The sequence below is a fragment of the Pleurodeles waltl genome, chromosome 1_1 (assembly GCF_031143425.1).
Source record: "Pleurodeles waltl isolate 20211129_DDA chromosome 1_1, aPleWal1.hap1.20221129, whole genome shotgun sequence".
Classification (NCBI taxonomy): Eukaryota; Metazoa; Chordata; class Amphibia; order Caudata; family Salamandridae; genus Pleurodeles; species Pleurodeles waltl.
This window is the reverse complement of record NC_090436.1, coordinates 297,029,729-297,101,817: the sequence shown is the minus strand read 5'-3', so window position 1 is coordinate 297,101,817 and position 72,089 is coordinate 297,029,729.

Below are 72,089 nucleotides of genomic sequence, written 5' to 3'. Positions count from 1 at the left end.
ATGGATGATCAGATAGTGCCTGAGTCTGCAATCGCCATGTCGGGATATTTGCCCCATTGTGTTTCCAACTGCAGGGGGCAGTGATTGGACAGACTGAGGCCCATATATTCCGCCCACACTACCATATTCCCCAAGTACACTATGCCTAGGATCAGGTTGATTCTAGTATGGAGGTCCTTGACCGGAGAGTAAAATAAATATTCACGCTCCAGTGGGTGACCGATGCACCACATTGTGATGTCCCCTGTACATGAGCCATGCACTAAAACCCTGGTACACCTTCACACTTGCTGCACTGGGAAATGGTGGATAAGACTGGTCAAGGTCAACATCCATAACACAGTTGAAATCCCTTCCCCACATGCATGGGGTCATTAGGTCGCTGAAAAGAGAAGGTGTGAGTGTGTCAAGGAATCCACTGAGGTTGCAGTTAGGGGGGTAATTTCATATCAATGACAAGGGCGCACCGTCTAGTTGACCTTCCAGCACTACATATCGTAAAAAATGGCATAAGGAAATCTCATAGATTTCCTTACGTCATTTTTCCGTCTCCCCTAACGGGGAACGTCCCCATTGCATACATTATGCCTGGCACAGGCTAATGTAGCGCAAAGGATTACAGAGTGGGGCACAGCATGCATTGTGCCACCCTGTAAATAAGGTACAGGGATTTCGGCCTTGTTGGGTCACATTAACATCAAAAACAATTACGTTAATGTGGCGCAAAGTGGCACTATGGCACTATAATATGCCCCTCGGAGTCATACAGCAGTATTTTGCAGATGATGCTCCAACTAGACACAAGCTGATCCTATAGCAGGCAGGCGAGTTGTGGACTATCCTTCAGAGTACATGGAGTGAGTAAAGAACACAAGGAACCAAGGTAAAGTGAATTGTGTATCTCCCCCAGAGGTTGTCGGCTGTGCATGGAGTGATCACTGAACTTTTGATAGTGTCTGTGGATGAAAAGTTAGAGCTCCCTTATCGAAGTCTGAAAGATGATCATCCCTGAGTGCCGTGAAGGAGTTTGGGGCGTATTGAGTGGCTTCTTGTATTGCTTCAGACCATTCCTCAGGCATCTGGGTTTTAGTAGGTTTCGCTTTTGACATTGTGCGCCACCGTCTAGGGGGCGAGGAATGAGCCAGTAACCTTCCTTCTTCTCTTCTGGTAGAAGTTGAGTGAGTACTTTGGCATGCAGCCACATCGAGACATCCTCCGGGGAGGCAAGTATGTGGGCTTTCCCATTATCAACGACCCTGAGCTTCACTGGGAACAATAGTGCATATTTAATAATCGGGTCCTGTAGGCATTGTTTAAGTTTAGTATAAGAACTTCGCTGCTGTTGCACTTCTGCTGTGAAAGCAGGGTCTTCAGTGATAGAGACATTTTCAAATTTCTAGGGCCCCTGGGCTTGAAATCACTGGAGGATCAGGTCATGATCCCCGTAGTTCAGTAGGCTGGCATTAATTGGTCTTGGTGGAGCCCCCGGTAGAGGTGTGGCCTTTCGATCAAAAAGATTTTCGGTACGACGTCCAGCGATACGGCGGCCATTAGCCATGTCTCAATGAATAGTTCCATAATTGGGACCTCTACATGTTCTAGAAAGCCCAGGAAGAGGACACTATTGGTGTTGCCACCTCCGCACTTTGTTGCTTCATCTGTGCCTGCAGTTCTTGGATAGTAGGTCTCAGTAAGCCTAAGGATGACTTGGTTTCTTCCACTCTGTCCATCGGTTTGTAATGGTCAGCGAGAATGAGGTTTACCTCCTGGGAGACTGTGTCACTTTTAGTTTATAAGGATGTTTATGTGCCCTGATTGCCTGCAGGACTCATTCAAACTGGGTAGAGTGAGCATGTAGAATGGTTTCCAGTTGCTGGAGAGCGTTCAAGGTGCAGTCCGCAGTCACAGGGGAGGGCATTGGTCACAGGTGCTTGGGTGGCATAGGTTTGTAGACCTTAGGCTTCACAATTTTTACCATGGGAAGTTGGGTAGCACGGTGCCGTGTAAGTTGTGAGGGGGAAGGGGCTGCAGTGTGCCACCAAAATAGCGGTCACGGTCACAGAACTAATGTCTCTGTTTTTGCTGCACGCCTCACGGGTGTCCCACGGTCTACTTGTCTGGAAGGTGGGTTGAAGGAATGCTCGCAGGCTGCGCTACAGTCCAGGGGAGGGAGCTCTGTGAAAGTGATTCAGACTTGCTCTGGTCTTTGGGCCCGCTCCCCCAGTGCTGTCCTGGTTGCTCTCCCTGCCTCCAGACCCTGGCTCTGCTCATCAGCAGCTCTGCTTGCTCTGAGCACTTCTTGCAAACACCCTCCTCTGCCCCTGGTCACTGCCTTGCTCTGAGTCTCTGTCTCTTTCTGCTTTTTCACTCTGTCTTAGTTTGCCCTAATTTGCTTTGATCTGCATCTTTTTCTGCTTTCCTTGTATTTTCTGCTTTCCTTGTATTTTCTGCTTTCCTTGTATTTACCTCTTAGTGCTTTTTCTGCTTTACTTGTATTTTCTGCTTTCCTCGTATTTTCCTTTTAGTGCTATTTTTGCTTTCCTTGTATTTTTCTCATCCTGGTATTTGCTTTTCTACTTTTCTGTTCTCACTGCTCTCCCCCGCACTGCTCCCACCACCTTCCCGCTCTTTCTTCCTGCCCGCCGCCAGCTGCTCACTACCACTCAGTGTCCCTTCCACCTCAGGACCTACTTATTGGCGTGCCAAAGGCATACCCATCTGCTCCCATCTGTGCCCTGGTTCTCCCACCTTCGGCAGATACTCCGACACTGAACTCAGGAACCTGAACATCAAGAAGCAGGACAACAACTGCTGCAGCGTGACTCCCTGGACCATGGTAGGACCCTTCACCTGCCACCAATACTGTTTCACCTGAACCTTCAGAACCACACCACCAAACCACCTATCACAAGAAACAACTCCACTGCCTTCTAAATGTAAGATCCCTCTACAAACACACTACGGAAGTCTGGGACACCATAACCACGCTCCAATCCGACCTGATGTTTATCATGGAAACTTGGCTTACCCCCGCCGGACATCACCTGCGCAACCCTGCAGGGCTACAAAGTTATACACAGAGACTGCTGCAACAAACATGGAGGAGGTTTCGCCATCATCCACAAGGACAGCCTCCTATGCACTACCGCAAAGGACGACACATCACCGATCATGGAACACCTTAACTTCCAAATCAGAACCAATGCCGAAGGCACCATGAGAGGCACCTCTGCTTACAGACTTCCGGGCCCTCGCCCCACCCACCTTCTGCACTACAATCCCTGATTTCATCTCCACCATGGTCATACACTCCAAATAGTACATCTTCCTGGGAGACTTCAATTTCCCTCTTGATGACCCACACAACTGCAACTCCACCAACCTCCTTGACAACCTCAACAACATTGGACTCAAGCAACATCGGACTATGACAACACAGGCTAACCCTGGGGCCCAGTTTTACTGACAGTGATAAATTCTCTCACACAACAGAACATGAACCATCCACCACGTCATTCACTTCACAGTAACGAGCACTCATGAAACCTCCCCCACTCAACCCATCTTCCTGTACCAGAAAAGTCACCAGTGCCCAATGAACACTGCCCTCAACACCAACAGACCCAACCCCACCAGCAGCATTGAACAAGATGCCCGCCATTGTTCCAACTTTATCCACAACTGTGCTGCCGAAATCAACCCCACATGAAACACCAACATCAGAAGATCCAGGAAGCACTCCGGTTGATTCAGACCCGAACTCCACCCACTAAAAAGAGAATGCACACGTCTAGAGAGACAATGGCACGCTAGCAAGAACCGATCAGACCGCATCACCTTCAAAGCAGCCCTCAAAAATTATCACCACCAACTCAGGAAAGCAAAAAAAAGTCACCCTGATCAACCGAATTGAGAAAAGCACCGACCGCACCAAGGAGCTTTTCAGCACAATCAGAGTGTTCTACTTCCCTATAGCCACAGAGAACACAATCCCACCTTCCCAGGCCCTGTGCAACTCTTTGTCAGAATACTTCCACAACAAAATAGCTGACATCTACATCAACTTTGCCCCCCCAACCACCAGCCTCGACTGCCTTCTTATTCCCAACAGGCGCAACCCACAGCCATCTCATTACTGATTGGAAGACGCTACCTACTCAGGAAACAGCTGCACTCATGAACTCCACCCACTCTGGATCACCCAAAGACCCCTGTCCTCAGTACTTCTTCAACTTAGGAAAGATTGTGATCGGCAACACCCTCACCCCCCCCCCCCAAACACCTCCATTACGACGGCCAGTATTCCAGATGCATGGAACCAAGCAGAAGTAAAACCCCTCCTGAAAAGTCGTCCGCCAAACCTGGCAAACTCAAAAACTACCGCCCAATCTTGTTGCTACCCTTCCCTGCCAAGGTACTAGAAAGCGCCATCAACCGACAGCTCTCCGAACACCTAGAAGAATATAACCTGTTGGACACCTCCCAAGCAGCTTCCCATACCAACCACAGCACTCAGACTGCCCTATTCAGTGCAACCAATGGCATTAGAGCCCTCCTCGTCCATAGAGGGAAGGCAGCCCTTATCCTCCTTGACCTCTCAGCAGCTTTTGACACTGTCTCTCACCACACCCTCATCACCAGACTTCACCACATAAGGATTTGGAGCAACGCCCTCAAATGGATCCTCGCCCTCCTTATAGGTCGCACCCAACTGGTCTGCCTGTCTCCCTACACCTCCAAACCCAAAAATATCATTTCCAGCATTCCCCAGGGATCCTCTCTCGGCCCACCCTCTTCAACACCTACATGACACCTTTGGCAGGCATAGTACGCGGCCACGGACTCAACATCATCTCATGCACTGATGACACCCAGCTCATCCTATCACTTTCTGAAGACCACACCGTCTACAAAACCTATTTCAGTAGCATCATGACCAACGTGGCAGAGTGGATGAGATACAACTGCCTAAAACTGAACACAAACAAAACAGAAGTAATCATTGTCTGAAACAACTCAGCCCCCTGGGACAAGACCTGGTGGCTAGCCACCCTGAAGCCAGCCTCAGCCCCTACAGACCATGTCCACGAACTCTGTATCATCATCGACAACTAACTCACCTTCAAATGTCAAATAAACACAGTTGCCGCCACCTGCTTCCTCATCCTCCACATACGAAAGGTGGATCCTTGTTGAAACCAGAATGCTAAACCAGGCCCTCATTTCCAGCAGGCTGGACTACAGCAATGCGCTCTACCTGGGATTTACCATCCAACTTCTCAACCACCTTCAAACCATACAGAACCCCACAGCAAGACTCATCCTTTATCTCCCTAAACGCACCAGAATCACCCCACACCTCAGAAGCCTACACTGGCTGCCCGTCCAGAAGAGATGCAGATTCAAGGTTTTGATCCTTGATTTTAAGGCCCTACACAACATCGGACCCAAACACATCAACCACTGTCTGGCCTTCCACCAAACCACCAGAGACCTACAGTGAGTCTCCCTAAAGCAAGCACATGTCCCGCAGGTCCACCTCAACCGCAGTGGTTGCAGCTCCTTATCCTACCTTGCCGCTAAGACCTGGAACAACATCCCCATCTACCTATGAACCACTCAGTCCCTAAATGAGTACAGGAAGAAGCTCAAGACATGGCTTTTTGACAATGAGATGCCAGCAGCACCAAACAACACCCCCTCAATGCACGGAAACCCCCACTGGGTGATAAGCCACGCTCTACAAATACAGATTGATTGATTAACTGCTTCAGTGCACCATCGGTCTTTCATGTAAAGCAGCACAACTTCCTCATCACCTTGTGCACTCAGTGGATAGTTTATAAATGTCCATAACCCCTGCAGACTCACAACAGGAGCACAGATGGGTGCTTCCCTGATCCAGATGGACTCTTGTAGAAGAGAGTGCAGTGATGAGCTGCTCCTTCAGGGGGTTAATCCCTAGCCTCGCTGCCAGTAGGGCTGAGCACACGCTGGCTGGGCAATGTTAAGGATCAATACGACGATCAGTGGTCCTGTGCTGAGAACATCCTGAACGTGTGGGGGACCTGTAGAGTCAAGCACCCCAGGGGCACTTCATATAATACAGAGTGGAGTGTTGGCCCAACCCAGAATGGGATGTTACAGTTTTTAAACAGGCCTCTTTACTCACCTAGAAATAGGCCTGTGTGGAGTTTTTCTACGTGGAACTCCACATATTGCTGAAAAGTCTCCGCTGCAATACATGAAGTTCAGAGAGCGGCAGAGTTTGGGTAAGTTGCACTGTTCTCACTGATTTTCAGTGCCTGGAGTTTCTCAAGTGCTGTAAAATCAGCACAAACTGCACAATGCGGAGCGCCAGAGAACAATAACTTCTTTCTGCCACTTGAGTAGTTTTTCTACTCGAGCAGCAGCTTCCTCAACATGAGCAGCAGCTTTCTCATCACGAGCGGTAGGGACCTGCCATGACTGCCCGCATTCAGAAATCTTGCTCACGCTTGCCAACTCAGTGATTTCTCCCGCTCGCCAACTTAATGTTGGCGAGCTGCGCAAGAGAAAAAACATCGCTCTGCATTGCTTCGCAGAGATTTTCAGAACTCTACACTCCACGCGGAGTGGGCAAAACTACATGAACTCCCCCAGCGGAATGGAATTCTTCACTCACCCCTACCTAGAAGTCGCCTGCCCCTAGTAGTGGCAGTCGTCATGGGGTGGCTTCCGTCGACATCTAGGGCCTGTGTATAGCAGCAAAGGTCTGCTATTTCTTAGCCATAGAAATTCAGCAGTTATAGTTATACTTACTTGTGCCGGAAATTAACTTTGGGCAACATTTTAAGTTATATTTTCTTAACATAAGTATAACTATAAGTATAACTGCAAAATTTCTATGGTTTGAATGGGTAAAACATCAACCTAACTATAACGTCCCTGCAACCTTTGATTTTTCAGTGCATATGAATATATATATACATATATCATTAGAACTACTGATAAAGGGACACACGCATGTTTTGAAATTTGAGTAAGAGAGAGATGGAGGCTGGGAATGCACTTGCCACTACAGTACAGCTAAGTGCCCAAAACCAAAATGTTCTTGGTATTACAATCCACTGAGAGAAAATATGATGGGGACTGTGTAAAAACTATTAAGAAAAATCAGAGCTTTGAGCAGCAGCTCCGTGCTTGATGAAGCATTTAATCTCTGTCCCCTGCACGCATGCAGGGAACAAAGAATACATTTTGGATTTTGACAGTGGGACCTGCTTTAAAGGTCCTGCTGTGAAAACCCGAAGTGTTTGCTGTGGCTTGGCTGCAGCACTGAAGCCAAGCCTCAGCAAACAGGGTCACCCTCAGGACATAGCAGCAGCCAGCCCTGGAGGGTGGGGGTCCCCAGGGCCATCAGTGGCTCCACGAGGGGGGCTGCACAGCCCCCCTCCAATGTAAAGATAGCCACAGGGGGTAGTGGTCCCCAGGGCTAATTGAGGTCCGAAACAGACCCTCTTTCAATTGTTTTCTGTTTGCCCCAGGGGGTGGTGGTACCTGGGCTTGGGGGTCCCATAGGGACCCAGTCTGTTTTAAAAAAAGATTTGCCCAGAGGGTGGTTGTTCCCTGGGTGTGGCTTCCCGCAATTCCCTTGTTAAACACCCCGTAGAGGTGGTGGTCCCAGAGGAGGGGGGGCCATGTGGCTCCCGCTCAAAATTCAGTGTTGACCCGGGGGTGGTGGTCTTTGGGGCTACCAGGGATCCCAAAGGGATCCCTTTTCTTTTCCTTAAATATTCCCAGGGTGCAGTGTTCATTTAATTTGTTAAACACGACAGGGAAGTGGGAGTTCCTCAGGCCGAGACCAACCCCTGCATATCATACAACCCTGAGGAGGTAGCAATCCCCAGGGCAGCGGGGGGTTGTGTGCCCCCTTACATATACATTATAAGCCCCGGGGTGGTCCTGGTCCACCCCCGGGCTTAGCCCACCCTGGAGCATCATGATAAGGAAGCGCAGGAGTATGCACTTTGGCCCTGATTTATACTTTTTGGTGCAAAACTGCACCAATGCAGTTTTGCACTAAAATGTTTAGAACCGGCTTGCACCATTTCTGAGCACCAGCCGGGCACCATATTTATTGAATGGTGCAAGCTGATGCAAAGGGTAGGCTAGAGTAAAAAAAACTTACGTTAGCCGGGTGGGGCTGGCGGTTTGTAAGAAGGGGGTTTTGCACCAAAAAATTATGTTAGGCAGGTTAGAGTAAAAAAAAATGACTCTAACCAGCATAGCGTCATTTTCTGATGCAAAAGCATCCATACCACATGACTCCTGTCTTAGAAAAGACAGGAGTCATGCCCACCACCCCTATGGCCAACACAGGGCACCAGGGTCCCCTGGGCATGGCCATTACACCCACTGCCACGTAGGGAGAGGGCACTTCAGGGCCCTCAATACTTACCTGTACTTACCTATACTTACCTGGGATGGGGTCCTCCATCCTCCGCTATCCCTCTGGTGTGGGTGGGGGTGTCCCTGGGGCATGCGGAGGGCACCTGTGGGCTTATTCCATGGTGTTCCACCATGGAAATAGACCCACAGTTCCCCAAATGCCCTGACCCAAGCAATAAATAATGGTGCAAAGCAAGCTTTGCACCATTATTTGACCCCTCCTCCACCCCGTGCGTAATTTTGGCATGTGGGGATAAATATGGCGCTAGGGCCATAGAGTCATTTTTTGCACGGGAACGCCTACTATGCATCTCATTGACGCAAAGTAGGTTTCCACATCTAAAAAATGACTTTAACTTTATAAATTTGGTGCTAGACGGGTCTAGCACCAAAGTATAAATATGGAGTTAGTTTTGCATCGAGTTTAAGTAAACAAAAATGGCGCAAAAGAAGTATGAATATGCCCCATTGTTTTTTGGGGGGATTTTGCAGCAGATGCACAGATCCGCAGCGGATCGGACCGTAAAATGGAAAAAAAAATGCTTTTTAGCCCTGAGGGGTCCCTTTGGGACCCCACCACCAGAGCTGAGGGGTCAGGGTGTTCGTACCCATGCCCCTTTTGTATTTCTCATTAGTTTTTTCTAGGACTCCGCTTCAGCGGAGTCCAAAGATGGCTGACAACACTTCTGTTGTTGAAGTGTTATCAGCCAATCAGATCTCTGCACAAGATCAGTGGGGTCGAGAATCCTTTGCGTCCCTATATATACAAATTTGGATTTCATTCAATTTCTCAAACTCTACTGAATGGATTTACACCAAATAACAACAAGGACTCTTTATGGACCAAGAGCTACCTTTCTGCCAAATTTGGTGTAATTTCATCCAGTGTTTTTTTGTGCTATCACTGTTCAATTTTTCCTGTGGGAGTTAACATTTGAAAAGCTCTAAATTTCACCCCCCTTTATCTCGACCCCCGCTTGACAGGTCATCCCGAAATCTTCCAGACAGTAGCGCATGTGACTGTTGAATTTTTTGGGGAAATTTCATGGAGATTCGTCAAGCTGCGCCAACGATATCAGCAACCAAACAACAGCCTTTTATATAGTAACTAGGTCCTAACTATGACTACTTAGTGGGGACCGCAACTCTCCATCGTCATAGGCCACCAACCCTGCAGGGCTGCTTTAAAAAGATGGGGACGGAGCACCCCGCCAGTAACATCCACACAAGAGAAAATGTCAAAGCCCAGTTTCAGATCACAACTAGGAATTTATTTATACTTGAAGGGGCTGCACACATGTATTCCTGGTGCATTTCGGCTGAGGTGCCTTGTTCACAGGTACAAAGGCTTAAGACCCTCTTGCCGCCACAAAAGGCATTTAACCTGATATTTTGGAGTTGAATGCAAGAAAGGGATGACAGAGGGAGAAGTTTTTCGCAGATTCAGTTCCCCCTTCCCCAGGCCAATCTCGGCCATATAGATATGGAGTTAAGTTTGTGCCGAATTTGCATAAAAATAATGCAAATTCAGTGCAAGCAGAGTATAAATATGCCCCTTAGTGTTTTGCTTGAAGACTTTCTTCAGCGGGACTAAGTCACCAATTCGATCTGACCTCCCTGGAGCCCTCCTTGGATACGCATCACAGGAGACCTTGGTGAAGAATTCTACCTTCGGACATAGATGATTTTTCAGAACTGAAATCTTCATACGGGCCAAACTAAATCTTGATCTGACGTTCCTGGAGCCCTCCTCGGATATGCTGCACGGGAAGCCCCAGTCAACATTTTATGTATGGACTTTTTTGGAGCTTTTTCCTTCTGACGGGGGTTGGCCTTCCACAGCAAGCCGATTTCGATGCAAGGTCGTTGGATCACCTTTCTAGGAGCCCCCGGGTGGAATCCTGGAAGTCTGGGGCTCTGGAGGTTTTTAGCTGGATAAGCCTGCAAGTCAGGCCGCGTCGCGGTTGAGGTAAACCGGCTTGACTCACCACGGCGGGTCTGTCCCTTTATGGATCTTCTTCCAGAAGGTCTTATACGGTCCTTTAGGAGTCCACAACTTACCATAAGGTTCCAGAAGTTCTGGGTTGCTCCTTGATGGTTAGGACTCCAACTCCCAGAACACACCTGGTTCAAATCCCAAAAATGACCACTAGCCACTGGTCAGCTGGTCAGTTCCTTCAAGTTTTTATGTAGGGGACTCTGGTTAGCTATTTTTTACCTGTATACCTGTAGCAAGCAGGAACTCCCTCCTTGAACCAATTGAAGACAAGTGAAGTCCTTTTAGTGGTGAAGCCCAGGGCCCATATTTATACTTTTTGACGCACAACTGCGCCAACGCAGTTGTGCGTCAAATATTTTACTGCCGGCTAACGCCATTCCAACGCACCATGCGGGCGCCTTATTTATGGAATGACGTTAGCCGGCGCTGCGGACTGGTGTGCGTCAAAATAAATGACTCACACCAGGCAGCGCCGGCGTATGGGAAAATGGGGGTTGTGCGTAAAAAAATGGGGCAAGTCAGGTCTGAGGCAAAATTCAGGCCTCAAACCAGATTTGTGCCATTTTTTTTTACGCCCAACCTCCATTGACATGACTCCTGTCTTAGCAAAGACAGGAGTCATGCCCCCTTGCCCAATGGCCATGCCCAGGGGACTTATGTCCCCTGGGCATGGTAATTGGGCATAGTGGCATGTAGGGGGGCCCAAATCAGGCCCCCCCATGCCACAAAAAAAATAAAACGAAAAAAAATACTTACCCCAACTTACCTCAACTTCCATGGGATGGGTCCCTCCATCCTTGGGTGTCCTTCTGGGGTGGGCAAGGGTGGCAGGGGTTGTCCCTGGGGGCATGGGAGGGCAACTCTGGGCTCCTTCTGAGCCCACAGGTCCCTTAACGCCTGTCCTGACCCAGGCGTTAAAAAACGGCGCCCATCAGGCTGTGTGCCGTTTTTTAAGGCCTGCCCCCTCCTGTGCGTCAAAATGACGTCAGAGAATAAATATGGGGCACAGGCCTTAAAGTCATTTTTTGGAAGGGAACGCCTACCTTGCATATAATTAACGCAAGGCTGGTTCCCCCTTCCAAAAAATGACGCACATGGTGGAATTTTGAGGCCCACGGGGTCGGACCTCAAAGTATAAATATGGGGCAGGGTTTGCGCCGATTGTGCGTTAAAGTTTTTTGACGCACATTCAGCACAAACAGAGTATAAATATGCCCCCAAGTGTGCAGCTGGTGCAGTCCTTCAAAGTGCAATGTCCAGGTGCAGGTCAGGGGTCCAGCAGGGCAGTCCTACTTCTTCTGTCGTTGTTCCTTGTAGAGATCTGAGGTGTGGGTGCAGTTCTTCTTCTATATTTATCCTTACTCCTGGGGTGGAAATTGGGGGGGGGGTGCAACAGTCCAATCACAGTAGGCCACTACACCCTTGGATGACCACTTTCTAGGCTTATAAAAAATATTTTATAAGGCCCCTGCTTATAATTACACTTCACCCAACTCTGGAGGCATCTAGGGTACACATTAGGGGTGACCTATATATAAAAATAAGGCAGTTTAAGACTTTGGAAGTACTTTTCATTCCAAAGTCAAATTTGCATGTAATTGCAATTTAAAAGCAGCCAGCAAGACTGACTTTAAAATGACCCTAGGCACGTCCGTAGTACACCTATGGGTGCACCACCTATGCTGGGGTGCCTAAACCTGCATGCCCTACCATAGACTAGGGACTTATAGGTAGGTTGACATAGCCAATTATAATTAGCCTAATTTGCATACTCATTTTACACAGAGCACCAGCCATGGGACTGGTTAGCAATGCCCAGGGCACCATCAGAGTCAGGAAAACACCAGCAAAAAGTGAAACAAAGTGTGGCAAAAAGTTAGGGGGCTTCTGCAATCAACCCAGTTTTCTCAAATATTTTCACAGTGATAGTTGCCAGTTTGCACTTATAGTTAGGTGATTGTTTCCATTGGAAGAGTGTTTTTGGCATAATTTGACAAATCTGCATGAAAGTTTCCGAAAACATATGTTCATCAACCTCAGCTCCTTCCTGGAAAGTTTCATGGTGATCTGTCAAGCATGTATCAAGAAAAAGGGCTGAATGAACTCACAGCTAATTTAGCAAAATATTTAGAACTTTACTAAAAAAGCTGTCTTTTCATCCATTTCAGTAAAGCATTCTGAAAAGCATATATGCTATGCCTGGCCAATTTAAAGAGCACATGAGTAATATGATGTGGCAGCTATCACAGGACTCAGTGACATGCTCCCTGCATCCTGAAAAAGAACTAAAAAAAACTCAGAGAACACCCAGCCCTCAGGGACAAGTGGGGTGATCCTAAAGGAACTGCCCCTTGATTGGCTTGCCACAACAAGGACAACATGTTGTGGTGGCCTTTACTGGACTAGGAGTTATAGTGCTCATTGGAATGAATTGTAATGAATGCCAGGTTTTGAGGAACACACAGACAAGAGCATATAAAGTGTGAAAACAGATATTATTCACAAAGTAAATAATTTTCTGCTGGTGTTGTACTCATTTTGTGGAATTCGGGTGAGTTCTCAGGTGATTTTAACATGTGAAACATGCTGTCTGCTGGGACTGGATGAACTATATTTGAGAGAAAATGGATTTCTTTCAAGACTTTCTCATAGATGGTATAGAAGGTGCCCTGGATGCTGCAATAAGAGCACACTCGGTATTAGGTTGTACTATCTTCATCAGTCATACGAGAAGAAAGTCAGATATTACTGATTGAAACCTCTACTTCCAAAAGATGCAGCAGCCTAACAGTTGATTCCCCGGTGTTCTTCTGCAGCTTCCCACAGTGTTCTAATAAACAACTAGAGCACCAAAATTCTGTATTCAAGACAAAACTGTGGCACACCTCAAGACTCTTAGATGGAATTCAAAAGCTGTAAAAGTAGTTCCTTTATAAATTAACAAATGGGGGGGTGCTTTCTGTCACAGAAATGATGGTTAGTGGTCTAAAAAGCCAAAATGGGGACATATTTTCTATGAGTTCTCAAATATCTTCCTCATTCATTTCAGTAAAAGGGGGGTGGCCTAACCGGCAAAGATGGCGGCCGCTCCGCTCTGGCCTGGTAAAAATCCCGATATTACTGCCCCGCCAGGGATCGGGGACTGTCACTGGCAACAGGGGTCGGGCGGCGGCTGACGTGGCATGGTCGGCAGTGGGCATGCGCCTGGAGGAGATGCCCATACAGATAAAGACCAGCACAGTGATGAGAGCCCAGGGGCGCCTTTCGGAAGACAGGAGCTGCAGGGGACCGCAAGAAAGGAAAAGCACTGACACCCCCTGGGCCCTGTGACGAGTCAACAGAGGGCGCGGTGGCCCCTCAGTCAATGGACACGGAGGACGACGGCGGGCCTGGTGCAGGCAACCAGACCGCTGCACTCGGCGCCCATGGCCCGCGACAAGGAGCAGAGGTGGCCCCCCCTGGGGCAGCAGTCAGCCTCACGTAAGGCAATAACACACGCCTGATGGCTGGGAGGTGCTTTGGATGCGGCATGGCCTGATTGTGGGGCCCCCTGACTATGGCAAGGCCCAGCTGGTGATTTTATGGACTCTAACAAAACCATCTCAATTTATTATAGGGGTTAGCGGTGCCCCCCTCGAGGGGCATCAGACAGCCCCCTTCTCTGCAACTGGAGGCAACAGGCTGTGCCTTTATTTCCCCACCCTTGCATGCTACATCAGAGGGGAATGAGCGGAGTAACCGGGAAGGACCCCATCGGCAATGGTTCACGCAGTGAGATTGAACCCCCATCGATTAGCCCAGGGGAAGACAAGTTACTCCGAAAGAGGGCACTGAGGCCACCATCGGGTGCCTTCCAAAGGCGCCGCCTGCTGCACCGAATGACCACCAAAAGCCGGAACAAGGTCAAGCACAGGGCCGGTGTCGAGCAAGTGACATGGGCCAAATGGACACCCAAACAACGCTACAGCAGGAAGTCGGCCAGGTGTCAGCAGAACTGGGTCTGCTGGGAGCAGACCACCAGAAGCTAGCGGATAGGGTCTTAGGCACCCAAACCGCACACATGAATCTCTCACCGGCGCAGCAGGAAATTAAAGCTACCGTCCTCCAGTTCAATGATCGAGTCCAACATCTGGAATGCCGTGCCGAAGATACTGAAGGCCAAAATCGAAGGAACAATGTGCGCATTATTGGACTCCCGAGGGTATTGAGGGAAACAACATGATGGCCTATCTGGAGAAAGGCCTAAAATCAGAGGTCGCTCCGGAGCAACTTACCTCTTTCTTTGCACTGGAGAGGGCGCACCGGGTGTCGTTGAGATTGCCTGCCCAGGTGTGGTCGTGGCTAAGCTGTTGCAATAAAGGGACAGGGACCTGCTATTGCAAACAGCCAGGGAAGTCGGGCCCTTCTGCGTAGAAAATGCAGTAATCCTCTTCCCGTATTTCACGACGGCGGTTCAGAGCAGGCGTGCCTCCTACGCAGTGTTGAAACGAGCAATCCGAGAAGAGGGTATTCAGTACTCCCTCCTATTCCCAGCCAGACTGAAAGTGATCATTGAAGGGCACACCACCTTCCTTCAAACCCCTGAGGAAGTGTGGGAATGGCTGGAATCGCATAAAACAGGTGGGGACACTCACACCAAGCTGGGACGTATGGCACGGAATGGACGTAGGAGAACAAGGAGACAATGAAGTAGGCCCCGTACGGGCATCGGACCGACCCCAGCGCAGAATGAGTCAGACAGAAAGGCAGCCCTGACGGCAGTGGCGTCACTACGGACTCACCTGAGGATGTCAGGGAGAGGGACTCTGACCACCATACTAATTCCTCAGATGCGGACTCTTGTCACTCTGATGAGGATCCAAGAGTGACTCTTCAAACCGCTGATGACCTAGGTTGACCTTAGCCGGGCAGTCCTGGCCCCGCGACGAGGGTCTTCACCTGAATATGGGGCCCTGTCAGCTACGGACCCCCTCCGGTTTCTCGGCCGCTACAGCATGAAACCGAGAACACAATACAATCTATTGTTACTGTTATGTTTGTTTTACACAGATTGGGCAACCAACAGTTTGAGTGATGCCCTGGGGATTGGGGTTGGGGGTTGAAGTTCCATGCTTTTGCTGCACGCAAGAGACTGGATGTTCCTGATCTAAGATTGACTCTGGTGATTGGGGACTGGGTGGTGGAACAGAGCTGTAGCTGCTGTTGGGAGGAGTTACTGTCCCTCTCCGATACTGTCTCCACACAATGGCGGACTACAAGCTGTTAACCTAGAATATCCGATGGATGGGGACGATGACCAAGCGACATAAGGTCCTGACTTATCTGAAAAGGAGGGGGGTACATATAGCACTGCTCCAAGAAACACACATTACCTCCAGAGCAGTGGTCAGGCTTTGATGTAGATGGAGAGGACAGATATTTGCCACCACATACTTGGCATTTGCACAGGGCGCACTGATATGGGTGAGAGCGGTGGTCCTCTTTGAGGCCATATCTATAGACATAGACCAGGATGGTAGATTCGTAATAGCGGAGAGCAGATTGCATGGAAGACATATTGTGCTAAGCTACGTATACGCCCCTATTCAGGAGCAGATCCCTTTTTTACAGACCCTCTCGGGCTGCCTCTCTACACCCCCGGGAGGGCGGTTACTGATGAGGGGGGTTTTAGTTGTGTGCTTGGCACTGTGATGGACCGCTCCCTCCCCTACATGGAGCGACCTCGCACAAGACGGCTAAGGGACTGATGGAGTGGATGACACACTGGGGACTGGAGGATGTTTGGCGGATCCAACGCCCAAGGGATAGGGACTACTCATACTACTCAGGCCTGCACCAGTTGCATATAAGAATAGACTGGGTGTTACGTACTGGGAATCTAACCCCCGAAATAACCCACTCTGAGTACTTAGGCCGCACTCTCTCCGACCACAGCCCATTGATCATCACCTGGCATTGTGCCAGAGCTGGGGCCCCCATTACGATGTGGAGGCTCCAGCCAATGGCGCTTGAAGACCCGGCCTACAGGGAGGCACTTAGATCTCACCTTCTGGAACACATTAGTATCAACAAGGGATCTACTGCATCACAACACATAGAATGGCAAACCTTAAAAGTAGTGACTTGAGGTTAATGTATGGGACTAACGGTAGGTTTTAGACGGACCCTGGAGCTCGAACTTAACTGACTAGAAAATGTAATCCATGATAGAGACAATGACCAGAGCAAAGATCAGATCGGAAGGCAAAGGCTTCTTAGAACTAAAGCGTCCTTTAATCAGACCCTGGAGAGGCTGTGCTGTCGCTATTACCAGAAACACCTGGCATCCTTACACCTAGAAGAGGGCAGATCTGGTAGGATGTTGGCATGGCTAGTGAGACCTAATGGGGAGAGTGCTTCCATCACTGGTGTCTGAGGTATAGAGGGGGACCTGGTATATGCGCCGTCCGAAATAAACGAGGCATTTTAACTGTACTATACCTCTCTAGGCCGACAACCAGATGCGGACTTGCCACAATCGCTGGGTCCTCATCTACAGTCTCTGCCATTGAGAACTCTGCCCCCTGAAGACACAGACCCCTTGGGGCACCCAGTGACTCTGGAGGAGTTAAAGACTGCCATTACACTTGGCAGCAGGTAAAACACTGGGCACGGACGGCTTCCCTATGGAGTTTTATAAGACATACTCAGATGTTATTGCACCCCTATTAGCTGGGGAGGCATTCGAGCAGGGTGGGCTTCCTGAGATGCTGAGGGAGGCATTGGTGGTTCCCTTGCCCAAGACCAAATCATGCGAGGCCTCTGTGTCTGACTTTGTCCATGCTGAACTGCAACTTCAAGATCTTAAGTAAAGCCCCTGGCCAAACGGCTGATCCGGCATGTTCCCCACCTCATAAATGAGGATCAAACGGTTTCATACTGGTGCGTAACACCTCCCTGAATCTTAGACGAATATTCTCACTTCTCCACATGTCGCAGGCCGATTGACCCCCTGATGCCATACTCATCTCAGTCAGTCTTGAGAAGGCGTTCGGCTCAGTACGACGGGATTTTCTACGGGCAGTAATGCTTCGAATGGGACTTGGGGAGAAATGGGTGCGATGGGTCGAATTACTGTATTATCTCCCTATGGCAAGGGTGCAAACAGGCAGGACAGTGTCGGTTACTTATCCCATGTTCCGAGGCACCAGACAGGGTAGCCCTCTCTCTCCCCTGATGTTTGCACTCACCATCGAGCCCCTTGCAGCTCGGTTCCGGAAGGAGAAGCGGGGCAGGGGGGGTGGTGTGGTGTCCGGTGGTTACTCTAAGCAGATGATATCCTGATTTACCTTTGGGATGGCATGTCGGGGATTCCCTGGGCGCTCGCTTTGCTCGAGGAATTCGCCAACCCATCGGGCCTCCGACTGGACTGGAGGAAGACATACTTCTTCCCTTGGGCGGCAGACGAGGAACACCTCACCTCCTGCCCTACTGACATAACATGGTTCCCCGCACCTTCAAATACCTGGGACTACAAGTGTTTCACGATCTGGGAGACCTCCGAGACGGCAAGCTGGGAAAGATGCTTGGGGCCAGATGTAGGAACCGGTTTGCATTTCGCAAACTGCGAAAAATGCAGTTTGCGCCATGCTGATTCACATTTTGCGAGTCGGTACCGGCTCGCAATATGTGAATCCAACTCGCAAATAGGAAGGGGTGTTCCCTTCCTATTTGCGACTCGCACCGCGATGCAGAATTGCTTTGTGACCGCGAAAGCGGTCGCAAATCAATTCGCAGTTAACACCCACTTGAAGTGGGTGGTAACTCATTCGCAAACGGGAAGGGGGTCCCTCTTTTGCTACATCTGGCCCTTAGATCCTTAAGATAATGCATGGCATTCTGGCGCTCCCTTAGGCTCTCCATGATGGCCCAAGTTTCCTTATCCAAAATGATTATGCTACCCCGCCTCCTATACTATTTCTCCAATCTTCCAGTGAACATACCGGTGAGCTGGTTCAGGGATTTAAATGCGCTCCTCTGAGAGCTCCTTAGGGATGGGGCCGACAACAAACGTCTCTCTCCACCCTGCGCCATCCCAACAATGGAGGTGGGCTGGGAGTGCCAGATTTCGAATGATATTATCTGTTGTGTCAGCTCCAGTGGATTGCCCGGTGGTTTGCGGGTGGAAGTCAGCTGGACCTGATAACAGCCCGGGGGGAGGTGGGAGGCGACTTGCTACTGGCGCAGATCATTAGTCCTTGGGATCATCTTACCAGCACAGAATGTTATGCTGACGGTGGACCTATCCTGTTGGAAAAGGTGCCTGAGACGTACAGGTACGACAGTGGCCTATTCCCCTGCAATGTGGCTGAGCCCAGAACCGCATACAGTCACAGAACCAGATGAGGGCCTGGACCCAGGCGGGTGTGAAGACCTTGGGGGACTGCTTCCGGGATGGGGTCCTGAGACCATTCGCAAACCTAGTAGAAGAGAACGGAGTCCCGAGAGGACAATTCCTCTTATACCAGTCACTGACTCACGCTATAAGGGAACTCTGGCCTACAGTGAACGTGGAGCCGGAGACCCATAGCATTCTCCAACTTATACTGACCATAGGAGACAACACCCATCTTATCACTAGACTTTACAGGGCCCATAATAAGGACACGCAGGAGCCCCTGCAGCCACTAAGAGAGAAATGGAAGGGGACACTAGGCGAGGAGTTGATGGACACAGAGTGGCAGAGGGTACTGGCATATCCCCGTAGGGTATCACATAACACATGTCTCCGTTACATCCAATTCAATTTTGTGCACAGAACATACCTCACCCCTCACAGACTTAGGGTAATATATGGAGGGGAACCCAGGTCTTGCTCCAGATGCAGTGCAGTAGACTCAGACTTAGATCACATGCTATGAGAATTCCCTAAAATACAGAAGTGTTGGCGGGGTGTCCTGGACGATCTGGGGGGAACTCTGGACACACGGCTGGATTTGGTCCACTCCTTCTGTCTGCTGGGTCTACATTCTATAACTGCCTCCAAGAAAGTTGGCAGCAGGTTCCTAGACCTGGCCCTGGCGCTGTTCAGGCGCCGGATTGCAATGGCCTGGAAGCCCCCTAAGGGCCCCTCTCTGGTAGACTGGAGACGGGATGTCTCGGCTTGGGCCAGGACCTGGGTGCCCGATGAGAGTGAACCGTGCGTGAGCCAGGCTGTTGCCTGACTTGATGGGGAGTGGAGATATGACGAAACACAGGTTGTGCGAAGGAGAGAGTTCCTGATACTAACCCTGTGGGGAGTGGGAGACTGGAGCCACAGTGCTGATGCCAATATATACGCACTGCCCCTGCTGATTAATAGAGGACTATGACGAGGCTGTCTGGTGTGACCACGACCCCCCAGCAGAATACATGGAGAAATTGCTGCAATGACATCGACATCCCTAATCTGGCAGCTCAGTTAATCCTGACCACCCTAACCACATCACAACACAGAAATGCTACTCCAGCACACTGTTACATGTTTTAGTTAGTTGTGTTTGTAGTATAAATGAAACAAGCATTGACGTCAACGAACTCCTACTGACTGAAGAGGGACAAAGGCCACTAAACCACACAATGAAAAGCAGACATGTTGTATATACGGCAATTACCAGCACTGTACCTGGCAGAGCCACGATTACTGTATATTATTGTTTGTCATCCAGTTGCAATGTTTGCTTATGTATCTGCACTATACATCCAGAAACCCTGCACCCGGAAGAATAATGTGATTTCCTGAAAATACCAATAAATAAAAATCAATTTCAGTAAAACATTCTGAAAAGCAGGGAAAACATGCACTTCTAACACCAATAGCAGTTTGTAAGTTAACTCTATAGTAATGTATAGATGTATGTCTGTATAGAGTATTTTGTAAAGCGCATTTCGACCAGGGGTATCAAAGCGCTATGAAGGGAGTGGAACCAGAATTCTGCGATCGCTCTTAATTAAGACTGAAATAACCAGATTTTAAGTTGTTTGCGAAAAAGTTGAAGAAAGGGAATATTCCTAATTTTCATGGGGAGGAAGTTCCATAGTTTAACAGCAGCTGAAGAAAAAGGTTGGTCCCCCCATTTCACTTTCTTAGTCCTTGAGGCTTACGCTAGCTTCAGGTCAGCTGATCGGAGGGTCCGCCCAGGTATGTACCACTTGATAGACGGAAGAGGCGAGTAAGGGCCTTGTAAGTAGAGGGAATGTGCTTCCTAATCGGAAGCCAATGGAGTTTGTGCAGACTATCTTTGGCAGACGCCAACTTGTTCAAACCCAGAACCAGACGCGCGCTGTGATTCTGAATACATTGTAGCTTATTTATTGAGGCTTGATTGATGTTCAAATAAAGAGCATTCCAGTAGCCCAGTCTTGATCCATCAAGGCTAGCACTACCGTTGCTCTCAGATCCTGAGGTATAAAAGGGAGGATTTTCTTAAGCATCCTAATGATTCAGATCCAGAGTCACAAACGACTCCAAGATTTTTGACTGTGGCTGAGGGAGCCGGTAGGGTCCCACATGACTCTGGCCACCAATTTAAATCCCAAACAGATGAATTGGCCCCAAAGATAATGACCTCAGTCTTGTCTGCATTCATATTAATCCAGTTATGATCCATACAGTTCTTTACTTCTAGCATGCAAGCCTGAAATTGTTTAGCTATGTCCTGCGCCTTGTTTCCAAAGGGGACAATGATTTGTGTGTCATCGGCATATGAGGACACCTGAAACCCAAAGGAGTGCACCAGTTCTGCTAAAGGTGCAACATACAAATTAAACAAAGTTGGGCAAAGAGAGGATCCCTGAGGTACTCCACAAGGGAGCTGAAAAGGATCCGAATTATGGTCACCACATTTACCTGATAGTGATCTATTCTGGAAAAAATATGTAAGTAAATTTAAGGCTGGTCCTCTCACTCTGACCTTGTAGAGGTACCAAAGGCTGCCGATAGATCCAGAAGGATTAAAATTGCGCCCCCTCCTGCATCCATTCTGATCGAGTCAGTAGTTGCCAATAGGCCGGTTTCCATACTATAATGTTTCCGGAACCCATGTTGGGAACTATCTAGACATCCATGAGTTGTCAAGTAAGAAGTGAGCTCTTGATTTAAGTGTTTCTCTCGGATTTTAGCTAGGGTAGGTAAAAGAGAGATTGGGCGCAACTTCTTTAGGTCTTCTGAGTCACCGCCAGGTTTTTTCTTTATGGGGACAATTATTGTTTCTTTCCATTCTGGAGGATAGGCATCCCATTAAAGCACTTTAGCATACAGCTTTTCCAGAGGCCCTAGAACTGAGTCGCAAATCCGCTGTAACACCCTGGGGGGACAAGGGTCAGCCAGGGACCCTGAATGAGTCTTAGATAAAAGGACCTTAATTTGTTCCTAAGTTAGTTGAGCAAATGTTTCCAGGGTGGGTCGCTCATGCTTCTCTGAATAGAGATCTGAGTCCTGGTCCCTCGTCAAAAATAGGGAGTACTGAAATCAGGAGTGGATTTTAATGATCTTGTCCCTAAAGAAACTAGCTAACCTATCACAGAGAGATTGTGAGTTGTCTAGTCCTTGAGGTACCGACGGAGTAGAACGGGTCTTAACTGTTTTAAACAGTTCATGGGGGTAATTTGAAGCCTTTAGAATTGTCTGAGAAAAATAAACGGTCTTAGTTTGATACTTTCTAATAGGCTAGGATAGAGTTTCCATTTCCTTTCCTATCTTCTTCAATCCCTTTGGAAAATCTTCAGCTCGGAGGAGAACCAAGGGACAGAAGTTCTTGTCCTCTTTGTGCGATGATCTACCCTCAAGGGAGCCACCAACTCAATAGCATTCTTAATCCAAGTAGTAAAATCAGAAACAGAGAAACCATATTCATTCAAACGCTCTATCTGAGTAGTCTCTAAGATGGCAGAAAGATCTTCACTCTTTGTCTGGTCCCATTTTCTATACGTCAAAGTACGAGGGTGAGAAGATTTATTGCGGCCCTTCTGGGTTATCTCAAACAAGATAATGCTGTGATCAATCCAGTCTAGTTGATTACAATCCCCTATAATAAGAGTGTTAGTGTGGTAAAAATGCAATCCAGAGTGTGGCCTGCTAAATGTGTAGGAAGACTAATCATCTGGGTCCATCCCAACCCTGACATAAATCATCTGCAATATTACCACAGAGTTCTAATGAACAACAAGTGCAAACATTTTTATTCAAGACAAAAGCTAGGAGCTAATGAGCATCATTTTGTTGTAATAGGAACTGCTGAATTTAATGTTTTTTTCAGAGAGCAGGCTGAAGTATATGACCATTGAGATATTAATGCAGACATGAGATCCAGACATTTTTAAATGTGAGGGAAGATATGGATTTTTTGTAATTTAAGGCATAATTATTTTAAAGGGGCTAAACATAGTTATAAAGATAGGGAGAGTGAGAGAAAGAGAAAGAGAGAGATAAATGAGTCTGCCTGAGCACAGCAGCCCCTTTCCCCATCTGCTTACTAAGTCTACCCATCCTCCCAGTTGCTTAACAGCTCCCCAATTCCTAATTTGAAAATAGTAACATTTTGGTGAACAAATAAAACTAACAAAACTCCTGGAATACACCAGATATTTTTTATCTCAAGTAACTATAATTTGTACCCCACCATACACAGTGCTGTCATCAATTATCTAATTTCAGATGTTGCAGTGATGTTATCAATGGTGTTATAGAACATGTCATGAGTGATGTACTATGTGAGGTAATTACAAGTGCATAAAATAATTAAAAATTATTGGTGGTCTCTCTGTTCCTTTTTTGGTGCACTACCAGGCACCACCAGGAACCAAAAATAACTAATTAAAGCACTTGCAGGGCATTTTGGGTGCTCCTCAGGCAGAATCAGTATCAGTGAATATAAAATGAGGGGCTACTCTGTTCATTTCATAATCACTTCTATGCCTCAACATTATTTTTAAGGCCAGTGTGGGGAGTCCACTACTGCAGTGCCATTTGCTCTATTATTTTTAATATAGCAGCACGGTTAGCCCACTCTCACACCACCATTTTTTTCATTATTTAAAAAATGGCAGCGCAGGGAGCCCACTCCCATGGTGCCATGAGTGCCATGGGAGACGCCCATGGCCCCCGTGGTACCACCGGCTCTCTTGCCAGCACCTTTCTTGGTGTTGGAGGGAGTCGGCTTCTCTTGTGTGCTCCTCCTGCAGGAGCCGCTTTACTAGTGCTCCTGCCGGGACAGCAAACTTGCGTTTCCTGGCCACCACAGCATGGGCTGGGAAAAAAATCTGTGATCTCCTCTGATGGGAGCTTTTCTGCTCCCACCAAAAGGATCAATGAAGTCTCACTGCTCGCACTCTGGCAGGCAGGGAGCTAACAGGGTTCTTGCGGTTAGGGTCCAAATGCCATGCACAGTGGGGGACTGGCAAAGTTATGTATGATAATAAAATATCACTTTATGTTTAACTTAGATATTCACTGAAAATACCAAAGGTTAAAGTGAAGTTACAGTTAGGTATTGTAGTAACATCTTACTTTACACTAAAGAAAAACTTTAGAAGTTCATAAAAAAAAGGTAAAAGTGTCAGTTAAAACATTACATTTTAAACAAAAAAAAACTCAAATTCACCAGTTATAGAAAACTGAAGAAACTATGATGCATATTTACATGAAACTGGTGCATCAAAGCTGATGTGACAGTTTTCTTGCATCGCCCCTGCCTCACCTAATGACTCCAGGGGAGCGCAGTATTTACAATATGGTGCACCATTGCGGTCATTGGGACAATAGCGTCAGAATTTTTGATGATATTGTGATGCTTTTCTGCAAAAGTATCACAAGTTTTGACTCCAGTGCAGGAAAGTGCAAGGAGGCCCATAGGCTTCTTTGGGTGCATCATTTTAATGCCTGCTTTGAGCAGGCGTTAAAAATGATGCCATAAATGGTGCAGTGAAATATTGTAGATTTCACTGCTCCATATTTGCGGGCCACCTAGCGCTGGAACGCCCTCCCTTGCATACATTATGCCTGGTGCCGGCATAATGTGGCACAAGGGGGTGCTTTGCGCCACTGTGTAAATCTGTTATGTTTTGTTCCTCTGGGGTGAGAATTGGTGTTTACTGCAAAAAAAGAGGCCCCCTGCCACAACAAACTTTAACAAACAGTGGACACTCTACACTTAGGGCATCATTATGAGTCTGACAGTCTACCCACCACCAGACTCGGGGTGGCGGTCAGAACGCTGCCGATGCAGTGGTCCGAGCACCACATTATGACTGCGGCAGTTGTGCTGAGATTGGACTGCCAGCACCACCAGGATTAGTCATCCCGGCGGTCTGGCATTTGTAGCGGTCCTAATTTGCCAGGGCAGCGCTGCAAGTAGTACTGCCCTGTGGATTATGACCCCCTTCTCTGCCAACAATTTCATGGCGGTACCACTGCCATGAACAGGCTGGCAGAGACATGGTGAAGGGTGCCCCACGGATCCCCTGTACTGCCCATGCACTTGGCATGGGCAGTGCAGGGACCCCCTGGCCACCACTGTCGCAATGTTCACTGTCTGCTTTACAGACAGTGAACATTACGAAGGGTGCTGGTGCACCCCATTAACTACAGCATTGCCGCTGGCTCGATTACGAGCCAGAGACAATGCTGAAGGCCGTTTCCCACTTGGCCAGCGGGTGTAATCTGAGGTTCCGCCCGCTGACCCTGCAGGAAACTCGTAATGGGGCGGGTGGGGAGGCTGCCACACTGGCGGCAACCTACCCGTCGGAACTTCAATGGACGGGCTTTTCCGTCCGCTGAAGTTATAATGAGGCCCTCAATCGCAAATACAATTTATAATAAACTTTAAAAGAAGGGTGAAAACAAATGTGCACTCTTTTTATCCAATGCTGTTATTTATCTATCAATGGTTGATTATACAAATATATAAAACTTATTCAATAAAACAAGGACTCTGGTTATGTATAACTAAATTACATCCATACTCCTTTCGCATCTACAGTCACACACCTCACAGAAAATAAGTTAACCAACCGAATTTTGACAAAAACGGCAGAAACATAAATCTCAAAAGCAAATAATCTAGACATCACCAATAATGTATTAATGTAATAATAATTATGATTACTTCATTCAGAATGTTAAGAATACTCTTCTTGTTAACAGCTTATATTCACAAATCAATCCGATAATACATCACATAATACAATTTTAATCTAGGTAAAAGCCCAATAATCACTGCTGACATACATGTATCTTCTCGGTGGAACCGCAACAATCAAATTGACGTGTGTTTCAGCGCAAATGTGCTTTCTTCAGCACATCCACCAGTTAGCCATTCCTGCAATCATATATCACAGTTCGCAATTGTTATTGCTCTTTCTTATACCCAAAAATACACTATGCATTAAAATGGTTGTAGCCACTGGAAACCCGACCAACAACAACATGATTCATAGGAAAAATAATAGGATAACCTATTTGTGCCAAAAAGTAGAGTAAAACCGAAATAGTGAACAGAAAACAGATTTGTGCAATACATCAAAAGAAAAGTGAACCAACAGCCCAAGTGACCTCTAATTGCCTAGAGTATCTATACTTCTAACTCTACATTTGTGAAAACCTAATAAATAGTTACCATATTTAACACAGCCAGTCTCAACCCCTGATATCCTGAACCGCTCTCAAAGATGAAGAAATACTGGGTAAAGATTCATCTGGAATAAACTCAAACCCAGAATGTGGGATAAATTATCAGTTAGGATAAACTCAAACCCGGATAGCACGACCTCGGAACGAGGGCCCAAAGCTGAAAAATACTTACAATTACATATCTAATAACCATATTTAAAAGAGTAACTAGGGGCATGGCTTGAAAGCCAGCAATGGCAGACACGTGAGCAGAGAGCTGGTTCCGGCCCGACTAATAATCCTGTACAATCGACGTCGGGGCACGCTTGGGACACGCCCCTGAGCAATATTTAATTCCACAAGTACTCTGCAGCACTCCGGCTCCGTTCTTCCTGGGTGGCGGACAATGGAGAATGCGAGAAGCGAGCAAGCGACTGACACCTGGCATGCGCAATGGCGAAGGCGGCCTGTGGCTTGGATGAAGGGCAGGAGATACAGCAGGAGCTGATCGCCCTGAGGCGATACCTACAAGTTGGCTTGCAAAAGGCGGCGGTGCCACCCCCAGGGGGTGGGGACTGTGTGCGGGGAATGACCTGGGCCCCAGCTCGCAGCCGAAGGAAGGCCAGATGAAGGAAATACATTACATGGCCTGGTTTGCTTACAGCACAGAGGCCGATACAATTGCCAGTAAGAGAGAGGGAGCAAGCCTTGGCTGCTGGGGGCTAAGATATCAGGCTGACGTTGGGCCTGGACTTACTTTGCAGCCCACCGGAGACACCTCACTGGAAGCGGCGCATGAAGGTTCTACGTTTCTGTCAGGGAGACCAGATCCTCGGGCCTGCGCACTTTCCCAATATGCCCACCACTAGACAGTTCCAAATCTCCGATAGAAATATCACGGAGCCTGAGAGTCCAAGTTGGGGAAAAGGGGATTAGGTAGGGAACAGCTGGGAAGGAGACCTGTACGAAGCAAAAGGGTAAACAACACAATATCAAGATATAATCACATTGACTTTCACTAGACTATGGTTCTAAGAGTTCCCATACTGTAACCATGGATAACCTAAGAAGAGACTATAACTAGACCTCAAGAACTCTGGGTACCTGGACAAAAACCAAGAATGGTTAATACAATGTTTCATATGAGCTTTTCATGAAATATCACATACTGTCTAGAAATACAAGAACCTTCCAGAATAATGTTTCAGAACAAACATTGCATTTTTACATGAGGACAAAAGGCAATCTGAAACATTCCCTGGAAAACAATAGGAATTGTACTAGGGACTTAATATGCACAAAGAATGTCACATTTTGAATTTAGCATCTTCACAGAAAATTGAAAAGCTCAGGATAAATGTGTGCACTTCAACAAACACGACACATCAACGTTTTAATTGCCATCGCTCACACTGCCGATTCTAACAAGACTATGCAAATGCCATGAAATGATCACGCAACCTGTTGCCGATCTGAACATCAAGTTTTACATGCGGGAAATGAATCGCGCACACTGCCGATTCGAACAATATGTGATATGTGATGTTGGGAAGGACCAGCGGTTAGCGCTGAGCCTGGACCCTTTGGAGGGAGTACAGGGGTCTTTTCTCTGGTTCCTGACCCAACACTTGGCCCCATGTATGAGCCCACAAACTGAACATACTAACATTCCCCACCAAACATAAGGAGAACTGGAAGACCAAAGGTTGCCCATTTGTATGAGGCAAACATGAGGAATTAATGCTCAAGCAAGCATTTGCTTGGTAACCCAGCGAAAGGCAAAAACATTTTGACTGGAGTAACAGGCCAGTAAATGATCAAAACCAAATTGGGTGCAATGAGCAATTGCGCTTTCAGGACAGTGCATAACAGAGATTTTTGAGAGTGTGGAATAAATGATGGATGATTAGAGATTACAAAGGCTACAAAGGGCCAGTGAACTTTTTAATGATGAAGTAGTGTCAAAGGGGAATGCACATACACAGCAATGAAATTAAAACAATGGACACCTACAATAATTATTAAGGATTTGGAACATGCTTGGCTAACGTAAATAAACAAATGGTGGGAAATGACTTCTCTTCAGAAATATATTGAGCACAAGAGACTCCCTTGAGGACTGAGATTATTAGTCTTTAGACCTGACAACTTTGAATGACCTAGACGAGGATCTAATTAGAAAATGGGAAGAAGACACCAATGATTGCTCCTTTAAATTGATGGGGACATTAATAACTCATGCAGAAAGAACATTGGAATCTATAACAATAAAAATAAAGGGATTAGAACACAAGTTACAAGAGCACACTCAAGACTGAATTACCTATGTGAATGGATGCATATAGACATTTGTAAAGTAAAGAGATGGTGGAGATGTCAGCGAACATCTCTGAAGTAGGTATTGTGGATGAAGAACCAAATGAAACCAGTTTGGATGTTTCTGGAGAACTACGCTTAGTTTGGATGAGTATGAAACAAAAAGGAAGGGGGAAGGAGCAAATTGCAAAGAGGGGCAGGGGAAAGTTAAGACCGGAAGAAATAGGAGGAGCTGGAAAATCAAAAACCAAAAACTGAAAACAACAGCTGACTTCAAAGCAAAATTGAGAAAGAGGTTGATGATCTGTCATTAACTTAACTTCAAAAGAATTGAGTGAACAACAGATCAAAGTTTTGACTAGAGGACTGACCTTCTGGCCTGATGCGCAAATGGATTTGGCTAATTTGAGGATAGATCTACATAAATTTACCTGCAAGCTTAAATTAAAAAAGTATTTTTGAACAAACCACTGGCAAAAAACAAAGGAGATAAAAAAGCAGGGGAAATCAATGATGACTATAAGAGAACTACCTTATCTGCAAAGCTTGATGACTTTGGAAAATGAGTTGGAAGGAGTAACTCTCATGGATCCCTCAATCGAGGTTATAGATGTGCAATTTTGCAGACAAATGGGTATGGAAACGTGGGAAGGAGGATATAGTGGCCTCAAACCTGCTTCAACATTTTGTCCGCAGTTGCCTCCAGGAAATAAAATTGATCTTTGCCAAACAATTACCATAATGGATCCTAATGATCTATCTAGGAAAAAAGTAAGACTGGGGAAAACCAACATGACCCCGGGGGAATGGGAAGCAATCAAGGATTTAAGAGAAGACAAACAAAAAAATAATAAAGGCATTTGACAAGTTTGGAAATGTTGTTATTCAAGACTGCAATAAGTATCAAATGGAGGCTGACAAGGTATTAAGGGATTAACAACATTATGAGAAACTGAAAATCAACCCAATTGAAGCTATCACTTCAGAATATCATGGAAAACTCCAGAAGTGGTATGACAGAGAACTAATTGATTTTGAGGAATACAAATATTTAAAAACCTACAATTTATTTTACACCAAAGATGCACAAAAACCCATAGATTACACCTGGTCATCCGAAAGTTAAATCAACTAATTCTTTATTGAAGAACACTTTTAGGTTCATAGATATTTTTCTAGCATTTTATGTCAAAGCATTTCCATCTTACTGACGTGATTCCATGAACTTGTGAATAAGATTCAAGGGACTCCATGGAAGGAATCCTACATAACGGTTACAGTGGATGTAATTTCACTTTACACGTCAAACAGACATACTAATGGCATATGGTCTGTGAAACATTTCTTAAGGGCTAGACCGATCAGTCATATGGAACATTCTGAGATGCTGTGTGAAATGTTGGCCTTTTGTCTTACCCATAATGTTTTCATTTGTAAGGGTGAGTTTTATTTGCAAAAGCAGGGAACTGTCATGTACACATCATTTGCTCCAACATATGCCAATTTATTTATGGGATACTGGGAATCGGACGTGATCTGCACAGAAGCTAATCTGGAAATTTTGAAATGTAAAACTCAGGGTCCGATTCCTTGATGACCTCTTTCTAATTTGGGAAGGGGATCCCGAAAGTTTAGAATATTTTATTCTGTCTTGTAATCAGAACAACTTGAATTTAATGTTGAGGCACATCATTAGCCCCAAACAAATAGCTTTCTTAGATGTTGAAATTGAAATAAGAGATATGTGCTTCGGTTAAGATACATCAAATGAAAAGCATACTCCATGGGAATAGTGGACACCCCAAAAATCTTAGCTGGAGAATTCCTTTTGGATAAATGTTAGGGTGTAGAAAAAATAGCTCAGAAAAAACAGATTTTGAGGAAGAAATAAATAGAATGAAATTGAGATTCCTCTCTAGGGTTGATCAGCTTGAGTTGGTTGAAAATGCAATGGAGAGAGTTAGAGCCAAAACCAGGGAAGAACTTTTGGTCCCTAGGGTTCTTACTGGAACTGCTCTCCACCTAAACTTGGGAACTACCCAGAGTTCTCTCTTCTCTTTTGGTGGAGAGCATCTCCAGCAAGGAGCACCCTTCAACACCAGCGACACTCTAGATTTACTCACCTTAAATGTCTGTTTTTATAGCAACGTTTTTAAGCATGGGATCAGCACAATGCCATCCATACCAAGCTAGAAAATGGCAACGTTTTTTACCATTTATACAGCGAAGTCCTTAAGTATAGGATTAGCACAATGCCATCCTTGTCGAGCTGTAAATATATGTATATGTTTTCTTTTTTCAGCGCTATTACTGTTTAGTTTTTCCAATGGAATAATGAATGGGGAAAAAGTATTTTGGGACCCCCTGTTTTTCTCTGCCCCCCTGGATGGATCACCCCAACACTTTACAGACAGCAGCGTTATATTTTCTTAGAAAAGTTCGTGAAGACATGTCAAGCGGCCCCGAAATTATTAGCAAAACAAAAAGCACTCTTTCTATAGAAACTTGGACCTAATTGTAACTACCTAGTGGCGACTGACACTAGGTAATATATATATATATATACGTGTTATATTATTACATTTTTAGAAAAGGAAATTATAATATGAATTAAAATTGTTAAATTAATAAGAGTTTTATAATATCAATTAAAATTGTTAATGTAATGAGAGTTTTATATTATACAATTTAAATACACCTACATATGTGTGTGTTTGTTTAAGAAGTATATATTTATCTATATTTTTTATAATATTTAAATATATTTCACTTACATTATATTACTGTTACATGTTAATACATTTAGGCCCTCATTACAACCCTGGCTGTAAATTCCGCTTACCGCCGTACCGACGGCCGCCAACATACCGTGTCCGCGGCGGAAATTTGCAACGGGTATTATGACCCACACTGAGAATTCCGCCACTATACAGACTCCCACACAAGTCCGCCAGACCAAAGGTCAGTGATAAACTGGCAATAGTAAAACCCACACCGTTACACCAACAGGAATACGCCCACAGTATCACAACCCACGAATCAACGCGGCGGTCATTCAATCGCGGTAATCCATTGGCGGTACACACCGCCGCGCTCAAAATACACACACACTTACAAAACTACACCACATTGGACAATTCAAACTACACACATCTGACACACATACACACACCACACCCACACACCCACACCACTATACAATACACACCCACATTACCCACAACTCCTTACACCCAAAAAGTTTGAAGAAGCAGAGAGAAAGAGAAAAGCAAAGACCACACCAGCTTCCAGAGGCACACAACACCATCACTCATACACCATCCACGCACATCACATCACACACCCCACCACATCACCCCACACATCACATCAACCATCACCTCACACATCACTCACACCACATCATGGCACCTCAAAGACACCCCAGGTTTTCTGAGGAGGAGCTCAGGGGCATGGTGGAGGAAATCATCTGGGTAGAGCCACAGCTATTAGGATCACAGGTGCAGCAGACATCCATTGCAAGGAAGATGGAGCTATGGTGGAGAATTGTCAACAGGGTCAACTTAGTGGGACAGCATCCAAGAACAAGGGATGACATCAGGAAGAGGTGGAACGACCTACGGGGGAAGGTGTGTTCCATGTTATCCAGACACCAGGTAGCCGTACAGAGGACTGGCGGTGGATCCCCACCTCTTCCCCCACAACTAACAACATGGGAGGAGCAAGTCTTGGCAATAATGCATCCTGAGGGCCTTGCAGGAGTAGCAGGAGGACTGGACTCTGGTAAGTCACATCTTTACTACTATATCCCACCACCCTACCTGCATGCCATCACATACTCCCACCCTCACCCTCACTCCCATGACTCCACAATCTCCCAAACACCCCACCATCATGCTCCACCACTCCCACAACCAAGCCCTGAATGCAACAACAATGCATGGATACCCATCACAGGCATGCATGGACACCCATCACCAAAGCATGTTCAATAGAAAGACTCACCCAGGGCACACAATCACCACTCACACAAGGGCCAAGGCGATAGTGCAAGCACAGTAATTGAGGGAAAGACACCCATTGCACAGGACGGCACACGCAGATAAAATAGCAATGCATTTACACCCCAACAGGACCCCTACCCAACTTCACCGGACGGGAGGTGCCAGGCATATCCAGTCCCCCACAGAAGAGGCCCACAGTGACGACAGCATCTCTGCACACCTGGATCAAGATGACCAGCCTGGCTTATCAGGGTCCCATGGACAGTCAGTTCCCCTGCCACAGTCCCAAGTCACCACAGAACCTCCTCCCTCAGGAAACACCACCACAGCACCCACCCAGCGGGCCCATACCACAGTCCCCAGGATGCGTCAATCAGCAGTGTGTCCACCACTACAGGAACCCCAGGCAACCCCTCTAACACAGGACGATCAGGGACCTGGGGTCTGTGGCAGTGGGCACACGGTTCATGGGACGGAGGCACAGGACAACAGGGAAGCTGGGAGGACTGCTGTGCGACAGGGGGAGGACAGGCCCAGGGAACCAAACCTCCATGAGGCACTATCAAACATCATGGGAGCATACCACCATTCCCAGGAGACCATGGGCATGGTTCTTGGCAAGTTTCAGGAGACCCAGCGGCTGCAGGAGGGACAATACATGGGGATCAGGGAGGATCTCACCAACATCAACACCATCCTGGTCACCACAGCAGGGGTGCTGGCTGACATAGGCAAGACCACGAGGGAGGCAGTGGCACAACAAAGGACACCTGACACTAGCCAAATCGAGGAACAGCCCTCCACCCCCACCGGCGCTAGTGGACAGGAGGCCCCGCTACAGGAACAAAAGCCCACCAGCACCCCGCCCCCTGCAGAAGGAGAACCACCCCGCAAACGGTCCCTGCGATCCAGACAGAAGACAGAGAACATTGCCAAGACCCCCACAAGGGAATATGACCCTCCTGATTGCCACCCTTCTGTCCCACTATGTCACCCTGTCCACCTTGAACTGCCATTACTCCCCTTCCTATGCCCCATTGGACAATGCACTTGTGATACCAAGAGACTGGACTCTACTATGGACCTTCCTCCACCATCATCCCAGCCCCTTCCGCATACCCCTATACACATTAGCCCCTAAATAAACACCCTTGAACCACAAACCACTCTGGAGTCAGTCTGATCTTTCACAAATGTATTATTACAACATCAACAACAAATATCAATGTAAATGTTCATTTGCTCATACCAATGTATGACAATTGTTGGGCAGCAGTACATATAGCAGGAGGCAGAATGAGGTACCCAGATCTGAAAAATTGAAAGCCAAAGTGAACTGTCAGTGTCCATACACAGAGGTGAAGAGGCTGACTTATACAATGTCCTACAGTATTCAGAAATGTGAGGAACAGTTACAGTCTCTTACCTGTGTGTCGCTGGAAGTACTGCATGATGATGTCCGCTCAGTTGTCAATATCTTCTTCCTCTGCCTCCTCTTCCTCACTGTCCACAGGCTCCACCGCTGCCACAAGACCATCATCAGGCCCATCCTCCTGCAAAAAAGTCACCTGGCGTCGCAATGCCAGGTGGTGCAACATGCACAATGCCACGATTATCTGGCACACCTTCTTCAGTGAGTAGTATAGGGAGCCACCTGTTAGATGGAGGCACCAGAATCTGGCCTTCAGGAGGCCGAACGTCCTCTCAATAATACACCTAGTTCGCCCATGTGCCTCATTGTAGCATTCCTCTGTCCTTGTCCTGGCATTCCTCACTGGGGTCAGTAGCCATGAGAGGTTGGTGTAACCAGAGTCACCTGCAAATGTCGAGGGATAGCTGCTAGACACACACTATCCCTTAGGGACTACCCCATACCCAGACACCTACTCACACTGTGTCACACCTTGTGCTCACCTATTAGCCACACACAGTGTCTCTGGAGTTCGCCCATCACATAAGGGATACTGCTATTCCTCAAAATGTAGGCGTCATGCACAGAGCCAGGATACTTGACATTCTCATGAGAGATGTACTGGTCCGCCAAACACACCATCTGCACATTGATTGAATGGTAGCTTTTTCGATTTCTGTACACTTGTTCATTTCTGCGAGGGGGGACACATTCTACATGTGTACCATCAATGGGACCAATGATGTTGGGGATATGTCCCAGAGCATAAAAGTCAGCTTTCACTGTGGGCAAATCCTCCCCCTGGGGAAACACGATGTAGCTGCGCATGTGTTTCAGCAGGGCAGGCAACACATCTCAGATGCCATGGCCACTGTAGTTTAAAAGGAGCCACTTGCCAGGAAATGGAGCACTGACATGGCCTGCACTAGAGGGGGGATTCCTGTGGGATAGCAAATAGCTGACATCAGGTCTGGCTCCAATTGGGCACACAGGTCTTGGATCGTGGCACGATCAAGTCTGTAGGTGATAATAATATGTCTGTCTTCCATTGTCGACAGGTCCACCAGGGATCTGTACACCAGAGGATGACCCCTCTCATCATCTGCCCCAGCGGATGTGGCCTATGGAGGAGAATGGTGAGCAGAGGGTCATGTACCATATGGGTTGCACAAGTGTGTTTGCAGTAATGTGAGTAAATCCGTGTGTAGTGTAGTTTGTCCGTATATCTGCCAAATTGTGCTGTGATGCAGTTAGGTGCCATGCCATGTGCCCCCCTGAAATGTGAGCTGCCTTACTTGTGATGAGGGACAAGGGGAAATGAGGTAACTGCGCTGGCATTGTGCAGCGTCACGGTAGGCGGTCGAAGACCGCCACACAAATCAGCATTGGTTATTATTGGGCCTTATGAGTTCCAGGCGCCAATGACGATGTACGCCGGCGGTGACGGTACGCACTGCACGGACGTGACAGCCATTTTCTATATGTTCACTCACTTGATACCTGACCTTCAACATGAGAGGACCTACACTGCAAGTGCTGCTGTGACCTGAGTCTGGAAGTGACAATGGCTCAAGTGTCTGGGGAAAGGGCCCCTGCCTCCACCGCGGAGGAGTTGGACAAACTGGTGGATGGTGTCCTCCCCCATTACACGCTACTCTATAGTCCTCCAGACAAACAGGTGAGTACACTGTGAGCATAATGCGTGGGCTATGCCTGTTTGGAGTGGTGTGGATGGAGGATACATGTGGGGGGGGGCTGAGGCCTTCATGTGAAGATGGTGAGTGTATGTGCGTCAGGGCGTGGGTGGGAACTGGTGGGCAATGAGTATGATGGTCCGGACGGGTGAGTAATTTCCTTTCCTCCTGTACCTTTCCTCTAGGTCAGCGCCCACCAGGAGAAGGGTATTTGGCGTGCCATCGCCAAGGAAGTGCGGACCCTGGGGGTCTATCATAGACAGAGCACCCACTGCCTCAAGAGATGGGAGGACCTAAGACGCTGGAGCAAGAAGATGGCGGAGGCCCAGCTGGGGCTGGCCTCGCAACTTGGAAGGGGTGCCTGTTGCATCATGACCCCCCTGATATTCAGGATCCTGGCGGTGGCATATTCGGAGTTGGATGGGCGCTTGAGGCCATCACAGCAGCCACAAGGGGGTAAGTACAGTGTCATTAAGCTGACTCTGCGCGCTTTACGAAGTGTCTGGGTGGGTGATGTGGGCTGTGGGTTCCCCTAGGCCAGGACGAACTTGGCAGGGTGGGTCCCTAGTTGGGCAGGCTGTGAGGCACTCCAACCCCAATATTTTTAGTGGCCATCTACAACTGGGCAGGCTCTTGTGGGTTCTAGGTGTGCAGCAAATGGTGTTGTACCCCATGGCCTGGTGAATTTCCTACTAACTGCTAGTGCAAGGCCTAATCCACAGGGCTGCTCCCTGTGTGTTGTGTCCGCCAATGGTAGTGGTGTTGCTGGCATTGACCATGTGTTTTCTGTCTTTCCTCCCTTCTTGTTTTATCACCCTGTTCTTGTGTGCATTAGCATCATCTGGCGAAGTACAGAGGCACCGGCGACGGAGGGAGCTGCATCCTACATGGCCCAGGAGGTTGAATCCACGGAGGGTGAGGGCACCAGTGGGATGGAGGGCCAGGGGAGCTCCACGACGGGGACAGGAGGGGATACCAGTGACAGTGACTCCTCCTCTGATGGAAGCTCCCTGGCAGTGGCAGACACCTCTCTGCCCACCCCAACAACAGGTACAGCTGCCACCCCCCCACCAGAACCGCCCTCCCAGCAGCCCCTCAGCGTGTTTCCCATGCCCGTTCACCCAGGAGGGTGGGCATCTCGGCCGCCCCAGGCACTTCAAGCCCTGCCCCAGTCAGCCCTGCTGCCCTCAGTGAGCTCCTGAGATCCCTCACTGTTAGGCAGTCAACCATTCTGAATGCCATCCAGGGAGTCGAGTGGCATTTGCAGCAAACAAATGCATACCTGGAGGGCATTCATTCTGGTGTGGCGGCCCAACAGAGATCATTTCAGGCTCTGGCCGCAGCACTGATGGCAACCATTGTCCCTGTGTCTAGCCTCCCCCTCCAACTTACACGACCCAGACCCAATCCCCGCTACCTCAGCCTATCCCAAGCACACCATCAGACCAGCATGCAAACATATCAACACACAAAAGTGGCTCAGGGAAACATAAGCACCACACATCCCATAGGCACTCACACAAGCACCATACCCATGCACACATACCAACATCCACTTCCTCCACTGTGTCCCCCTCCTCCACGTCCTCCACCTCCCTCCCAGTCTCATCTCCACTCACACCTGCATGCACTACATCATCAGCCACTGCCTCCATCACCAGCACACCCATCACTACACACCGCTCACGTGCAATCACCACCCTACTACCATTCACACGTCCCCTGTGTCCTCTCCCAGTTTGTCTGTAAGCCCTCCTCCCAAAGTACACAAACGCAGGCACACACCCACTCAACAGCCATCCACCTCACAACAGCCTCCAACCCATACACCTTCACCCAAACTCAGCAGACGTACACCTCCTACAACCACTACCTCTTCCTCCATTCCTACACCCCCTCCATCTTCCCTTCCCAGTGTGTCAAAAAAACTTTTCCTAGCTAACATTAACCTCTTCCCTACACCTCCCCCCGACAGAAAAGAAGGACCACCCTATTCCACCACCTTCAAAGGTCAAAAAGGGGCCAGCTTCCAGCAGGGGACAGTCACACCACCCACCCAGCAAGGCCTCTCCCAAACACCAAGTGGACAGTACCGTGGTCCGTGCAGCGACTGTCAAGATGGGGAAGGGCCACAAGCTAAAGGGCACGTCACCTCTGGGCACAATGTCTCCTGGTGAGGGGCTGGTGACCACCATATCATCAAGGATGGCAGCCACATGCACCACAGGCACCACCGCTGCTCCGACCGCCACTGCCACCTGCACTTCCACCACCACCTGCACAGCCACCTGCCCCGCCACCTGCACCGCCGCTGCCAAAACGTCAGTCTGCAGCATCCTCCCCAAGGATCAGCCATCCGAGGCTGCCGGAGACGGTATGGTGTCTCCATCCACAACAACATTCACTTGCACCACGGCCAGCACTGTCAGCGTCTCCGCCGCAGACACCGTCACCTGCACCACCATCAGCACCGCCATGTGCACAGCCGATGCCACTGCGTCGGACGTCAGCCCCATCCCCAGTGTGCAGCTATCAAAGTCTGCAGGTGATGTCCTGGACCCTGGACACGCCACTGGAGACACCACCTCCAGCACTGACACAAACCAGCAATTGGCAGCCTAAGTCGCCGCAGGATGGTGTGTGGCTCTGCCTCCATGGAGTATCATGCTCACTGTTCCAGGTACATCACGTGGCTAAGACACCCAGGTGAGACAAAGTCAACTGCCACACCCCAGGTGCAGTGTCACTGGGCACAAAGCCCCTCCAGAACCAGTGGAGAAAGGCATCCACTCACCCAGTCCTTGGCAGGATGAAACACTCTGGGCACAAAGCCCACTCCAGAACCAGTGGAGAAAGGCATCCACTCACCCAGTCCCTGGCAGGATGAAGCACTCTGGCCACAAAGCCCCCTCCAGTACCAGTGGAGAAAGGCATCCACTCACCCAGTCCTTGGCAGGATGAAGCACTCCTTTGGCCACAATGCCCCCTCCAGAACCAGTGGAGAAAGGCATCCACTGACCCAGTCCCTGGCAGGATGAAGCACTCTGGGCACAAAGCCCCCTCCAGAACCAGTGGAGAAAGGCATCCATTTGAGAGACTGTGGCTTTTCTTTTTTTTTGTTGATATTTTTTATTGAATTTTCAGTACAAATCTAATTTCCATATTTTTGAATTTACATTGGCAGGATTTGGTTGATCTGATATAAAATATACTTTCAAACAAACAAACAATTAAAACATAACTTAGGTCTTATTATAATACTCAGAAAGTATTTGTCTGATGTTTCTGGGTGATGGGTCTTGCAGTGTGGTGTTAGTTGCCATGCAATTAGCTGCCTGGTTATACTATTCCCTGCTGGTTCATGCTTTGTTTGTGGTGGTGGGGGTACCGGTCTGATGTCTATTTGTAGCATATGCATACGCTGTCCGATGAAGGGGGGGAGGAGGGAGAGGGGAGAAACCGTGTGCAAATATAGTCCCCCCCGATGAGGGCCCCCCTCCGTTCCACCCCTCTCACCTCGCGCCGCTGCCCCCCTGCCAAGCAGGCGAGCAGCCCAGCTCCATCTCAGCCTCCGCGGCCGCCTGGGAACACACAATGTTGCGGCCTCCGGGTCTCTCACGGCCCTCAACCGGCCCCAGCCGTCCCGTCTCCTCTCTCAGTGTCGCTCGGGTCTCCAGCAGCACGGCGGCCTCCCGGGCTTAGATGCAGTATTTTAGGCGCCGTGTCCCGCTCCGGGAGCTCCCTACAGAATGTTTTCTGTGAGCCCGAGACACAGCTCACGGATTAGGTGTCCGACACAGCCGCCATTTTGGCGCCTCTCCGAGAATGTGGCTTTTCACACCCAGGACCAAGCAGTGGGCAGTGAACCCACTTGAAGGACTTGAGAGACTGTGGCTTTGCACTCCCCAGGACAAAGTAGTGGGCAAACCACCCACTTGAGAGACTTGTGAGACTGTGGCTTTGCACTCCCCAGGACCAGCAGTGGGCAAACCACCCACTTGAGAGACTTGTGATACTGTGGCTTTACACTCCCCAGGACCAGGCAGTGGGCATTGAGCCCCCTCGAGGAGCAGTGGCGTTGTACCATCATCCGGCTGAGGTGCCTCCCCTTCGCCCTGAGGTGCCTGATTTTTTTTTCGACCTGAGGCCCCTGCAGTGTTCTGAGGCAGGTGTCATGTGTGGGCTTCGCCATGCTTTTTGGGACCACATGTCCACGGACATTTCATGTAATATATTTGTGTATACTGATTATTTGCTGTTCTCTTTATCTATCTGATTGTTCCAATATTACACTAGTTACACTCATTTCGTTTGGTCTTTGCGTTCTTCCAGGGGGAGACAGGGTGTATCTGTGATGTTATTAGATATGTGTGTGTATGTTGTTGTGGGTGGGGGTGTTGCATGCCACGTGTGTGTGTCACTCTCTTTTCCCTCCTCCACACCCTGTGTGATAGGTGCAGTACTCACCGTCGTCGCCGCCGCCGCTGCCTTCTTTCCACTTCGTGGTGTATTAATAGATACAGCACAATGAGTAGGATCTGCAATTCGGACTCCATGGCATCCTAGTTCTTCCTTGGGTGTCGAGAGGTGAGTGGTTTCCCTTCCAAGTACTGTTTCTGCCGTGCTTTTGATGGCCTTGGTACTGTCCCAGAAAAGCTGGCAGATTGGTGCCTTGTAATAGTGTGGGCGATACATTATGTTCTGCCTGTCTGTTGGCGGTTACCACTGCGGTGTTTGTTGCTACCACCATGGAGGTCGGAGTGTTAAAGTGGCTGTCTGTGTTGGCGGTTTCCGCCATGGTCGTGATCCCATTTTTTTTACCGCCGGCCTATTGGCGGTATTACTGCCACTTTAACACCGACCGCCAGGGTTGTAATGAGGGCCTCAATGTTTACTCCTTTTAACTAAATATATATCTCAAAAATAATATTTTTATATATATTTTTAGATACGAGTGTAAAACAATATTTTTCTGATATTTTTCTTTTTAAAAGTATAATTATGTGAAAACCATATTTTTGTGCTCAATATTTTTGTCATCACGATTTTTTGGGTTTTTATATTTTGTCAGTCAACCGAGAAAGTTGGGGGTTAGGTTGTCATGGAGGGGTGGGTGAAGGGTCTTGTTGTGTGTTCCTTTTAGTACCTAGTTTGGGCACTCTTATTTTAGCTCTAGGCCCATAGCCTTTTCCCTTTTACACACATACACATTTTATTCATTTTATTATATTTTACCATAGCTTTTCAGTCTGGTTCTATATTTTAGTCAGCTGCTTTTACTAAGAAAGCACTGTTGTTCATCATGTTTGTACATGATAGTTTACCCAGTATTGCCTCTCGAGTAGTTACAGAGTCAAACCTCAACCCTAGATATAGCAACATGACATACCTGTTCCCAGAACACAACATGTTTTGTGATATAAACACTGCATAGGCCAAAGGAGGGTAGAGGGCATTCCACCACCACTTCGTTGACAGCTTCGCTGATACTAACCTTTTCTTTCTAGCCAACCAGGAGGATTGCCAGCAGACAACAGACCCTTTCCCATCTGTCAGGTATGAAGTCGGGCCCCTTCTATAGATTGGAATGGGCAGAAGGACTAACACTGCTGTGCTCTCAGGTTTAGACATTTGGGTTTAGGTAGGAATCACTAGACATTATGGGGGTCATTCTGACCCTGGCGGTAATTACCGCCATGGCGGAGGTCGGCGGTAGCACCGCCAACAGGCTGGCGGTGCACCGCTGGGCATTCTGACCGCAGCGGTTCAGCCGCGGCCAGAAACGGAAAGTCGGCGGTGTACTGCCGACTTCCCGCTGCCCTTGAGAATCCTCCATGGCGGCAGAGCGCGCTCCGCCGCCATGGGGATTCTGACACCCCCTTCCGCCATCCGGTTCCTGGCGGTTCTCCCGCCAGGAACAGGATGGCGGTAGGGGGTGCCGCGGGGCCCCTGGGGGCCCCTGCAATGCCCATGCCAATGGCATGGGCACTGCAGGGGCCCCCGTAAGAGGGCCCCACGAAGAATTTCAGTGTCTGCTTTGCAGACACTGAAATTCGCGACCGGTGCAACTGCACCCGTCGCACCTTCCCACTCCGCCGGCTCCATTCTGAGCCGGCGTCCTCGTGGGAAGGGTGTTTCCCACTGGGCTGGCGGGCGGACTTTCGGCGGTCGCCCGCCGGCCCAGTGGGAAAGCCAGAATGACCGCCGCGGTCTTTTGACCGCGGAGCGGTCTTTCGGCGGGAACCGCTTGGCGGGCGGCGACCGCCGTCCGCCGCGGTCAGAATCACCCCCTATGATTAGATCAGGATGGTGGGACTGTTCATATGGTTTACTCTAATGGTCACAATCATCACTGTATTATGTTTCATCTTCCTAATAATTGCAGGTCATTTTTTTTATAACTGTATGCAATTGCTTCAATAAATATTTAAACTTACTCTGCATCTCTGTGTCTGCCTTATGGTGTGTGAGACTATGTGCAACTGATAGAAAGGAGTATGATCTATTCCACCACTGCTTCCCTGAGGAGTCAGAGTGTCATGTTTCTAGGCTGACATAAATCACGTTTACTTTCTAGGTTTGGGTGAGGTGCTGCAAGCTAGCCAATGAAGTCAGGCTGACAGCTTACAGTCAGTGTGGGACCAACTCAGTCACCCACAGTTGGTGGTGCTACTGCCCTAAACTTAGCAATCTTACCCCTGTGGTAAGAGTCCTATGAAATGGCACCACCAACCTTTGGTTAGGCACAAAATTAACGGATGTCCTGAGTATCTCTATCTATCACATGCTAATGGTATCCTTCTTATCTTATATGGAGACGTCTGTGGTGTTAGGGAAAAAGCTAAATAGGTAGTACTTCTCCTAGCCTGTAGGTTGTTCAAGCTTGAACCTTTAAAGGATTCCCAAAATTGGTGTTTCTATCTCTGAACTTACAATTTTAATATATGGCGGACCCTCAACGGGTAGCAATTCCAGTAAATATGAGGGAACCTGTCACAAGAGCTCAAGGGTTCACCAATGAGGGTGGGGATGTTATGTATATAGTAAATGTTCTATTCCTGGGTTACCTTTCCAGCAGCAGATAGAAACACACACCCTTTTTATACCTACACAAAAGCAAATGCACCCACACAATAAAGAGCTTACGCATATTTAGAAATACTACTTTCCTATCAAGAACACCAAAATTGGTTTGAAGGCACCCTACACATTATACAAAATGTTCCCTAAGTAATAAAGGACATACATGGCCAGAATTAGGGGGTGATTCTGATTCTGGCAGGCGGCGGAGGCCGCCCGCCAGAATTCCGCCCCCATTATACCGCTCCGCGGTCAGAAGACCGCGGAGGGTATTATGAGTTTTTCCCTGGGCTGGCGGGCGGTCTCCAAAAGACCGCCCGCCAGCCCAGGGAAAAACTCCCTTCCCACGAGGATGCCGGCTCGTAATCGAGCCGGCGGAGTGGGAAGGTGCGACGGGTGCAGTGGCACCCGTCGCGTATTTCAGTGTCTGCAAGGCAGACACTGAAATACTTTGCGGGGCCCTCTTACGGGGGCCCCGCGACCCCCCCTACCGCCATCCTGTTCATGGCGGCTTTCCCGCCATGAACAGGATGGCGGTAGGGGGGTCAGAATCCTCATGGCGGCGGAGCGCGCTCCGCCGCCATGAAGGATTCCCCCGAGCAGCGGTAAGTCGGCGGGAGCCCGCCGACTTGCCGCTTCTGACCGCGGCTGAACCGCCGCGGTCAGAATGCTCGTGGGAGCACCGCCAGCCTGTTGGCGGTGCTCCCGTGGTCGGTGGCCCTGGCGGCCACCGGCCGCCAGGGTCAGAATGACCCCCTTAGTCTCATATATACTACATCCAAGTGTACCAAATATGGCAGCAGCGGATGTATGCCGCATTTCCAATAATTTAGCAGATATATATGAACACCTAATACAATTTGTAATGTAGACCTTAAATACCACCCCAGCGAAGGCTGCTCAAGTAGCACCACATTTGGCTACAACCGGGACAAATCCCTCAACTGTGCACTCAATAATGGGTAAGGTACCCACCAAACGTGAAGAAATTCAGTTTTGGACAGCACAAAAAATTAATGTGCTGGAAGCAATGTTTCCCAGTGTGGGACACCAATATAAACATGGCATTCTCACAATGTGCTTGCCCTTTGGCATGGTTCCCGGAGTAGATAACTGTGCCACATGGGGTGCAGTTTTTGATGCAATTAAACTACTGCACATGTAACGCCAATACATGTGAACCTTCCGGAAGTGATTAAACAAATTCAAAATGAGTACAAGGCAGCCTCTGCCCTTGATTTGGGGATCCAATTAATGGGCAATTTTGCAACAGTCTCCTCAATTATACAGGGAGTGCAGAATTATTAGGCAAATGAGTATTTTGACCACATCATCCTCTTTATGCATGTTGTCTTACTCCAAGCTGTATAGGCTCGAAAGCCTACTACCAATTAAGCATATTAGGTGATGTGCATCTCTGTAATGAGAAGGGGTGTGGTCTAATGACATCAACACCCTATATCAGGTGTGCATAATTATTAGGCAACTTCCTTTCCTTTGGCAAAATGGATCAAAAGAAGGACTTGACAGGCTCAGAAAAGTCAAAAATAGTGAGATATCATGCAGAGGGATGCAGCACTCTTAAAATTGCAAAGCTTCTGAAGCGTGATCATCGAACAATCAAGCGTTTCATTCAAAATAGTCAACAGGGTCGCAAGAAGCGTGTGGAAAAACCAAGGCGCAAAATAACTGCCCATGAACTGAGAAAAGTCAAGCGTGCAGCTGCCACGATGCCACTTGCCACCAGTTTGGCCATATTTCAGAGCTGCAACATCACTGGAGTGCCCAAAAGCACAAGATGTGCAATACTCAGAGACATGGCCAAGGTAAGAAAGGCTGAAAGACGACCACCACTGAACAAGACACACAAGCTGAAACGTCAAGACTGGGCCAAGAAATATCTCAAGACTGATTTTTCTAAGGTTTTATGGACTGATGAAATGAGAGTGAGTCTTGATGGGCCAGATGGATGGGCCCGTGGCTGGATTGGTAAAGGGCAGAGAGCTCCAGTCCGACTCAGACGCCAGCAAGGTGGAGGTGGAGTACTGGTTTGGGCTGGTATCATCAAAGATGAGCTTGTGGGGCCTTTTCGGGTTGAGGATGGAGTCAAGCTCAACTCCCAGTCCTACTGCCAGTTCCTGGAAGACACCTTCTTCAAGCAGTGGTACAGGAAGAAGTCTGCATCCTTCAAGAAAAACATGATTTTCATGCAGGACAATGCTCCATCACACGCGTCCAAGTACTCCACAGCGTGGCTGGCAAGAAAGGGTATAAAAGAAGGAAATCTAATGACATGGCCTCCTTGTTCACCTGATCTGAACCCCATTGAGAACCTGTGGTCCATCATCAAATGTGAGATTTACAAGGAGGGAAAACAGTACACCTCTCTGAACAGTGTCTGGGAGGCTGTGGTTGCTGCTGCACGCAATGTTGATGGTGAACAGATCAAAACACTGACAGAATCCATGGATGGCAGGCTTTTGAGTGTCCTTGCAAAGAAAGTGGCTATATTGGTCACTGATTTGTTTTTGATTTGTTTTTGAATGTCAGAAATGTATATTTGTGAATGTTGAGATGTTATATTGGTTTCACTGGAAATAATTAATAATTGAAATGGGTATATATTTGTTTTTTGTTAAGTTGCCTAATAATTATGCACAGTAATAGTCACCTGCACACACAGATATCCCCCTAACATAGCTAAAACTAAAAACAAACTAAAAACTACTTCCAAAAATATTCAGCTTTGATATTAATGAGTTTTTTGGGTTCATTGAGAACATGGTTGTTGTTCAATAATAAAATGAATCCTCAAAAATACAACTTGCCTAATAATTCTGCACTCCCTGTATTAAGTAATATTAAAGGGGGAGCAGTAGTATTGGCATTATGCTAGCAAATCTGGGGCATTCGTCAACAAGATCAAGAGTGAGAGCTGCCAAAGTTTACTGCTGAATCTTATACCAGTATAGGTCAGGATTGTCTGGGAGCCAAACCAGGTAAACCACAATGACAAGGTAAATCCTGTTATGATAATACCAAGCAAGCACAAGAGGGTTCTAAAAATTGCTGGGATCAAAAGAAAAATAACAAAGATAAACAAAATCAAAGAGGAGAATCTCCACTTTTGGAGACGTCAGAAAAACCATACAATCTTGGAAATTGTAAAAGTTTGAAAACTCCTGACAGATATCAGTGTACTGATACTTGCCCATCTTGTTCCTTCCAAGACTCACCGACAAACAAAGTGCGAGAGGAGGGTGGTCAGATCACTGAAATGAGTATGTGAAACTGAAAAAAGACTCCCAAACGTCTTCAAAAAGAAAAAGGTTGCAGTAATTTCAGCTAAATGCACCACACATGTTGAGAACAATGCTGAAGATCAGGAAGTGAGCAGTGACTCTGCTAGATAGCGCAGTAGAGGACACAATAGTTCAACAGAATATTTGAGAACTTCTGGATGTGACATCAACTAACGACTTCTTCGAAGTTATAATAGCAGACAGGCATATCTCCCCATCCAACAGGGTTTACAAACTAAACATTCAAATTGAGGGGGACATTCAGTGCACTATCAAAGTGATCCTCTGGGGAAGAATAACACTAAGTTATGACATACGTTTGGCAGAAAAGGATTGGCCACCTGAATTTGTGGTATGCTCCCACAAAGGAGAGGTGTCATTTTAGCTTCTTTGTCAGTCCTCATTCCAGAGACAGTGAAAGAAGCCTATGCTGCAGATTGGGCTTTGACGCAGGCTCCAGCGCTATACTGCAACCATGTGGGGTGGGATAGAGATTCCCTTTACCATGTAATTATGACAAGATCCACTCTATAGATACAACCTCAATACCCCATTAAACATGAGGCTGAAGCACCAGTGAGGGTGAGAGAAATTATCTCACAACTTGAGTACCAGGGAGAAATTGAACCCTGTGTATCTCTTATGTATAGCGGTTTGTTTTGTGTGTCTAAGCCGGACCATTCATATAGAATAATCTTAGATTACATATATTACACATATGCAAATTTGCAAAAACACAAAATTCACACAGTACAGCACTAATGAACAATATAGTGCACAAAAAATACAAAACAACCTTCGACATTTTCAATGGTTTTTTATGCCAAAATGTAGCACCTGAAAGCCAGGATTTAAGTGTTTATTCTGAGTCGGATTCCCAGCGCACTTTTTACAGTTTACCTCAAGGGCATAAGAACTGTCCAGGATTGTTCTCAACCCCTTGTGACATCAATATTACATGACATTGATCCTGGGGCGAGGTCTTATGTAGATGATATCTATCTGACAGATGACTATATCAACACACACCTAACCAGGTTGGACCACATTGTTTTGGGATTTGCCGCAGAGGGCTACAAGTTCAATTTAAAAAAAACAAAGATTGCTTTTCTTAGTGTCCTATTTGTAAGATATGAACTATCAAATGATGGAAAAAGCATGGCACCACAATCCTTGGAGAAATGTGCGCAATTACAACAACCAAATGCCATCAAGAAACTGCAATGATTGCTTGGATCTTTAACTTTGGTAGAGTATAAAACCACTTTATGATTTAATCCTTCCAGACTTCTAAAGAAAACATTGGACACCCCAACACACATTAATTCTGAGAGCATTACAGATTGATATGCTTGAAGTAAAACATTTGCACACACATGACAACAAAACAAAGTTGGTAATCCAGATCAATCTGGGTGCCATCAGGTTCACCTATGTCACTTTCAATGAAAGTGACACTGTACCCATGGCATGCAAAACACATCTGTACTCTAATGCAGAACAACATTTGCATCAACAGAGAAAATACTGACTGCTATCCAAAATGCTGTCAGAAAGGAATAACCATTAGCCTAAGGGAAACGCATTTTTATTGTTACCCCAATAACAGCCCTTGAGACTGTAACAACAGCAAGCGTCCCAAACGCAAAAGCATTACATCCATTTTGGATACAATGGGCTACCTCTCTTTTGGCCACTGATGTCGATTATGTTTTTGATCCAAAACTTCAGACCCAATAATTTTTTCAATATGAACTTGAATACCCCATGTCTACAATCATTTGGCCTCTTGATCAATATCGAATCATCATTTACATGGATCGTTCAGCTCAACCAGCTGCAGGTACAAAACATCAGTACTCTACAGCTTGCTCAGCTGTTTGTGGAGTGGTGCGGGATAGTAAATTCCTCCCTCAGCAAACCTACATGCAGATCCTAGGGTACTGCACAGCACAACTTGCAGAGCTAAAACCTTTGATCCTGGCATTGGCACACATGAATCCTGAACTTTCTACGTTGATTGAGTGTGATTCATACTATTGTGTCCGGTACTTTAATGGATACTTACATTACTGGCACCTCAATGGGTTCAGAGATTCCAAAGGAAGCACCACAAACCACAAATTCTTGTGGGGGAAGATAGAAGACCGCAAAGACAAGCTGCAGTGGGCTCATTTAGTACATACATTGGGTCACCAAGGTGTTGGGCCGCACGCTGTAGGAAACACTTTGGCTGACAAAGCAGCCAAATCTGCAGTAGCTACAGCTTCTGTTGCTGTGATAACTCATTCTCATATGAGGTTGGATGATGAAACATTGGTTGCTGTGAAAGCCTTGCTGATGGCAAGCCCTTACCAAAAGCATATCCTGCAAAATATTCCTACCACTTAAGTGCCCAAAATATTGCATTTGCACCAATACCAGGGGTGGGTGATCGTGTGATTCCCCAACCAATACTACAAATTAGATCTCATTAAAGTAGCACATGAAGGGATTGCTTCTGCCTATGCTGGTGTGGTGGCTACTATCTCACTTTTGCAGAAACGCTATTGGTGACTTGGTCTATACAAACAGACCAAGCAGTTTGTCATTAGTTGTGACATTTGTCAACCAACTAAAGGATCCACCATAAAACGCCCACCTCAGATACCCCTCTTACAGCCAGATTTACAAGGAACTGGCACAGCGTGGTGCTGCTCCAAAATGGACAGTGCCGCACTGCGTCAGTTCTGAAATGCAGGGATGAGTCATATTTACAAAAATACAGTGCACCACTGTGTTTCCCCTAGTCCTGAACTAAATGTAGCTGCCAGTGCCAACACAGGCTTCCTTGCACCAAAGTGCAAGGGTATGTGTGGAGAAGGGAATGATTGTTTCTGTGCAGGAAGGAGTCCTTTCCTCCACATAAAAAATATACAATGGCGATTTGGCACTTCTATGTGTGAACACATAGAAGTAGCAAATCGTCATTACTGAATCATTGTCTACATCAACAATGATTCATGGCATTTTGCTCTTTCTATGTGTGCTGCAGAATGCTGCACACATTGAAAAAGCAAAAACGAGGAGAAATAATAGTATTTCTCCTCGTTGTGCCATGCTAAGGCTACCCTGGGGTGGAGTTAGTTTTTGGTGCTGCCCCAGATTTACAATTCCTTGTAAAGCTGGGCCAGTGTCAAAAGCAATGTGTGTGGTGATGGAAGGCTTACAGCAACACCCATTGCACGCCCCTCTGCTGCAGAAACTGCGTTGGAGGGGCCCATATTTACAAGGCTGTGTTCAACCACAAAAAGTGGCTTAGCGCCACCTTGTAAATGTGGTGTAGTGCACAGCGTCACCAGAGCGTCACAAAAAGTGGCGCTCCAGTGGTGCTAGGGGCTTGTAAATATTCCCTTTAGTTTCTAACAAACCATTGCATTGTGTGTACCTGGACCACTGGTGTTTTCTACAACCGAATGGCGCATACAGATACTTTTTGTCGCTATTGATTCATGCTCCAGATTTGTACGGGTGTGGCCATTATGATCCGCTGTCTTCATCAAGACATATGTAGTTGCAGGACCAGCTCCCTGCCTGTGCCTTGAGGACATTCAGGGACGCCATGGCAATGATGGGTGTTGAGGTGTGTTTCTCATCTTCATATCATCCAGAGGGAAATGTTATTGTAGAGCAGAAAGAATGAAACTTAAAGCAATCCTGAATAGCTAGGGTATTAGGTTCAGGTTGTAGGTGGCTCCACCACCTGTATGGATTCCAGAGAGCACTAAATAATCTGCCCAGAAGGACTTTGGGAGGACGTACCCCCAATGGAGTCCTGTTTGGGATATCTATGTATGTCCCTGATCTTGATGGCTCTGGTGCAGTGGCGGAAGAAACACCATTTGACATGAAGTAACATGTCACTGTTTTACAGGAAAGACAACAATTTTGTGATCAAAATTAATCAGCACATGCCCCCTTGGTAATAAGGGATTTGCTATCATTCACAGGTTGAATTCTTAAAGTTGCTGATCTGGTCCATGAAATGATACCTGTGAAGAAAGAGTGTGGCTCATCCTATAGAGCACCGGTTCCAGTCCAGAGAATATATGGTATCAGAACTGTCATTCTACTACCGCTGCCTGGTTCTAAAGAAAAACATTTTGTTTCAATTAACAATGTCGAATTGCATTATGTGGCCAATCCTGCAGAGCAGACTACGAGGATTCCTGGGTACCCCCCTCACTACTATCCAGGAGATACCTCTACAAGCACTCAACAATGTTGACATTTTTTCCACACGCCCTTTTGTTGATTTCTGCCAGCACTACATTGACAAGAAATGTCCAGAATTTAAATCTGCATTTTTCAAATGCAACACAAATGGATGGAATCATTTATTATGAATCACCAATGGATACATCTACCACTTACCTTTCACCTGCACTGGCTACAGTTTTTGCACATATTGATTCTGGTCAATTTACCAACACTGGCAACTGCTCTTCAAACTCTCCAGCATCAGCTACAGTACCTGTATCAAACACACGTAAGGTCTTCAATTGGCTTAAATATTACTATTTAGTTTGTCCATGGTACTGTCTATGGATACTTCTGAGATTGCTTGCCATTTCTCTTCAGATTGGTTTTGTAATTGTTTTCTTTCTGCTGATACATGGCCATTATCCTCCTGAAAGCTCTTCTCTTGAACTGGTGGATGAGGTTTTAAAACATTACCTATGCTCACACAAAGTCCGAAGAGACTTGTCCCTTGTGAACATTTCAGGCATTCCAGCTCCTGAGGGGATTGCTTGAAACAAAGTACTGTTGGATATCTACGGCCCTACAAAACCTATTCAAATTCAATATGTTTTAAAAGTATCAATAAACTATATTATTATACTGGGGGTTGTTTCTGATGACCGGGATGTAAAATCAGTTGATTCTATGCTTTTCAAGCTTAAATATTTTACTGTATTTGAAAGTGAAGATGTATATATGACACTGCAAATTATGGGTCAATATTCTGGTATAAACATTATGGACACCATTTTCTATACCGAGCTGGTACCTCAAGAATAATAATAAATTTACACATTGGGAACATTGTCTGACTCCACTAGTGGGCAGATCTAAAACATATATAGGAAAGCTTTCTTAATTTACTGGCCATGATGTTAAAGATGCAGAATCTTATTACTTTAAATTACCCTTTCAAAAGCAAGGAAAATATTGCTAACCAGCATCAAATTGATTTATTTGAATTCCTTTGTTCCCAGTTGGCCATAGAAGGCTATGAGTATTGGGAGAAATCAATTGATTTGAAAAGTGTCTGGGGAACAAAAGAATGGCACATACCAGGCACTGAAGCTTTATTTAGAGTTTGCCTTATTCCATTACAAATTATATTTCTCAGTGACACTATGCAGCAAACACCTTGCCTAGCGTTGGAAAAAATAAAATAAATTAATGCCCCCAGTATTCCCTCATCAGCTAAATTTGATAATTGGCAACAGGTTTTAAATGTCACTGAAGAACAGCTTGATGATTCAGAACTGTACTTTCTATTCATCACTTTCAGGTCTCTTTGGGTAGTTACTGTGGCCAGTGGATACAAATGGTTGATGTGCATGTTTCGTTAACTCCACACAGGGTTTTAGAGCGAGCAGACCGGACTCTTGTTACATCATCACACAACGCTCTGGTATCATTACGACTTACAGCGTGGGCAAACTTTGTCAACAGTGGTTAAACTCTCCCACATTAACAGCTATAAAAAGACACCTTACTCTCCTATATGAAGATGTAGACTTCCAAAGTTTCTTGTTAGGTCCCAAAAAATTACACTCAAAATGTTTCTTATATGCAATATGTAATGAAATATGGAGGCTTTTGTAAATGGAAGCTACTGCCAGTTTAAGGCAAATAGATAAGGAGAATTTAGAGCAAGCTCTACCAGTTGTCGATAAGGGTATGACCACATTGTCCAACTGCATATACACCTTTAATAACATTATGTTGTCTTCAATTAACATTATTCAAAATGGCATGTCACTTTTACATCATTGGACAGAGCCAACTTAGGTCCATTATGCAGTTGAGTTGGACATTACAAGTTCAGAAAAATGGCTGTGTGCCCTGGAAGCATGTTAGCTCAAAGGAGTTATTTGCCATATTTAACTTGACATGAAAAATACAGATAATGACTAAGAAAGAAACTAATCACATCATGCTTAATATTGAAAATTTAGAAAAGTGGCCTTTTACTGTGGCTGAAATACCATCGTCAGTTTGGTTAATACATGTAGTGAACAGACTGCCAATATTAACATTTCAATTAACTTTTTGTTTAATCATTTTTCTGTAGGGAGATTTGAGCAGTTAGGAGACAGTTATATTCATGAATTGTGGAGCTGCCCTTTGATCTAAAATGCCTGAACAGCGAGAAAGAGGTCCTTCGTAGCGGTAGTGAATGTGAGACTTATGTAAGCCATTCTATGTTTTGTAAACAAATGTCATTGCACAGCTCATGCAAATTCTCAGTTGCAAATTTGGCTGTCTATCCGAAGGGTATTCCTATCCCTTTGATTTGCCCAGTGTTTCATTTACTTTCAAATGGGAGTTACTTAATGCTGAGTGATCAAGTTTGCTGTGGAATGAGACTATGGTGGTCATTATGACCTTGGCGGTCAGGATACCGCCACGCCGGCGATGGCGTTTGTACCGTCGCCAGGCTGGCGATAATGACAGCCACATGACAGCCACATAATAACTATGGTGGCGATCCCTTCCATAGACAGCCAATTTTACCACACCAACCGCCAGAGCGGTACGACCACTGAACATGGCAGTAGCCACCTACAGGCAGGCGGAAGACAAGGGTACGCCCACCATTTTATGACCTAGCACACAGCCAGGATTACCAGGACAGTAGCAACGACACCAAAAGCCTGGCAGAAACATATCAGGAGACACTCACCTCTAGGGACAAAGAGGAGTCCGCGACCACCATGGAACCCGAACTGCAAGCTTCCCGATGTGGTACCACGTCATGGCCGTCCTAGAGCACCAACGCTGATGAAGACGACTTCGGTGAGTACAGCCGCCTAGCACACAAGGGAGGAATAGAGGGTGGGGAGAATGACACACACACGCACAACACACACCCAGAACCAGCTGCAGAGTAAATCGACTGTAACAGGACCCAGGAGCAAAGAAAGCTAAGACACATACCTCTGTTCCAACCACTCTAATCATGTTGGATGACAAATCAAAATCAAAATATGTACAACTGCATATGTAAATGCAGGCCCAAAGGCCAATTCAAAGTCACTAATGCCCACAGGGCAAAGTCCAAGCCCCAACTTGACTCCTGACATCATCGGGACTCCACTGGTCAGGGCCATCATGTCGGAAATGGGCAAGCACCTCAGGGGTTTGGGGGTTAGGGAGGGTAGGGGGTGCCACTCATTGGGAGGCGGCTCCTAGCCCATTGGTTCTGGAGGGGGTTCCTTGCCCATTGGTTACTGAGGCAGCTCCTTGCCCACTGGTTCTGGAGGGGTGTCCTTGCCCACTGGTTCTGGAGGGGACCCTTGCCCACTGGTTACTGAGGGGACTCCTTGCCCACTGGATACTGAGGGGGCTCCTTGGCCACTGGTTCTCAAAGGGGTGTCCTTGTCCACTGGTTCTGGAGGGGGTCCCTGCCCTCTGATGAGCAGCTGAGCAGACTGAAAGACCTTTTGTTTCAAAAACACGTGGCAAGGTCGTCTGCAGAGATGCAATCCCTTTTAAAACTTCCCAAAACATTTAAGTGAATTAGTAAATCACATTTTCAATGTTGGATTGTATACTTTTTTAAGGCTGTAGGTTCTGGTTTTGTCAGCATTTTCCAGACTGTGGGCCTCATTATGAGTTTGGTGGTCGGACCGCCAGACAGCCATGATGGCGGTCCCAAAAAGTTCACCATGTTGGCAGTGTTCCAGAACACCCTATTATGAGTTACGCAGGCAGGACTGCTGACCGCCACCTAAAAAAAGGAGAGGCCTGGAAAGCACCGCAACCAACCACTGACCATATTACAAGCACACAGTCGCCACCGCGGACCCCCATGGCAGTCAGCCAATAGCGGTCTGAACCATGGTGGTTAGCGGTCACAAAAGTAATACACAGCAGCACATTGGATGAATTTGAAAACAACATAGCTGACACACATTACCACACTGGACACACCTGCAAAGGTCACTATAAAAGGGGGGCGGACTTTGCCTAGTGACAAAATGGATGCTTAGGCCGTGAACTCCTCGAGCCGAGGAAACAATCCTACAGAATCCTGGCACCAAGGATACGACAAAACGCTACTGGCACGCGAGGGCACTGTAACACCTGAAGGTTCCAAGGGACCCACCGAATTTGAAATTCGCTGAACAAATGTGAAAAACGACAGTGCAGCCTGCGTGACAGCCGGCCTGTGAGTGGAGCCTCAGAGAAAGTAGTTTCTGTCGTGTCCGCGACGGTTCTGCGTTGAACAGCAGTGAGTGACTGGGTCCTGCAACGACCAAACAAGAGGCAACAGTGAGCCCCGAGGTGCCTTGGGCAGCCCCCAGAGGTCGTGAAGAGTAGCGCAGCCTCTCAGGGCGGGGCTGAGTGAATCACGTCCCAGGGATGCCCCAGGAGAGAGAGTCCCGCCCCGGGCTTGGGGCTGGAGGGTAGCGGAGAGTGCCCAAGTGAACAAGCCTGAGAACTGTGAGCACCCAGAAGGAGGTGAGCTCGAAGGGAGTGCAGGGTGCGGAATGGCGGCGAGCAACTGGGCCCTGGAATGACCCAATGAGAGACTGGGCCCTGGAACGGCCTCCGAGGAGCTTGGAGTGGCCCCCGGAGGCTGTGGGGAGAAGTACAGCCTTGCAGGCCTGGACAGAGATAATCACGCATCAGGGACACACCAGGTGAGAGAACCCCGCCCTGGGCTTGGGGCCAGGGGCTAACGGAGAGCAGTCCGAACGGATGAACCAGAGAACTCTGGTGAGACAAATGAGAGTGGCCAGAAGAAGGTGAGCCAGGAGAGGGTGCTGGAGGGCCTGGCCAGTGCAACCCAGTCTTTATCCTGCATCATCACCTGGGGATTGCAGTGGATTACTGGTGGCCAAGGGCTGTGGTTGCATGCGCCAGTCTCCGGACGCTGTCAGCCCCCAGGTTTGCCGGGGGACTACAAGATTGTGAAACAGGCATAAATGGCCCTACCAGGGTGGCGCTCGTAGAATAGTCGCGTCTTCCTCCGGTGAGTGAATGGCAGTTTTTAGTTTGCGGTAGCCGCTGCGCCCGCAAATAGAGGAGAATATTTAATGGGCCCTGAGAGACCAGTGACTATCAATGCCTCTACAAGGCGCCTACTCGCGGTTCCCGTCATGGACGGTGCAAGAGCTGGGCACAAATGCAGTGCGGAGGATACTGCCATGAGAAAGTCAGACAAAATACAAGCTAAACTACAGTGCGAGTCACGGAAGGCTCAGAAGATGCGGAGTGAAGGGGGGCGTGCACCTGCAGAGGTGCTGGAAGAAGCCACGGGGAGATGACCCCAGAGTTGAAGCAAATCCTGATGGCTATGCAACAAAGCCTCACAAAAGTAGACTGGAAAATAGATGCCCTGACGTACATGATGGATCACATGTTGGATAGGCTTGATGGACATTCAGAACGCCTAGACCACGTGGAACAAAGGGTGTCAGAGGCAGAAGATGACCAAAACACGCTGGCGGCAGCCCAGAAGAAAGCTGACAAACTTCTCTTTATGTTGCAGGCCAAAGCAGAAGACTTAGAGGTGTGCTCATGTAGAAATAACATGCGCATTGTGAGCATAGCAGATTTGACTCGAATAGACAACATGGAGAGGTATGTGGAACAACTATTGATCAGTTTGCTAAGACGCAATACTTTTTCAGACTTGTATGTTGTGGAGCTGGCCCACTGTTCCCTGGTGCCGTGACCGCCACCGGGAGCCCCTCCGCGTCCCATCATAGCAAGGCTCCTCAATTACAGGGACAGGGACGCAGCACTCTGGAGAGCCTCAGCCCTGGGGGAGTTGCGCTACGAGGGTGTCACGGTATCGCTCTTCCCAGATTTCACCCAGCAGGTACAGGAGGCGAGGCAACAGCTCCTGCAGTGCAAGCAGAAGCTAAGAGACCTGAAATTAGAATACAACATGCTGAACCCAGCACGTCTGAGAGTTATAGTAGGCGGAAAGGCCCTAATCTTCACTGACCCACAGAAACTGCAGCTGTTCATTGCCAAGAGGGAGACCAAGGGACAACGGCGAAATACACAAGTGGCTGGAGAAGAGAAGAGGACACACCGGAAAGCAAAGATGATGTGAAATGTCACTAGGGTCGCGGGCGAGGGAGTCCAGTTCATCGCAGTGGTGGTAGTGATCGGTGGCACCCATACTGCCTATGGGCCCTGTCCGCTCTGATCTGGGTTTGCAGGATAAGATGTCCTGTACCGCTGGTTATGGATAAACAGGGCTTTCGTGTGCCATTGTAGGTGTACAAACTGGAATTTATTTGATTGGTAACTGAAGGTTGATGTGCTGTGGTGAGGGGTCCGCAGAGACATACAGTACAATATCTAATGGGCCCCTCTGAGTGGATCATGCAGGGTGGGGTTGCAGACCCTGAATATGTGACATGCACCTCCTTTAAGGAGACCCTTGACGCATATGGGCCTGGAAAATGAGATCTACGGGTAACGGGATGGACATGTGGAAGATGAGATGCTTGGCTTTATCGGCCCCCGAGTGTGTACCACGTTTAAGTTGTTTGTTGTGGAATTGGAGTATTGTAAGGGGTAAAGGGAGGGGAGATATTAGATTGCGCATGTTGGGGCAAGCACAGCATGGGAAGGGAGGAGGGCAGTTGGGGCAAGTTTAAACAAAATCCTAGTTGGCAGATGACCTGTGCTATGTCAGAAATGTTTTCCCTTGGATTAATAAAGATATACAAGATACTGTGGTGGTCATTACAACCCTGGCGGACGGTGTTAAAGCGGCAGTAAGACCGCCAACAGGCCGGCGGTAAAAAAATTGGAATTACGACCGTGGCGGAAACCGCCAACAGACAGCCACCTTAACACTCCGACCGCCAAGGCGGTACAAACAAACAGTCACCGCCAACAGACAGGCGGAGAACAAAGTACCGCCCACAGTATCACACCCTACCAATCCGCCACCTTTTCCGGGGTGGATTCACCACAGACAAAAACACAGTGGGAACAGGACTTCGAAGGGAAAACGCTCACCTCTACACACCCCACGAGGAATCCGGACGCCATGGAACCAGAGCTGCAGATCCTGCCAGCCCTTATCTTCTTGCTCCTCTACCAGGAGCACGAACACCGGCGCCGTAGACCACGGTGAGTACTGCACTTATGACACAAGGGAAGGGGGAGGGAAAAAACAGGGACACACACACGCAACACCCCCACCCCGCCCTCACCCACGACAACACACACACTAATACATAATGATACATTACAGTTACACCCCGCAACCACCCGGAAGAATGCAAAGACCAAAGAAAATTAGTGTAACCATTGTAATATATTAAAATCCAGTGCGCAAAAATATACATATATACACTATAAACAAAATATACACCAAGAATAGTAGTCCAGGTTGTGCTCCATTGAAGTCCGTGGAACACTGGGCCCACACGGTATGGGCGAGGCCCACACAAGATCCCCGACCATGACGGAGAGAACACTGCAGGGGCATCAGATAGCAATAAAACAGGCACCTCAGGGGGAGGGAAAGGGGGGGCACCTCAGCCGGTTGAGTGCACGATGCCAAATCCACGAGGGGGCCACATGCCCACTGTTCAATCCTGGGGAGTGCAAAGCCACAGTCTCTCAAGTCTCTACAGTGGGTGGTCTGCCCACTGCTTTATCCTGGGGAGTGCAAAGCCACAGTCTCTCAAGTCTCTACAGTGGGTGGTTTGCCCACTGCTTCATCCTGGGGAGTGCAAAGCCACAGTCTCTCAAGTGGATGCCAATCTCCACTGGTTTTGGAGGGGGCTTGGTGCCCAGAGTGCTTCATCCTGCCAAGGACTGAGGTAGTGGATGTCTTTCTCCACTGGTTCTGGAGGGGGCTTGGTGCCCAGAGTGCTTCATCCTGCCAAGGACTGAGGTAGTGGATGTCTTTCTCCACTGGTTCTGGAGGGGTCCTTGTGCCCAGAGTGCTTCATCCTGCCAAGGACTGTGTGAGTGGATGCTGTTCTCCACTGGATCTGGAGGGGGCTTTGTGCCCAGAGTGCTTCATCCTGCCAAGGACTGAGGTAGTGGATGTCTTTCTCCACGGGTTCTGGAGGGGTTTGGTGCACAGAGTGCTTCATCCTGCCAAGGACTGTGTGAGTGGATGCTGTTCTCCACTGGTTCTGGAGGGGGCTTTGTGCCCAGAGTGCTTCATCCTGCCAAGGACTGAGGTAGTGGATGTCTTTCTCCACTGGTCCTGGAGGGGGCTTGGTGCACAGAGTGCTTCATCCTGCTCGTGACGGACTCAGTAGCGTCAGTGCCCTTGGCGCTCATGGGCCAGCGGTGCTTGTGGCGGGGGTGCCCTGTTCAGCGGTGCTTGTTGCGGCGGTGTGCCCTGTTCAGCGGTGCTTGTTGCGGTGGTGCCCTGTTCAGCGGTGCTTGAGGCACGGTGCCCTGTTCAGCGGTGCTTGTTGCGACGGGGTCCTTTGCAGTGACTCAGCTGCTGGCGGTCCTTCATGGCCCAGCCTGGCAGTCCTTTCTGGCCCAGCGGGGCTGGTGCTGGCGGCGGTGCCCTGTTCAGCGGTGCTTGTTGCGGCAGTGCCCTGTTCAGCGGTGCTTGTTGCGGCGGTGCCCTGTTCAGCGGTGCTTGTGGCACGGTGCCCTGTTCAGCGGTGCTTGTTGCAGCGGGGTCCTTTGCAGTGACTCAGCTGCTGGCAGTCCTTCATGGCCCAGCGGGGCTGGTGCTGGCGGTCCTCTCTGGCCCAGCGGGGCTGGTGCTGACAGTCCTGTCTGGCCCAGCGGGGCTGGTGCTGGTTGTCCTGTCTGGCCCAGCGGGGCTGGTGCTGCGGTCCTCTCTGGCCCAGCGGGGCTGGTGCTGGCGGTCGGTGCTGGTGGTCCTCTCTGGCCCAGCTGGGCTGGTGCTGGCGGTCCTGTCTGGCCCAGCGTGGCTGGTGATGGTGGCTTCCCGGGCAGCGGGGATGATGGCGTTGGCCTCCTGGGCAGCGGGGATGATGGCGGTGGCCTCCTGGGCAGCGGGGATGATGGCGGTGGCTTCCTTGGCAGCAGGGCAGGTGCTGGCGGTGGCCTCCTGGGCAGCGGGGATGATGGGGGGCTTCTCCGCTGCGCTACTCTTCCCAGACCTGCTGACTTTCTTGTGGCCCTTCCCCACCTTGGAAGGTGTCGCAGCTCACTCCACACTCCTGCCTGTACCCATGGGAGCGGCTTTGGTGGCTGGAGTCTTCCCCTCTCCCGCTGGGCACTGGCCAACTTTTTATGCTTGACAGGTGGGGGACTGTCCGTGCTGTGGCTCCGTGCCACACTGGCTGCCGTGGTGGCCGGTGCACTCCAGATTCCGGTGACTACAGGCACCACTGGTCCCAGAGATGTTGTGGCTGAGGTGCTAGGTTGGGACCTGGAGAGTTGGGCCCTAGGAGACGGACGGGGTGGGGGAGGTGTGGGAAAGAGGTCAATGTTGGACAGGAAAAGCTTTTGGGAAACACTGGGACGGGTAGCTGGAGGGGGTTTGTGAGTGGAGGAAGAGGTTGTGGTTGTAGGAGGTGTTCGTTTGGTGACTTTGGGTGAAGGTGCATGTGCTGGAGGCTGTCGGGAGGTGGATGGCTGTTGGGTGGGTGTGTGCCTGCGTTTGTGTATCTTAGGAGGTGGCGTCACAGACACTCTGGGAGAGGACACTGGGGACGTGTGAATGGCAGTGGGGGTGGTGACTGCACGAGAGCAGGGTGTGGTGGTATGTGTGCTGGTGATGGAAGTAGTGGCTGTAGATGTAGTGCATGCAGGTGTGAGTGTAGACGAGACTGGAAGGGAGACGAGGAGGAGGGGGACACAGTGGAGGCAGTGGATGTTGGTGTGTCTGCATGTGTGTGATGCTTGCGTTAGTGCCTGTTGGATGTGAGGTGCTTATGTTTGCCAGAGCTTCCCTTATGTGTTGGCGTGTGTGCATGCTGGTCTGAAGGTGTGCTTGGGATAGGCTGAGGTAGAGGGGATTGGGTCTGGGTGGAGGAAGTTGGAGGGGGGAGGCTAGAGACAGGGACAATAGCTGCCATCAGTGCTGAGGCCAGAGTCTGAAAAGCTCGCTGAAGGGCCGCCTGACCAGAATGAATGCCCTCCAGGAATGCATTTGTTTGTTGCAACTGCCTTTTGACACCCTGGATGGCATTCAAAATGGTAGACTGCCCAACAGTGAGGGACCTGAGGAGGTCAATGGCATTCTCACTGAGGGCAGCAGGGGTGACTGGGGCACGGCCTGAGGTGCCTGGGGCGAAGGTGATGCCCACCCTCCTGGGTGAACGGGCACAGGGCAAAGGCTGAGGGGCTGCTGGGAGGGCGGTGCTGGAAGGGGAGCTCCCATCAGAGGACGAGTCTGTGTCACTGGTGTCAGCTCCTGTCCCCGCCGTGGAGCTCCCCTCGTCCTCTGTCCCACTGGTGAACTCCGAGTCCGTAGTGTCGCCCTCCGGGGCCATGTGGGATGCAGCTCCCTCCTGCTCCGGTGCCACTGCTCCTCCGCCTGATGATGCTTATGCACACAAGAACAGGGAGACCACAAAAAGGGGGGGGGGAACAACAGAAGAAAGACATGTTGAGTGCATGCATTACCGCTACCGTTGGCAGACAAGACAGACACAGAAGCCCCGTGCACTATGCCGCGCACTTGGGCTCCACTGTTCAATACCTGGAACATGTCCTACAAGGCTATGGACGACATCTGCACAAATGGATGACACAGGAGCCTGACTAGGTGTACTTGGCACTGTGCACAGGGGGGGTGGGGTGCCACAGGGTCTGCCAGAACAAGGGGACCTAACTAGCACACTCGCCCTGGCCTAGGGAAACCCACAGACCACTTCCCCCACCCAGACACCTCCACTGCGTGCAAAATCAGCAGAATGAGAGTGTACGCACCCCCTTGTGGCTGTTTTGATGCCCCCAAGCGCCCATCCAACTCTGGGTACGCCACCGCCAGAATCCTGAACATCAGTGGGGTCATGGTTCGACGGGCACCCCTTCCACGTTGGGTGGCCATCCCCAGCAGGGCCTCCACCGTCTTCTTGCTCCACTGGCGAATGTCCTCCCATCTCTTACGGCAGTGGGTGCTCCGTCTGTGATAGACCCCCAGGGTCCAGACGTCCTTGGCGATGGCACGCCAGGAGTCCTTCTTCTGGTGGGCGCTGACCAACATGAATTGTACAGGGGAAAAAGAAATGTTATTACCAACTGCACCGTCACAGTCATTGGCCCCCATCCCTGCCCTTGCCATGTGGTACATCCACTCACCGTCGTTTCATGCACGCCACATTCCCCCCCCCCATCTTTCATCCACCCCACTCCACACAGGCATAGCCCATACAGCATGCTCCCAGTGTACTTACCTGTTTGTCTGGAGGACCGTAGAGTAGCGTGTACTGGGGGAGGACCCCAACCACAAGTTTCTCCAACTCCTCCAATGTGAAGGCAGGGGCCCTTTCCCCAGACACACTAGCCATTGTCTCTTCCAAACCGAGGTCACAGCAGCACTAGCAGTGTAGGTCCTCTCCTGTCGAAGATCAGGTATCGAGTGATTGAACAGATAGAAAATGGCGGTCACATCCACGGCGGTGCGTACCGTCACAGCCGGCGTACATCGTCATTGGCTCCTGGGACCCATAGTGTCCAATGTTAACCAATGCAGAATTGAACGCGGTCTTCGACCGCCTACCGTGACGGTGTACAACACCAGCGCAGTTACCTCACATCCCATTGTCCCACTTTACAGGTCAGACAGCCACCATTTCAGGGGCCCACATGGCTTAATTTTTAACTGTGTCACACATACCTAGGCCTTGCCTCAACACTCATACAGGCCAAATTTCTGATTATGATTCGTGTTCTGTGTAAGCTGTGGGTACGTATCTCTGAGTTGGTTGACTCTGTGCTCACTGTTGTCCTTCATATGCACCGTCCGCTGGGACATGTAAGGAGATGGCGGCATCCTCCGGTGTACAGACCGCTGGTGGACCTGTCGACAATGGATGAAAGACATGTGATCATCACCTACAGGCTTGACCGTGCCACAATCCAGGAACTGTGTGCCCAGCTGGAGCCAGACCTGATGTCAGCTATCCGCCATCGCGCAGGAATCCCCCCTCAAGTGCAGGTGCTGTCAGTACTCCATTTCCTTGCAAGTGGGTAATTTCAAACAACAGTGGCCATAGCATCAGGGATGTCCCAGCCAATGTTTTCCAACGTGTTGTCCAGAGTGTTGTCTGCCCTGCTGAAACACATGCGGGGCTACATCGTTTTCCCTCAGGTGCAGGATTTTCCTACAGTGAAAGGAGACTTCTATGCCCTGGGACATATCCCCAACATCATAGGTGCCATTGATGGGACACATGTGGCTTTGGTACCCCCCGCAGGAGTGAACAAGTGTACAGAAACCAGAAGAGTTATCACTCCATGATTGTGCAGATGTTGTGTTTGGCGGACCAGTACATCTCCCATGTTAATGCCAAGTTCCCTGGCTCAGTGCATGACTCTTACATCCTGCGGAATAGCAGCATCCCTTATGTGATGGGTCAACTCCAGAGGTACCGTGTGTAGCTATTAGGTGAGCACCTGGAAGCAAGTCAGTGTGAATGGTTGCTTAGGTCTGGGGATATCCCTACAGTTTAGTGTGTGTCTAACAGTTGTCCCTCGCCATTTGCAGGTGACTCTGGTTACCCCAACCTGTGATGGCTACTTACCCCAGTGAGGAATCCCAGGACAAGGGCAGAGGAATGCTACAATGAGGCCCATGGGCAAACTCAGCGGATAATAGAGCGGACCTTCGGCCTCCTGAAGGCCAGGTTCAGGTGCCTCCATATGACAAGTGGATCCCTATTCTACTCACCAAAGAAGGTGTGCCAGATCATCGTGGCCTGCTGTATGCTTCACAACTTAGCTTTGCGACGACAGGAGCCTTTTCTGCAGGAGGATGGTCCAGATGGCGGTGTTGTTGCAGCTGTGGAGCCTGTGTGACATCTGCTTTGTTTCCTCTTGGACTCGAGCTGTGTGACATAGGTATGTTGACATTACAATTGAAAGAGCATTTTGCCACTGTAATTGCTAATACACTATTTCGAAATCACAGACTGACTCCAGATTGTTTTGTGTTGCAAGGGTGTTTATTTAAGTGCTCAATATTGGAGGGGGTTGTAAAATGGTGAGGGTGATGGTGGAGGAATGTCCATGGCAGAGTCCAGTCTATTAGTCTCACAGGAGCATTGCCCAAATGGGCATTGGAAGTGGAGCTGGGGCAGTTTGAGGATGGACAGGGTGACAAAGTGGGACAGAAAGATGACATTCAGGGTGGTCTCATTTCTTGGCGGGGGTCTTGACATCGTTCTCTGTCTTTGTCCTGAATCTCAGGGACCTTTTGCGGGGTGGTTCTCCCTCTGCAGGGGGTGGGGTGGGGTGCTGGTGTGGTGGTCCTGTGGCGGTGCCTCCTGTCCACTAGCACCGGCGGAGGTGGTGGGCAGTTCATCATCCAGGTTAGTGTCAGGGGCCCCTTGTTGTGCCACAGTGTCCCTCCTGGTGTTGAGTACTTCCTTCAGCACCCCTACGATGGTGCCCAGGGTGGAATTGATGGCTCTGAGTTCCTCCCTGAAGCCCAAATACTGTTCCTCCTGCAGCCGCTGGGTCTCCTGAAACTTGGCCAGTACCGTTGCCATTGTCTCCTTGGAGTGGTGGTAGGCTCCCATGATGGAGGAGAGGGCCTTGTGGAGAGTGAGTTCCCTTGGCCTGTCCTCACCCTGTCGCACAGTTCCCCTGTGTTCCTGGTCCTCCGTTCCCTGGACCGTGTGCCCACTGCCACTGCCCCCAGGTCCCTGTTGTTGTTGGGGTGGTGGGTTAGCCTGGGTTCCCTGTAGTGGTGGACACACTGGTGCTTGACGTGTCCTGGGGACAGAGCTATGGGCCTGCTGGGTGGGTGCTGGTGTTTCCTGAGGGGGAAGCTCTGTAGTGGCCTGTGACTGTGTCAGGGGAACCGACTGTCCCGAGGTCCCTGATGGGCCGGGCTGGTCATCTAAATCCAGTTGTACAGAGCTGCTGTCATCACTGTGGGCCTCTTCTGTTGGTGGTGTGGACATGTGTGGACCCTCCTGTCCAGTGACGTTGAGTAGGGGTCCTGCAGGGGTATAAAAGGATGTTTATTACATCTGTGTGTGCCATGGTGTGTAATAGGTGGGTGACCGTGTACCCCAGTGCTTGCATTCCTGTGTGGGATCTTGTGTGATGGTGGTTTAGGGGGGTGTATGGGTATGTGCAGTGGCCATGCTTTGGTGATGGGTGTCCATGCTTTGTTGTTGCATGCAGGGCTTGGTGTTGGGATGGGTGGGTTGTGATAGTGGGACATTTGTGAGGAGTAGGAGTGATGGGGGTGAGGGTGGGGGCATGTGATGGCATGCAGGTAGGGTAGGGGATGTAATAGTAATGCTTTGCCTTACCAGAGTCCATTCCTCCATCTACTCCTGCGAGGCCCTCAGGATGCAGAATCGCCAAGACCTGCTCCTCCCATGTTGTTAGTTGTGGGGGAGGAGGTGGGGGTCCGCCGCCAGTCCGCTGAACTGCAAGGTGGAGTCTTGAGACCACGGAACACACCTTCCCCCGTAGGTCGTTCCACCTCTTCCTGATGTCATCTCGATTTCTTGGGTGCTGTCCCACTGTGTTAACCCTGTCCACTATTCTTCGCCATAGCTCCATCTTCCTAGCTATGGAGGTGTGCTGCACCTGTGATCCGAATAGCTGTGGCTCTACCCGGATGATTTCCTCCACCATGACCCTGAGCTCCTCCTCAGAGAACCTGGGGTGTCTTTGCCGTGCCATGGGGTGGTGTGGGTGATGTGTGGGGTGGTGTGTGTAGTGATAAGTGGGGTAATATTTAGTGGTGTGTTGTGTGAGGTGCGTGGAAGTTATGTGGGTGATGGTATTGTGTGTCTGTGGATGCTTGGTAGTTGTTTGTGGTGTCTCTCTCTGCCCTTCTCTCGGTAATTGTGGTCGTAGGGGTTTGTGGTTGATGTGGGTGTGTGTTTTATATTGTAATGGGTGTGTGGGAGTGGTGTGTGTATGTGTATCTGGTGTGTGTATTTGGAATTGTCCAATGTGGTTGTGTTTTGTAAGAGTGTGTGTATTTTGAGCGCGGATGTTGATTCGTGTGTCGTGATAGTGTGGGCGTATTTCTGTTGGAGTGACGGTGTAGGTTTTGTTTTCACCAGTTTATCACTGACCTTTGGTGTGGCGGACTTGTGTGGGTGTCTGAATTTTGGCGGATTCCGAGCTGTGGGTCATAATAGCTGTGGCGGAAATCCGCGGCTGCGGCGATGTGTTGGCGGTCTTTTGCACGGTGGTAGTTTACCGCCAATGTTGTAATGAGGGCCTGTATGTCTAATGTCCAATATTCCTCCAGGAAATGTTCTGCAAAGTCTACGCCGCTGCAATTACTCACTTGGAATGTTCAAGGCCCCAATGATTATAGGAAGATTCGCAACGAGGTTGCATATTTGCACAGACACACTATAGATGTGGCAGTCTTCCAGGAGACATACCTAACTCCGGGAGATAAAGATACAAAACAGCGGAGGCTGCAGGGGCCCGTATGTGCGGCTGGCTTTACACCTATGCAAGGGGAGTGCTTATTTGGGTGAGGAAAGGAGCGAACATCGGACTGCAAGAAATGTGTACAGATCCCGCTAGTCGCTATGTGGTGACTAAATGCATTTTAGGGAATTGCACACTATTGGTGGTGGGTGTTTATGGTCCCAATTACGATGACCCCAATTTCTTTTATGACCTCAGTGCCCTGTTGCAACAATGGGCTTATCTCCCCCAGCTCTGGGGTGGGGATCTCAACTGTGCATTAAACCCTGATCTACACTGCTCATCGGGCCCACCACGACGCCCCTCAATGGTGGCCCGAGCCCTCAATGAGATCTGAAGTCGAGATGGATTGATTGACGTTTGGGCGCATCGCGGCCCAACGATCCCGGGGTACACTCACTACTCGAGAGTACATGACATACACACCTGTATAGACTACTGGTTATGCTTATGGCAGTTGGCACCCCGGATTCAGGCTTGTGAGGTTTTCCCACACACATATTCAGACCACTCGCCCAATTCTATTAGGGCTCAATCTGTGTATGCCGCCACCACCTGGCTTCTAGTTGTGATTTCCTCACAATTTGTTGTTGGGTGATGTCTTTAGGGAGGAACTGAGCCAGGATATAAAGGAATACTTTACTATAAAAACAGGAACAGTGAATAAATTTGCTACTGTATGGGAAGCGTTTAAAGTTTACATACGAGGTGTCAGCATAGCGAAACATGCGGAAGTGCTACGAGCACTACACAACGTCTCTGTAAATTAGAGGCAGAAATAGCAGAGCTAGAGGCCCAACAGGCAGAGAGGGGTGCATAATACAGTGCTACACACTGTATGTGACAGGTTGACAGAATTCCAAGAGGAAGCTCAGGCCGAGGTGACACACATGGGGAAATATGTGGTGGCCAGCATTTATGGTAAAGGGGAGCGGCCTGGGGCTTCACTGGTGTCAACTCTTCACCCCCTCTGCGAGGATAATAGAATACTACAGATTCAGGACGATGATGGTGGTTTGTGGAGTGATGCTGCATCCATGGTACAGAAGTTAAATGATTGTTATACAGGCTTATAGAACTCATGCTCACAGTTTGATGAAGCTGCAGTCGCGTACTACCTCGCCCACATCGCCATGTCATAGCTCACAGATGAATATAGGGTTCAAATGATAGGTCCACAGAGGCCAGAAGAAGTCAGGGTTGCTCTGGCTGATCTGCCGACAGGCAAGATGCCAGGCATAGACGGCCTCACAGTGGCCTTCTATAAAGCTTATCAAGACATTCTTATACCTAACCTGGTGACAATGTTTGAGGAGATGGCAACTGATGGCTGTATGCCTTCTACTATGCATGAGGCCCTGTTGGTGGTCCTATTGAAGGCAGAGAAGCCGTCAGCTCGCTGGTCCTCAGACAGACCACTGTCCCTCATGAACGTGGATGCTAAGCTGTATGCCAAAATCCTAGTGGATAGGCTGGCACCTCTTCTACCTCATGTGATAGGTGTGGAACAAACTGGGTTTGTACCGGGACGCAGCCTATCGTATACTCTGCAAACCTTTTTCAGGGCACTGCAGAAATTAGATCAGGGAGTTAAGGCAGGAGCGGAGTTTTTAGATATCGAAAAAGCCTTCGACTCAGTGGAGTGGGGCTTCATGCGGGCAGTCCTGTGGCAGGTGGGAGTAGAAGAGATAGTCCTAAAACTGGTCGGGCTTCTGTACACTTTGCCGGTAACCATACTGCAGTTAAATGGTATAGTGACTCCCCCAATTCCAATAGAGAGGGTAACAAGGCAGTGTTGTCCCCTGTGCCCCTGCTATATGCGTTGGTAGCTGAACTGCTGGCTTGTGCACTAAGAGAATACCATTCTAATAGAGGGTTACACTTTCCTCATTACACACTCATAGTGTCTGCGTACGTGGATGACACATTGTTATATGTCAGGGAACCAGCGCAGAACCTCACGCCTGTGCTCCATTAGGTGGTGTTGTTCGGAGGCCATGCTGGACTCCACGTAAACTGGGGCAAAGCAATAGTGTTCCCCCTCACTTCCAGCACCAACATGGTGCCTATGGAGTACCCGCTGCAGTGGACTGAAGATTCGGTGTGTTATCTGGGGATTCAAATTTACTCTGACCTAGCCATTGTCAGCAGTGCAGCGGCCGTCGGATGCGGTCGAGTGCTGGATTAAACTTCCTCTCTCCCTTGATAGGAGAGTTGCCATCATGAAAATGGTGGTGCTGCCGTGGTTTCTCTTTTTGTTCTTGAACATCTTGATTACCCTCACCCGTTCTATTTTTGATAGACTACGGGCTCTTCTGAGTAGGTTAGCCTGGGCAGGCAAACAACCCAGGGTAAGATGACAGGTGCTTACTCTACCATATGAAATGGGGGGCCTTGGTGCCCCAGACTTGGAGGCGTATTACCAGGCCACTTAAGCACACTTCGCACACTATTGGGTGCATGGACCGATGGATCTGGCCCACCTCCAGCCCCCACAGGATGATGACTTTAACTAATCTGCCTCGGGTCCTATTTGATAAACAGAAGCAACGGCCCGGGATGGTGGATTAGCTAAACGCAAATTCCTATGCTTGACAGAAACTAATAGAGAGGCAAGTGGGCTCCCTGCTATATTCATCGACGCACCGTTAGCCTGGTGTACATGGTTTCCGATGTCACAAGCGAGGGGGCAATTAAAGCGCTCCAGGAGTTGGGCATCGTAACTGTGAAAGATATGTTTGAAGAGAGCAAGCTGCGAGGCTGGGAGAAGGTACAATGCGATGGGGCTACGGTCACACCTCTGAACAGGTTCTATTATCATAGAGCATGCGCTGGGAAATACTGGGGGATGACTACAAGAGCCCCTCACAGTTCCCGCTGTACCATTGTTGCTGTGGAATTCTGTGCCAGGTCATGGTAAATCTAGGCTGTACACCATTACACAGGAGGTACGCAGGCTGGAGTTGTCAGGGCTCTATTAGCATGGCAAAATGATCTGGATATCCTTATAAAGGACAAACAATGGACAAACTGCTGTTCGGTAACTAAAACAATTTCCCTTAATGGGCGCCCTAGGCTCATACACTTTAAATACCTCAATCAGGTTTACTAGGTCTGGGTTGTACAGGTATGGTCTCCGTGACAGTACAAAATGCTCAAGATGCCCGGAGAAAGAAGCCGGGTTCCTACACAGGGCATGGGGATGCCCGGGAATACAAAGAGGACAATTTTTACATAGATAAGGTACCCCTGTTTCCACCATCCCATACAACACCCTGCACACACTTTTGTCCATTCACATCCTATTGCACTTCCCCTGTTAGGTAAGTCACTGTCACCCATTTTTTCCCACCATGTCACGTTCCAAAAATTCCCATTTTTCTGAGGATGAATTAAGAGTCATGGTGGATGAAATTATAAGAGTAGAGCCACAATCGTTTGGGACACACTCCTCTCAGTAGGAACATGGAAATGATGGACAGGATAGTCGACAGAGTGAATGCTATAGGCACCACCGTACGCAGAAAGGAGGACATTAGAAAGAGTTGGACTGACCTCAGGGACAAGGTCCGTTCCCTGGTGTCCAGGCACCAGCTGCAGGACAAGAAGACTGGCGATGGCCCTTCCAGTGCCCCATTACATCTCTTTGCCTGGGAGGAGAATGTCTTGGCAATCCTGCATCTTGAGGGCTTGAGAGGAATACCTTGGGGAGTGGAGTCTGGTAAGTCGCAACACTACAAATGTCACCAAAATACTATGTCATACCTTCCCATGGCTCACTTTTTACCTCATTTACTGTTACTTCACTCACCAACCCAGCGTTGACCTTTCCAAAGACCTCTATTTGGCAACTCATAATTGAAGTGTCCTCACCTGGGAGAGATGACATTTGTATAGTATGTGTAGTGCAGGGACTGACATGACTCCAACTCCCAGCAGGCACTGTTCTATACCTCTAAACACCACACCAGTGGTCACTTCTCCAAATATCCTTGTTTGTTGCCTATCAATTTATGGGTACACACCTGGGAAGATAACATTTGCCAAATGTGTGTAGTATAGGCACTGACATGACTACAAATCCCAACAGACACTAGTCCTGTAATTACAAACTCTAGCACAGTGGTCATAGGCTACAATACATCTGTCAGTGAACTCTCAATTGAAGTGCATTCACCTGGGAGGATACCATTTGTATAGTGTGTGTAGTACAGGGAATTATATGACTGGAACTCGTAGGAGACTCTGTCACTGTCACTCCAACCACCAGTCCAGGGTCCTCTCCTCCAAAGACTCCTGTTAGGTAACACACACATGAAGTGTAGTCACCTGGGGGGGGATACTATTTGTATAGTGTGTGTAGTACACAGACTGACAAAACTCCAACTCTTAGCAGGCCTTGTTTCTGTAACTCCAAACACTAGCACAGTTGTCATTTGCCCATATGCTCCTGTTTGTCAACTCACAAATGAAGTAAACTCACCTAGGGGAGATAATAGTATAGTGTGTGTAGTACAGTGACTGACATGGCTCTAACTCCCAGCAGGCCCTCTTTCTGTAACTCCATACACCAGCAAAGTGGTATCTTGCCCATACACCACTGTTTGTCAACTCATGAATTAAGTATACTCACCTAGGGGTATAATGTTTGTATAGTGTGTGGACCAGAGAGAGTGACCTGACTCCAACCGGAGGCACTGTTTCAGCAACTCCAAACACCAGAACAGTGTTTACTTGTCTAAAGACCTCTGTTTGGCAACTCACAATTTAAGTTTACACAACTGGGAGGATATCATTTGTCAAATGTGGGAAGTAGAGGGAGTGATATGACTACTAAGGCCAAAAAGGCCCTGTGTCTGTAAAACCAACCACCAGCCCAGTGTTCTCTTGTTCAAATACCATTGTTTGGTAACTCTCAATTGAAGTGGACTCACCTGGGAGGACGCCATTTGTATAGTGTGTGTAGTATAAGGAGGTACAGGACTGCAACTCCCCAGAGGCTCTGTTAAGGTCACTCCACCTACCAGTCCAGTGTCCTCTTCTCCAAAGACTCCTGTTTAGTAACTCACACATGAAGTGTACTCACCTTCCAGAACAAAATTTATAGAGAGTGTGTACTAGATAGTGTGACCTGACTGCAACTCCCAGCAGGCCCTGTATCTGTAACTCCAAATGCCAGCACAGCAGTAACTTGGCCGTATACCCCTGTGAATCAACTCCTAAATAAAGTATACTCACCTGGGGGGGATAACATTGGAAAGGTGTGTGAACTAGATGGAATAACCTGACTGCAACTCACAGGAGGCACTGTTTCATAACTCAAAACACCAGAACAGTGTTCATTTGTCGAAAGACCCCTGCTTGGCAACTCTCAATGTAAGTTAGCTCAGCTGGGAGGATATAATTTGTATAGTGTGTGTAGTAGAGGGAGTGACATGATTGCTAAGGCCAGGAGGGCCTGTCACTGTTACTTCACCCAATTATCCCAGTGTCCTCAACTCCAAAGACTCCTGTGTGGTAAAGCACAAATGAAATGTACTCACCTGGGGGAGGATAACATTTGTATAGTGTGTGTACTAGAGAGAGTGACATGACTGCAACTCCCAGCAGGCCTTGTTTCTGTAACTCCAAACAACAGCCCAGTGTTCTCTAATCAAAAAATGTACTGACCTGGGAGGATAATATTTGTACTGTGTGTGTAGTACATGGAGTTACATCCTGAAACTTCCAGGAGGCTCTAGGCTGGTGGTTGGAGTGACACGTCTCCAAATACCCTTCTTTGGAAGCTCACAGATGAAGTGTACTCACTTGTGGGGATGACATTTATCAAGTATATGAAGGAGAAGGAGTGACATGACTGCTAAGGCCAAGAGGATATGTCTCTCTAACTCCAAACACAAGCCCAGTGTTCTAATTCCAAAATACCCCTGTTCCTTAACTCTCAAATTAAGTTTACTCATCCGGGAGGATAACATTTGTTTGGTGGTAGGAAGGAAAGGGAGTCACCCGAATGCAAAGCCCAGTAGGCCCTGTGTCTCTAACTCAACCATAAAACCAGTGTTCACTTGCCCATATCCATCTATTTGTGAACTCTCAAATGAAGTTTACTCACCTGGGAGGATAACATTTGTATGGTGCGGGGAGTAGAGGGAGTGACTGGAATGCAAAGCCCAATAGGCCCTGTGTCTCTAACTCAAACCACAAAACCAGTGGTCACTTGCCCAAATCCATCTATTTCTGAACTCTCAAATGAAGTTTACTCACCTGGGAGGATAACATTTGTATGGTGGTGAGAAAAAGAGGGGGTGACTTGAATGAAAATCCCAATAGGCCCTATGTCCCTAACTCCAACCACAAAAACAATGTTCACTTGCCCAAATATATCTATT